We start from the raw sequence: 70,120 nt of genomic DNA, 5'->3' as shown, positions 1-70,120 counted from the left end.
TAGGGCTGGGGTTTAGGCTGGGGTTTAGGGCTGGGGTATAGGGCTGGGGTATAGGGCTGGGGTTTAGGGCTGGGGTTTAGGGCTGGGGTATAGGGCTGGGGTTTAGGGCTGGGGTTTAGGGCTGGGGTATAGGGCTGGGGTATAGGGCTGGGGTTTAGGGCTGGGGTTTAGGGCTGGGGTATAGGGCTGGGGGTTAGGGCTGGGGTTTAGGGCTGGGGTATAGGGCTGGGGTTTAGGGCTGGGGTTTAGGGCTGGGGGTATAGGGCTGGGGTTTAGGGCTGGGGTATAGGGCTGGGGTATAGGGGTGGGGTATAGGGCTGGGGTATAGGGCTGGGGCTATCATAGGGCTGGGGTTCAGGGCTGGGGTATAGGGCTGGGGTATAGGGCTGGGGTTTAGGGCTGGGGTATAGGGCTGGGGTTTAGGGCTGGGTTTAGGGCTGGGGTATAGGGCTGGGGTATAGGGCTGGGGTTTAGGGCTGGGGTTTAGGGCTGGGGTATAGGGCTGGGGTATAGGGCTGGGGTTTAGGGCTGGGGTATAGGGCTGGGGTTTAGGGCTGGGGTATAGGGCTGGGGTTTAGGGCTGGGGTATAGGGCTGGGGTTTAGGGCTGGGGGTATAGGGCTGGGGTATAGGGTTGGGGTATCCTAGGGCTGAGATGATACAGGGCTGGTGTTAGTGTGCCACTGTCTGGCCCCAGCTGCAGCACTACATCCCCTTCCCCACCACCTCACCATCACCCCTCTCTCCCTCCATCACCCCCCATCACACCCCTCCCCTCCATACCCCTCCCCTCCATCACACCCACCCCCCCTCCCCTCCACCCCTCCATCACCCCCCCCCCCCCCCCCCTCACCCCTCCCCTACATCACCCCTCCCGTCCATCACCCCTCCATCACCCCTCCCCTCCAACACCCCTCCATCACCCCTCCCTCCCCCCTCCATCATCCCCTTCCACACCCCTCCCCTCCATCACCCCCCCCCCCCCTCCATCACCCCTCCCCTCCATCACCCCTCCATCACCCCTCCCCTCCATCACCCCACCCTCCATCACCCCTCTCCATCACCCCTCCCCTCCAACTCCCCTCCATCACCCCTCCCCTCCATCCCCCACCCCTCCATCCCCCCTCCCCTCCATCACCCCCCCCTCCACCTCCCCTCCATCACCCTCCCCTCCCATCACCCCTCCCCTCCATCACCCCTCCCCTCCACTCCCTCCATCACCCCTCCCTCCATCACCCCACCCCCACCCCCCACCCCACCACCCCTCCCTCCACACCCCTCCCTCCCCTCCCCCACCCCCTCACCCCTCCCCTCCATCACCCCTCCCCTCCATCACCCCTCCCCTCCATCACCCCACCCCCATCACCCCTCCCCTCCATCACCCCTCCCCTCCATCACCCCTCCCCTCCATCACCCCACCCCCATCACCCATCCCCTCCATCACCCCTCCCCTCCATCACCCCCCCCCTCCACCTCCCCTCCATCACCCCTCCCCTCCATCACCCCTCCCCCATTACCCAACTGTGTTTCCACTCAGTGGCCATTATCTCAGAAACGGCCTTCCGTTTCTAGGGTTTACTGAGACCAACTAGAAACATCCAGTCTGCTCAGTCCTGCGGGTGAAAACAGCTCGTTGATGAGAGGTCCAAGGAGAATGGCAAGAATCACGCCAGCTAACAGGCGGGCCACAAAGAGCCAACTAACGGCACAGTACAAATCTAATCAAATCTTATTTGTCACATGCGCCGGATACAACAGGTGTAGGTGCCTTACCATGAAATGCTTACCTACAAGCCCTTAACCAACAATGCAGGTTTGAGAAAATAGACTTATATATTTACAAAATAAACAAAAGTAAAATAAAAAAATTACCACAAAGAGGCTATTTAGAGGGGATACAGAGTCAATGTGCGGGTGTACAGGTTAGTGGAGGTAATTTGTACATGTAGGTAGAGGTAAAGTGACTATGCATTGATAATAAACAGCGGGTATCAGCAGTGTAAAAACAAAGGGGGGGGGGGGTCAATGTAAATAGTCCGGGTGGCCATTTGATTAGCTGTTCAGGAGTCTTATGGCTTGGGGGGTAGAAGCTGTTAAGGAGTCTTTTTGGACCTAGACTTGGTGCTCCGGTACCGCTTGCCGTGCGGTAGCAGAGAGAACAGTCTATGACTGGAGTCTCTGACAATTTTTAGGGCCTTCCTCTGACACCGCCTGGTGTAGAGGTCCTGGATGGCAGGAAGCTTGGCCCCAGTGATGTACTGAGCCGTACGCACTACCCTCTGTAGCGCCTTACGGTCAGATGCCGAGCAGTCGCCATACCAGGCGGTGATGCAACCGGTCAGGATGCTCTCGATGGTGCAGCAGTAGAACTTTTTGAGGATCTGTGGACCCATGCCAAAACGTTTCAGTCTCCTGGGGAATAGGTTTTGTCTTTCCCTCTTCACGACTGTCTTGGTGATGTGGACGCCAAGGAACTTGAAACTCTTGACCCGCTCCACTACAGCCTCGTTGATGTGAATGGGGGCGTGTTCGGCCCTCCTTTTCCTGTAGTCCACAATCACCTGGTTTGTCTTGATCACATTGAGGGAGAGGTTGTTGTCCTGGCACCACACGGCCAGGTCTCTGACCTCCTCCCTATAGGCTGGTATCATCGTTGTCGGTGATCAGGCCTTCCACTGTTGTGTCGTCAGCAAACTTAATGGTGATGTTGGAGTCGTGCTTGGCCATGCAGTCATGAGTGAACCGGTTGTACAGGAGGGGACTAAGTACCCACCCCTGAGGGGCCCCCGTGATGAGGATCAACGTGGCAGATGTGTTGTTACCTACCCTTACCACCTGGGGGCGGCCCGTCAGGAAGTCCAGGATCCAGTTGCAGAGGGAGGTGTTTAGTCCCAGGGTCCTTAACTTAGTGACAAGCTTCGAGGGCACTATGGTGTTGAACGCTGAGCTGTAGTCAATGAATAGCATTCTCACATAGGTGTTCCTTTTGTCCAGGTGGGAAAGGGCAGTGTGGAGTGCAATAGAGATTGTGTCATCTGTGGATCTGTTGGGGCGGTGTGCGAATTGAAGTGGGTCTAGGGTTTCCGGGATGACGGTGTTGATGTGAGCCGTGACCAGCCTTTCAAAGCATTTCATGGCTACAGACGTGAGTGCTACGGGGCGATAGTCATTGTTAAGGCAGGTTACCTTCGCTTTCTTGGGCACAGGGACTACGGTGGTCTGCTTGAAACGTGTAGGTATTACAACGGTACAATCTCGGGATGAACAACTCGTCGGTCCTTGTCATGGATAAGCTATTGCAGCAGACGACCACAATCAATATCTGCGTGAAATATACAGTGTCTGGCCATCTATCTGATAATAATCAGTCATCACTTTCTCTCTCTCTCTTGTCCTAACAGAGGCAGCCCAGAATCCCCACATCAGGACAGCCAAGAAGGCTCCTCTCGACCTGGACAGACAACACAACCATGTATTCTGCAACAGCAGTATTGGATCAGGACAGACAGACAGACGGCCCAAGGATCTGTCCCAACCACCACCCTTCTGATCAGGACAGACAGACAGACGGCCCAAGGATCTGCCCCCACCGCCACTCTTCTGATCAAGACAGACAGACAGACGGCCAAGGATCTGATCAGGACAGACAGACAGAAGGCCTAAGGATCTGATCAGGACAGACAGACGGCCCAAGGATCTGTCCCAACCACCACCCTTCTGGAAACCTGTGCCTTTAACCAACTCCATCACATCCATTTTGCTTTTGTTTTCTGATTGTTGTTATTTTGGGTTGGAGCTCTGCTACTGGATACATCTCCCGTACTGTCCTGCCCCCTAGTGGACAACAGGATACATCTCCCGTACTGTCCTGCCCCCTGGTGGACAACAGGATACATCTCCCGTACTGTCCTGCCCCCTAGTGGACAACAGGATACATCTCCCGTACTGTCCTGCCCCCTAGTGGACAACAGGATGCATCTGCCGTACTGTCCTGCCCCCTGGTGGACAACAGGATACATCTCCCGTACTGTCCTGCCCCCTTGTGGACAACAGGATACATCTCCCGTACTGTCCTGCCCCCTAGTGGACAACAGGATACATCTCCCGTACTGTCCTGCCCCCTAGTGGACAACAAGATACATCTCCCGTACTGTCCTGCCCCCTGGTGGACAACCGGACTACCACTACTGCCATATGCTGTTGTTGACGGCTTGGGATCGAACCGTTCTCTCTCTCTCTCTCGGGAGAAACACTCAACTCTTATTAAGAGGGTCATGTCACCTTGAATCATCATTCTGAAGTCCTAAACATGTGTGTTTTGAAACATTTCAACAAAAACTTGCTTCATATCGGAAGGAGGAATCCCTCTATGTTCAATACCAGTCAGTCCATCCATACTAACACTGTGTAAAATTGTCACGTGGAAATAGAACATTTTCTTTATTTTTTTGGTAATGCAGTTTATTTTGTAATTTTTTGTTGTTGTTGATCTCCTGATTTATATTTTTCTAAAATGATCATGTGCTCCAATGGACATTTTAAAAAGAAAAAAAGCAACTGCAATATAAAAGATAAAAAATATGACTGGTGTAAAATAAATCAGGGCCAAAAGCTACAGTCTATCTCAGATATCCGTCAGGTCAAGGGGTGTTCGGGCATACAGTCTGGTCAGGAACACACCCATGTCCCTAACAGGACATGCCCTAACAGGAACAGGAAATGTCCCTAACAGGAACAGGAAATGTCCCTAACAGGAACAGGAAATGTCCCTAACAGGAACAGGAAATGTCCCTAACAGGAAATGACAGGAAATGTCCCTAACAGGAAATGTCCCTAACAGGAAATGACAGGAAATGTCCCTAACAGGAAATGTCCCTAACAGGAAATGTCCCTAACAGGAAATGACAGGAAATGTCCCTAACAGGAAATGACAGGAAATGTCCCTAACAGGAAATGTCCCTAACAGGAAATGTCCCTAACAGGAAATGTCCCTAACAGGAAATAGTTTTGTGATGTTTTATCACCTCTGGTAATTTCCCTGAAAAAAAGGCGATGGATGACCTGTTTGTTTCTACGTCAGGGGATTTAAATATGAAGGAGTAATTTAGCCGTTCTCTACCTTCCTGTGGCCTGTTCTTCTTACAAAGCATCAAGTAATACTGTATGTATTCCTGCATAACAAGGCATTATGTGGTGTGTGTGTGTGAGGTGTGTGTGTGTGTGTGTGTGTGTGTGTCTGTGTGTCTGTGTTTGATCCGCAGGAAGGTTTACAGGTAGACTGTTTTGATCCTGTTTCTGCAATGTTGAGTTGTGACATCTGTAATATCATTTAAGCTGCTATCCTTGTACATTGCAGACTGGGCCTGATGTTACCCAGCCTTATTCCTTAGCGATGTAATCCCACCGATGCCCTTAAATTAGCAATCCATAGTCCATTTCTCTCCCTACTGTACCCCAGTCAGATTATAGTCCATATCACTCCATACTGTACCCCAGTCAGATTATAGTCCATATCACTCCATACTGTACCTCAGTCAGATTATAGTCCATATCACTCCCTACTGTACCTCAGTCAGATTATAGTCCATATCTCTCCCTACTGTACCCCAGTCAGATTATAGTCCATATCTCTCCATACTGTACCCCAGTCAGATTATAGTCCATATCTCTCCATACTGTACCTCAGTCAGATTATAGTCCATATCACTCCCTACTGTACCTCAGTCAGATTATAGTCCATATCTCTCCCTACTGTACCTCAATCAGATTATAGTCCATACTGTACCTCAGTCAGATTATAGTCCATATCTCTCCCTACTGTACCTCAGTCAGATTATAGTCCATACTGTACCTCAGTCAGATTATAGTCCATATCTCTCCATACTGTACCCCAGTCAGATTATAGTCCATATCTCTCCATACTGTACCCCAGTCAGATTATAGTCCATATCACTCCATACTGTACCTCAGTCAGATTATAGTCCATATCTCTCCCTACTGTACCCCAGTCAGATTATAGTCCATATCTCTCCCTACTGTACCTCAGTCAGATTATAGTCCATACTGTACCTCAGTCAGATTATAGTCCATATCTCTCCATACTGTACCCCAGTCAGATTATAGTCCATACTGTACCTCAGTCAGATTATAGTCCATATCACTCCATACTGTACCTCAGTCAGATTATAGTCCATATCTCTCCCTACTGTACCCCAGTCAGATTATAGTCCATATCTCTCCCTACTGTACCTCAGTCAGATTATAGTCCATACTGTATCTCAGTCAGATTATAGTCCATATCTCTCCCTACTGTACCCCAGTCAGATTATAGTCCATACTGTACCTCAGTCAGATTATAGTCCATATCACTCCCTACTGTACCTCAGTCAGATTATAGTCCATATCACTCCATACTGTACCTCAGTCAGATTATAGTCCATATCACTCCATACTGTACCTCAGTCAGATTATAGTCCATATCACTCCATACCCTCAGTCAGATTACAGTCCATACTGTACCCCAGTCAGATTACAGTCCATACTGTACCTCAGTCAGATTATAGTCCATATCACTCCATACTGTACCCCAGTCAGATTACAGTCCATACTGTACCTCAGTCAGATTATAGTCCATACTGTACCCCAGTCAGATTATAGTCCATATCTCTCCATACTGTACCCCAGTCAGATTATAGTCCATATCACTCCATACTGTACCTCAGTCAGATTATAGTCCATATCTCTCCCTACTGTACCTCAGTCAGATTATAGTCCGTATCTCTCCCTACTGTACCCCAGTCAGATTATAGTCCATACTGTACCTCAGTCAGATTATAGTCCATACTGTACCTCAGTCAGATTATAGTCCATAGTCCGTATTCAGCCAGCAGTCCTGTCCCAATCTGTTAGTATTCTGCCAGCCGTCCTGTCCCAATCTGTTAGTATTCTGCCAGCCTTCCTGTCCCAATCCGTTAGTAGAGTATTCAGCCAGTCGTCCTGTCCCAATCGTTAGTAGAGTATTCAGCCAGCCGTCCTGTCCCAATCCGTTAGTAAAGTATTCAGCCAGTCGTCCTGTCCCAATCTGTTAGTAAAGTATTCAGCCAGCCATCCTGTCCCAGTCCGTTAGTAAAGTATTCAGCCAGCCGTCCTGTCCCAGTCCGTTAGTAAAGTATTCAGCCAGCCGTCCTGTCCCAATCCGTTAGTAAAGTATTCAGCCAGCCGTCCTGTCCCAATCCGTTAGTAGAGTATTCAGCCAGCCGTCCTGTCCCAATCCGTTAGTAGAGTATTCAGCCAGCCGTCCTGTCCCAATCCGTTAGTAGAGTATTCAGCCAGCCGTCCTGTCCCAGTCCGTTAGTAGAGTATTCAGCCAGCCGTCCTGTCCCAGTCCGTTAGTAGAGTATTCTGCCAGCCGTCCTGTCCCAATCTGTTATTAAAGTATTCAGCCAGCCGTCCTGTCCCAATCCGTTAGTAAAGTATAGTGTCTCTCTGTGTGTGTCTGTGAGAGTGGATTAACGTCATGTCTGTGTGTGGAGAGGCCTCCGTTACCATACATCCCTAAAGGCACCCTATTCCCTATGTAGTGCACTGGGATTTACTTTGACCAGTAGGGCTCTGGTCAAAAGTAGTGCACTATATAGGGAATAGGGTGCCATTTGGGATAAAAACTTGATCATCATCCATCCAGTACCTTTGTTGAAATGTTCCTCCTAAAACAAAGCTGCCAAATTGGTTTGAAGCCAAAAGTTGTGTTTCTCTGTATGTTTAACTGGTTTAAGTGTTTCAGTTTAAACCTCGTCCCTTTAAAATGTTACATTGTTGTTTTTATTGGAAAATTATATTTGTTTAATTGTTGATATCTTCAGAAGATCATAAGAGTTGTGGAATAAACTGAAAACAAGATGTGGTTGTTTTGTTGTTGGTTGAATGTTGCTACATGGACATTGGCCTTTTCTCATTTGGGAAAAAGTCCGTCCCCCGTCCCTTCTCCTACGCCCACCCTCCTCCGTCCAGTCCCCTCTCCTCTGTCCCCCCCCTCCCTCCGTCCGTCCTGTCTTCTCTCCCCCGTCCCCTCCGTCCTGTCCTCTCTCCCCGTCCCCTCTCCTCCGTCCTGTCCTGTCCTTTCTCCCCCGTCCCCTCTCCTCCGTCCTGTCCTTTCTCCCCCGTCCCCTCTCCTCCGTCCTGTCCTGTCCTTTCTCCCCCGTTCCCTCTCCTCCGTCCTGTCCTGTCCTCTCTCCCCCGTCCCCTCTCCTCCGTCCTGTCCTCTCTCCCCCGTCCCCTCTCCTCTGCCCCCACCCTCCGTCCTGTCCTCTCTCCCCCGTCCCCTCTCCTCCGTCCTGTCCTGTCCTCTCTCCCCCGTCCCCTCTCCTCCGTCCTGTCCTCTCTCCCCGTCCCCGGAGAGAGGATGGAGGAGAGAGGATGGAGGAGAGAGAGGATGCAGGAGCGAGAGGATGGAGGAGAGAGAGGATGCAGGAGCGAGAGGATGCAGGAGAAAATCTAATTGAGATAAGGCCATTGACATTATAAATGACATGTGTCTCAGCTGCCTCTGGGTGGCGACATTTACCACCGTTTCATATGAACAGCACGGAAAGAAGAAGACGACCAACCAAACACTATCGCACCGCCATACTAAATCAATGGAATCTCAATGGAGAATTCAAAACTGTCTGCTTTTATCATTCGAAGCAGTCTTTATTATAAGCCTTATAGTAAAGTGACTAGGGCCTTGGTAAAACAGTCTTTATCATAAGCCTTATATCAAATCAAATGTATTTATAAAGCCCTTCTTACATCAGCTGATATCTCAAAGTGCTGTACAGAAACCCAGCCTAAAACCCCAAAACAGCAAACAATGCAGGTGTAGAAGCACCGTGGCTAGGAAAAACTCCCTAGAAAGGCCAAAACCTAGGAAGAAACTTAGAGAGGAACCAGGCTATGAGGGGTGGCTATGAAAAACTTCCTAGAAAGGCCAAAACCTAGGAAGAAACCTAGAGAGGAACCAGGCTATGAGGGGTGGCCAGTCCTCTTCTGGCTGTGCCGGGTGGAGATTATAACAGAACATGGCCAAGATGTTCAAATGTTCATAAATGACCAGCAGGGTCAAATAATAATCACAGTGTTTGTCGAGGGTGCAACGAGTCAGCACCTCAGGAGTAAATGTCAGTTGGCTTTTCATAGCCGATCATTGAGAGTATCTCTACCGCTCCTGCTGTCTCTAGAGAGTTGAAAACAGCAGGTCTGGGACAGGTAGCACGTCCGGTGAATAGGTCAGGGTTCCATAGCCGCAGGCAGAACAGTTGAAACTGGAGCAGCAGCTCGGCCAGGTGGACTGGGGACAGCAAGGAGTCATCAGGCCAGGTAGTCCTGAGGCATGGTCCTAGGGCTCAGGTCCTCCGGGAGGGGAGGGAGGGAGAGGGAGAGAGAGAGAATTAGAGGGAACATACTTAAATTCACACAGGACACCGGATAAGACAGGAGAAATACTCCAGATATAACAGACTGACCCTAGCCCCCTGACACATAAACTACTGCAGCATAAATACTAATAAAGACTGTTTTATAGTAAAGGGACTAGGGCCTTGGTAAAACAGTCTTTATTATCAGCCTTATAGTAAAGGGACTAGGGCCTTGGTAAAACAGTCTTTATTATCAGCCTTATAGTAAAGGGACTAGGGCCTTGGTAAAACAGTCTTTATTATCAGCCTTATAGTAAAGTGACTAGGGCCTTGGTAAAACAGTCTTTATTATCAGCCTTATAGTAAAGTGACTAGAGCCTTGGTAAAACAGTCTTTATTATCAGCCTTATAGTAAAGTGACTAGGGCCTTGGTAAAACAGTCTTTATTATCAGCCTTATAGTAAAGTGACTAGGGCCTTGGTAAAACAGTCTTTATTATCAGCCTTATAGTAAAGTGACTAGGGCCTTGGTAAAACAGTCTTTATTATCAGCCTTATAGTAAAGGAACTAGAGCCTTGGTGATAATACAAAAACGATAGTTAATTTATGGTAAAAAGTGTAGGCTGATTCCATAATATTAACTCTGAAAATTAGTCAAGGCATTTGATGTAGATATAATTGTAAAAGACATAACGTGGGCAGTGCTCAGGCTGGGCAGAATAAAGTTCCTCTCTCCTTCCTGACTGGATTTCAACCACTTTTAAAATACCGGTAAGTAAATACGGTGGATCAGTATATGACCAAACACCATTTTTAATTTTTTTTTTACCGTTTTAAATAAAAGTGTGACTTTCGATATCACAAACAATGTCGCTAGCTAGCTAAATGATCCACCTGACGGAGTTGTTTCCAATCTTTATTAAAGAAGACCGACAACACGACAACTTACTGACCGCTGCTACCCTATCACTTCTACCCTACCACTGCTACCCTACCACTGCTACCCTATCACTTCTACCCTATCTCTGCTACCCTACCACTGCTACCCAATCACTTCTACCCTATCTCTGCTACCCTATCGCTGCTACCCTATCACTGCTACCTACTGCCGCTGCTACCCTACCGCTGTTACCTACCCCTGCTACCCTACCGCTGCTACCTACTGCTTCTACCTACTGCTTCTACCTACCGTTGCTACCTACCTCTGCTACCCTACCGCTGCTACCTACTGCTGCTACCCTACCACTGCTACCTACTGCTGCTACCCTACCGCTGCTACCCTACCACTGCTACCTACTGCTTCTACCCTACCACTGCTACCTACTGCTGCTACCTACCGCTGCTACCTACTGCCGCTGCTACCCTACCGCTGTTACCTACCCCTGCTACCCTACTGCTGCTACCTACTGCTTCTACCTACCGTTGCTACCTACCTCTGCTACCCTACCGCTGCTACCTACTGCTGCTACCCTACCACTGCTACCTACTGCTTCTACCCTACTGCTGCTACCCTACCACTGCTACCTACTGCTTCTACCCTACTGCTGCTACCTACTGCTGCTACCCTACTCCTGCTACCCTACTGCTGCTACCTACTGTTGCTACCTACTTCTTCTACCCTACTGCTGCTACCTACTGCTGCTACCCACCTCTGCTACCCTACTGCTGCTACCTACTGCTGCTACCTACCGCTGCTACCTACCGCTGCTATCTACCGCTGCTACCCTACTGCTGCTACCTACTGCTGCTACCTACTGCTGCTACCCTACTGCTGCTACCTGTCGCTGCTACCCGCCGCTTCTACCTGCCACTGCTACCCACCGCTGCTACCCACCGCTGCTACCCACCGCTGCTACCCACCGCTGCTACCCACCGCTTCTACCCTACCGCTGCTACCTACCGCTGCTACCCTACCGCTGCTACCTACTGCTGCTACCCTACTCCTGCTACTCTACCGCTGCTACCTACCACTGCTACCCTACCACTGCTACCTACCGCTGCTACTCTACCGCTGCTACTCTACCGCTGCTACCCTACCACTGCTACCTGCCGCTGCTACCTACTTCTGCTACCGTATCGCTGCTACCCTATCGCTGCTACCTACTGCCGCTGCTACCCTACCGCTGCTACTCTACCGCTGCTACCTGCCGCTGCTACCTGCCGCTGCTACCTTACCGCTGCTACCTTACCGCTGCTAACTACTGCTGCTGCTACCCTACCGCTGCTAACTACTACTGCTGCTACCTACTACTGCTAACTACCGCTGCTACCTACTACTGCTAACTACCGCTGCTAACTACTACCGCTGCTACCTACTACTGCTAACTACCGCTGCTACCTACTACTGCTAACTACCGCTGCTAACTACTACTGCTGCTACCCTACTGCTGCTACCTACTTCTGCTACCCTACTATTGCTAACTACTACTGCTGCTACCTACTACTGCTAACTACCGCTGCTAACTACTACCGCTGCTACCTACTACTGCTAACTACCGCTGCTAACTACTACTGCTTCTACCCTACTGCTGCTACCTACTGCTGCTGCTACCTACTGCTGCTACCTACCTCTGCTACCTACCTCTGCTACCTACCTCTGCAACCTACCTCTGCTACCCTACCGCTGCTACCTGCCGCTGCTACCTGCCGCTGCTACTCTACCGCTGCTACCCTACCGCTGCTACTCTTCCGCTGCTACCTGCCGCTGCTACCCTACCGCTGCTACCTACTCCTGCTACCTACTGCTGCTACCTAACGCTTCTACCCACCGCTGCTACCCTACCGCTGCTACCCTACCACTGCTACCTACTGCTGCTACCTACCTCTGCTACCCTACTGCTGCTACTTACCGCTTCTACTCTACCGCTGCTACCTGCCGCTGCTACCTGCCGCTGCTACCCTAACACTGCTACTCTACCGCTGCTACCTGCCGCTTCTACCTGCCGCTTCTACCCTACCGCTGCTAACTACTACTGCTGCTACCCTACCGCTGCTAACTACTACTGCTGCTACCTACTACTGCTAACTACCGCTGCTAACTACTACCGCTGCTACCTACTACTGCTAACTACCGCTGCTAACTACTACCGCTGCTACCTACTACTGCTAACTACCGCTGCTAACTACTACTGCTGCTACCCTACTGCTGCTACCTACTGCTGCTAACTACTACTGCTGCTACCTACTACTGCTAACTACCGCTGCTAACTACTACCGCTGCTACCTACTACTGCTAACTACCGCTGCTAACTACTACTGCTTCTACCCTACTGCTGCTACCTACTGCTGCTGCTACCTACTGCTGCTACCTACTGCTGCTGCTACCTACCGCTGCTACCTACTGCTGCTGCTACCCTACCACTTCTACCTGCCGCTGCTACCCTACCACTGCTACCCTACCACTGCTACCTACCGCTTCTACCTGCCGCTGCTACCTACCGCTGCTGCTACCCTACCACTTCTACCTGCCGCTGCTACCCTACCACTGCTATCTACCGCTTCTACCTGCCGCTGCTACCTGCCGCTGCTACCTACCGCTGCTACCTACTGCTGCTGCTACCCTACCGCTTCTACCTGCCGCTGCTACCCTACCACTGCTACCTACCGCTTCTACCTGCCGCTGCTACCTACCGCTGCTGCTACCCTACCACTTCTACCTGCCGCTGTAACCCTACCGCTGCTATCTACCGCTTCTACCTGCCGCTGCTACCTGCCGCTGCTACCTGCCGCTTCTACCTGTCGCTGCTACCCTACCGCTGCTACCTGCTGCTTCTACCTGTCGCTGCTACCTGCCGCTGCTACCTGCCGCTCTACCCTACCACTGCTACTCTACCGCTGCTACCTACCGCTGCTTCCCTTCCGCTGCTACTCTACTGCTGCTACCCTACCACTGCTACCTACCGCTGCTACCTACCGCTGCTAACTACTACTGCTGCTGCTAACTACTACTGCTAACTACCGCTGCTAACTACTACCGCTGCTACCTAGTACTGCTAACTACCGCTGCTAACTACTACCGCTGCTACCTACTACTGCTAACTACCGCTGCTAACTACTACTGCTCCTACCCTACTGCTGCTACCTACTGCTGCTGCTACCTACTGCTGCTACCCTACTGCTGCTAACTACTACTGCTGCTACCTACTACTGCTAACTACCGCTGCTAACTACTACCGCTGCTACCTACTACTGCTAACTACCGCTGCAACTACTACTGCTTCTACCCTACTGCTGCTACCTACTGCTGCTGCTACCTACTGCTGCTACCTACCGCTGCTACTCTACCGCTTCTACCTGCCTCTTCTACCTGCCGCTGCTACTCTACCGCTGCTACCTGCCGCTGCTACCCTACCGCTGCTACTCTACCGCTGCTACCTGCCGCTGCTACCTGCCGCTGCTACCTACCGCTGCTAACTACTACTGCTGCTACCTACTGCTGCTAACTACTACTGCTAACTACTGCTGCTAACTACTACTGCTGCTACCCTACTGCTGCTAATTACTACTGCTGCTACCTACTACTGCTAACTACCGCTGCTAACTACTACTGCTTCTACCCTACTGCTGCTGCTACCTACTGCTGCTACCTACTGCTGCTGCTACCTACCGCTGCTACCTACTACTGCTAACTACCGCTGCTAACTACTACCGCTGCTACCTACTACTGCTAACTACCGCTGCTAACTACTACTGCTACCTACTGCTGCTACCTACTGCTGCTGCTACCTACCGCTTCTACCCTACCGCTGCTACCTACTGCTGCTACCTACTGTATCTCCATACTGCTGCAACCTACTGTATCTCCATACCGCTGCTACCTACTGTATCTCCATACTGCTGCTACCTACTGTATCTCCATACCGCTGCGACCTACTGTATCTCCATACCGCTGCTACCTACTGTATCTCCATACCGCTGCTACCTACTGTATCTCCATACCGCTGCTACCTACTGTAACTCCATACCGCTGCTACCTACTGTATCTCCATACCGCTGCTACCTACTGTAACTCCATATCGCTGCTACCTACTGTATCTCCATACCGCTGCTACCTACTGTATCTCCATACTGCTGCTACCTACTGTATCTCCATACCGCTGCTACCTACTGTATCTCCATACCGCTGCTACCTACTGTATCTCCATACCGCTGCTACCTACTGTATCTCCATACTGCTGCTACCTACTTTATCTCCATACCGCTGCTACCTACTGTATCCCATTCCGCTGCTACCTACTGTATCTCCATACCGCTGCTACCTACTGTATCTCCATACCGCTGCTACCTACTGTATCTCCATACCGCTGCTACCTACTGTATCTCCATACTGCTGCTACCTACTGTATCTCCATACCGCTGCTACCTACTGTATCTCCATACCGCTGCTACCTACTGTATCTCCATACCGCTGCTACCTACTGTATCTCCATACCGCTGCTACCTACTGTATCTCCATACTGCTGCTACCTACTGTATCTCCATACTGCTGCTACCTACTGTATCTCCATACTGCTGCTACCTACTGTATCACCATACTGCTGCTACCTACTGTATCTCCATACCGCTGCTACCTACTGTATCTCCATACCGCTGCTACCTACTGTATCTCCATACCGCTGCTACCTACTGTATCTCCATACTGCTGCTACCTACTGTATCTCCATACTGCTGCTACCTACTGTATCTCCATACCGCTGCTACCTACTGTATCTCCATACTGCATCTCCATACTGCTGCTACCTACTGTATATTTCCATACTGCTGCTACCTACTGTATCTCCATACTGCTGCTACCTTTCTGTTAATTTGCCATAACAATTAACAGAAAACGTGGACAGTTTTCTAACATACATTTATAAAAGATTTCAAAGGTAAGGAAGCAACATATTAAGGTCTTTGGCTATATTTTCGAAATCTATACTAACTTAATCAAGTAGCTAAAACGTTAGCTAGCTAACCATTAGCATCTAACGTGAACGTTAGCCATCAGTGCTAGGTCGCCATCTTGTTTTCCCCCCTCCCGATCGATATATAACCCTAACAACGGGAAGAGAAACAACTCGATTAACCAGTGTGGTGTCGCATTTTACCGTCAGTCAGGATGTCCAGTCGAGGTTGTGCGGGTCCGTCCGGGCTCCGGAGGAAGCGGGACACCGAGGAGCACCAGAAGGAGAGGAGACGGGCTCTGCAGGCCCGACACCGAGCCAACCTAGCCACCCTGTTCGAGACGCTCAAAACCGTCGTCTGTCCCACATCCAACAAGATGCCTGCTAAGGTAGCTAACTACATGGCTAACAATCTGAACTATCATCCTGTCCTCTCCTTCATGTGTAGCTACTGGTGTCAAAACATTTTTGGTCAGTTACTATGGAGCAACTAGTTAGCTAACTAACTGTTGCTGGGTAGAGAGGGTGTTATTTGGGGCTAACTGTTGCTGGGTAGAGAGGGTGTGATTTGGGGCTAGCTAACTAACTGTTGCTGTGTAGAGAGTGTTATTTGGGGCTAGCTAACTAACTGTTGCTGGGTAGAGAGGGTGTGATTTGGGGCTAGCTAACTGTTGCTGGGTAGAGAGAGTGTGATTTGGGGCTAGCTAACTACTGTTGCTGGGTGGAGAGTGTGATTTGGGGCTAGCTAACTGTTGCTGGGTAGAGAGAGTGTGATTTGGGGCTAGCTAACTACTGTTGCTGGGTGGAGAGGGTGTGATTTGGGGCTAGCTAACTAACTGTTGCTGGGTAGAGAGGGTGTGATTTGGGGCTAGCTAACTAACTGTTGCTGGGTAGAGAGGGTGTGATTTGGGGCTAGCTAACTGTTGCTGGGTAGAGAGGGTGTGATTTGGGGCTAGCTAACTAACTGTTGCTGTGTAGAGAGTGTTATTTGGGGCTAGCTAACTAACTGTTGCTGGGTAGAGAGAGTGTGATTTGGGGCTAGCTAACTACTGTTGCTGGGTAGAGAGAGTGTGATTTGGGGCTAGCTAACTAACTGTTGCTGGGTAGAGAGAGTGTGATTTGGGGCTAGCTAACTACTGTTGCTGGGTAGAGAGAGTGTGATTTGGGGCTAGCTAACTAACTGTTGCTGGGTAGAGAGAGTGTGATTTGGGGCTAGCTAACTAACTGTTGCTGGGTAGAGAGTGTGATTTGGGGCTAGCTAACTAACTGTTGCTGGGTAGAGAGGGTGTGATTTGGGGCTAGCTAACTAATTGTTGCTGGGTGGAGAGAGTGTGATTTGGGGCTAGCTAACTAACTGTTGCTGGGTAGAGAGGGTGTGATTTGGGGCTAACTGTTGCTGGGTAGAGAGAGTTTGATTTGGGGCTAGCTAACTGTTGCTGGGTAGAGAGTGTGATTTGGAGCTAGCTAACTAACTGTTGCTGGGTAGAGAGAGCGTGATTTGGGGCTAACTAACTAACTGTTGCTGGGTAGAGAGAGTGTGATTTGGGGCTAGCTAACTAACTGTTTCTGGGTAGAGAGTGTGATTTGGGGCTAGCTAACTAACTGTTGCTGGGTAGAGAGAGTGATTTGGGGCTAGCTAACTAACTGTTGCTGGGTAGAGAGGGTGTGATTTGGGGCTAGCTAACTAACTGTTGCTGGGTAGAGAGGGTGTGATTTGGGGCTAGCTAACTAACTGTTGCTGGGTAGAGAGGGTGTGATTTGGGGCTAGCTAACTAACTGTTGCTGGGTAGAGAGGGTGTGATTTGGGGCTAGCTAACTAACTGTTGCTGGGTAGAGAGGGTGTGATTTGGGGCTAGCTAGCTAACTGTTGCTGGGTAGAGAGAGTGTGATTTCGGGCTAGCTAACTAACTGTTGCTGGGTAGAGAGGGTGTGATTTGGGGCTAGCTAACTACTGTTGCTGGGTAGAGAGAGTGTGATTTGGGGCTAGCTAACTAACTTGCTGTGTAGAGAGTGTTATTTGGGGCTAGCTAACTAACTGTTGCTGGGCAGAGAGGGTGTGATTTGGGGCTAGCTAACTGTTGCTGGGTAGAGAGAGTGTGATTTGGGGCTAGCTAACTACTGTTGCTGGGTAGAGAGTGTGATTTGGGGCTAGCTAACTAACTGTTGCTGGGTAGAGAGAGAGTGTGATTTGGGGCTAGCTAACTAACTGTTGCTGGGTAGAGAGGGTGTGATTTAGGGCTAGCTAACTACTGTTGCTGGGTAGAGAGGGTGTGATTTGGAGCTAGCTAACTAACTGTTGCTGGGTAGAGAGTGTGATTTGGAGCTAGCTAACTACTGTTGCTGGGTAGAGAGAGTGTGATTTGGGGCTAGCTAACTACTGTTGCTGGGTAGAGAGAGGGTGATTTGGGGCTAGCTAACTAACTGTTGCTGTGTAGAGAGTGTTATTTGGGGCTAGCTAACTAACTGTTGCTGGGCAGAGAGGGTGTGATTTGGAGCTAGCTAACTAACTGTTGCTGGGTAGAGAGTGTGATTTGGAGCTAGCTAACTAACTGTTTCTGGGTAGAGAGTGTGATTTGGAGTTAGCTAACTAACTGTTGCTGGGTAGAGAGTGTGATTTGGGGCTAGCTAACTAACTGTTGCTGGGTAGAGAGAGTGTGATTTGGGGCTAGCTAACTAACTGTTGCTGGGTAGAGAGAGTGTGATTTGGGGCTAGCTAACTAACTGTTGCTGGGTAGAGAGGGTGTGATTTGGGGCTAACTGTTGCTGGGTAGAGAGAGTTTGATTTGGGGCTAGCTAACTGTTGCTGGGTAGAGAGAGTGTGATTTGGAGCTAGCTAACTAACTGTTGCTGGGTAGAGAGGGTGTGATTTGGGGCTAACTAACTGTTGCTGGGTAGAGAGTGTGATTTGGGGCTAGCTAACTGTTGCTGGGTAGAGAGGGTGTGATTTGGGGCTAGCTAACTAACTGTTGCTGGGTAGAGAGTGTGATTTGGGGCTAGCTAACTAACTGTTGCTGGGTAGAGAGAGTGATTTGGGGCTAGCTAACTAACTGTTGCTGGGTAGAGAGGGTGTGATTTGGGGCTAGCTAACTAACTGTTGCTGGGTAGAGAGGGTGTGATTTGGGGCTAGCTAACTAACTGTTGCTGGGCAGAGAGGGTGTGATTTGGGGCTAGCTAACTAACTGTTGCTGGGTAGAGAGGGTGTGATTTGAGGCTAGCTAGCTAACTGTTGCTGGGTCGAGAGAGTGTGATTTCGGGCTAGCTAACTAACTGTTGCTGGGTAGAGAGGGTGTGATTTGGGGCTAGCTAACTACTGTTGCTGGGTAGAGAGAGTGTGATTTGGAGCTAGCTAACTAACTGTTGCTGGGTGGAGAGGGTGTGATTTGGAGCTAGCTAACTAACTGTTGCTGGGTAGAGAGTGTGATTTGGAACTAGCTAACTACTGTTGCTGGGTAGAGAGTGTGATTTGGAGCTAGCTAACTAACTGTTTCTGGGTAGAGAGTGTGATTTGGAGTTAGCTAACTAACTGTTGCTGGGTAAAGAGTGTGATTTGGGGCTAGCTAACTAACTGTTGCTGGGTAGAGAGAGTGTGATTTGGGGCTAGCTAACTAACTGTTGCTGGGTAGAGAGAGTGGGATTTGGGGCTAGCTAACTAACTGTTGCTGGGTAGAGAGGGTGTGATTTGGGGCTAACTGTTGCTTGGTAGAAAGAGTGTTATTTGGGGCTAGCTAACTACTGTTGCTGGGTAGAGAGTGTAAATTTGGGGCTAGCTAACTGTTGCTGGGTAGAGAGGGTGTGATTTGGGGCTAGCTAACTACTGTTGCTGGGTAATGAGAGTGTGATTTGGAGCTAGGTAACTAACTGTTGCTGGGTTGAGAGGGTGTGATTTGGAGCTAGCTAACTAACTGTTGCTGGGTAGAGAGTGTGATTTGGAGCTAGCTAACTACTGTTGCTGGGTAGAGAGGGTGTGATTTGGGGCTAGCTAACTAACTGTTGCTGGGTAGAGAGGGTGTGATTTGGGGCTAACTGTTGCTGGGTAGAGAGAGTTTGATTTGGGGCTAGCTAACTGTTGCTGGGTAGAGAGAGTGTGATTTGGAGCTAGCTAACTAACTGTTGCTGGGTAGAGAGGGTGTGATTTGGGGCTAGCTAACTAACTGTTGCTGGGTAGAGAGGGTGTGATTTGGGGCTAGCTAGCTAACTGTTGCTGGGTAGAGAGAGTGTGATTTGGGGCTGGCTAACTACTGTTGCTGGGTGGAGAGTGTGATTTGGGGCTAGCTAACTAACTGTTGCTGGGTGGAGAGGGTGTGATTTGGGGCTAGCTAACTAACTGTTGCTGGGTAGAGAGAGTGTGATTTGGGGCTAGCTAACTACTGTTGCTGGGTAGAGAGTGTGATTTGGGGCTAGCTAACTGTTGCTGGGTAGAGAGAGTTTGATTTGGGGCTAGCTAACTGTTGCTGGGTAGAGAGAGTGTGATTTGGAGCTAGCTAACTAACTGTTGCTGGGTAGAGAGAGTGTGATTTGGGGCTAGCTAACTAACTGTTGCTGGGTAGAGAGTGTGATTTGGGGCTAGCTAACTGTTGCTGGGTAGAGAGGGTGTGATTTGGGGCTAACTGTTGCTGGGAAGAGTGTGATTTGGAGCTAGCTAACTGTTGCTGGGTAGAGAGTGTGTGATTTGGGGCTAACTGTTGCTGGGTAGAGAGAGTGTGATTTGGGGCTAGCTAACTAACTGTTGCTGGGAAGAGAGTGTGATTTGGGGCTAGCTAACTAACTGTTGCTGGGAAGAGAGTGTGATTTGGGGCTAACTGTTGCTGGGTGGAGAGAGTGATTTCAGGCTAGTAACTGTTGCTGGGTAGAGAGATTGATTTGGGGCTAACTGTTGCTGGGTAGAGAGTGTGATTTGGGGCTAACTGTTGCTGGTTAGAGAGTGTGATTTGGGGCTAGCTAACTACTGTTGCTGAGTAGAGAGAGTGTGATTTGGGGCTAGCTAACTAACTGTTGCTGGGTAGAGAGAGTGTGATTTGGGGCTAGCTAACTAACTGTTGCTGGGTTGAGAGAGTGTGATTTGGGGCTAGCTAACTAACTGTTGCTGGGTAGAGAGAGTGATTTGGGGCTAGCTAGCTAACTGTTGCTGGGTAGAGAGAGTGATTTGGGGCTAGCTAGCTAACTGTTGCTGAGTAGAGAGAGGGTGATTTGGGGCTAGCTAACTGTTGCTGAGTAGAGAGAGTGTGATTTGGGGCTAGCTAACTGTTGCTGGGTAGAGAGTGTGATTTGGGGCTAGCTAACTGTTGCTGGGTAGAGAGAGTGTGATTTGGGGCTAGCTAACTAACTGTTGCTGGGTAGAGAGTGTGATTTGGGGCTAACTGTTGCTGGGTAGAGAGTGTGATTTGGGGCTAACTGTTGCTGGTTAGAGAGTGTGATTTGGGGCTAGCTAACTACTGTTGCTGAGTAGAGAGAGTGTGATTTGGGGCTAGCTAACTAACTGTTGCTGGGTAGAGAGGGTGTGATTTGGGGCTAGCTAACTAACTGTTGCTGGGTTGAGAGAGTGTGATTTGGGGCTAGCTAACTAACTGTTGCTGGGTAGAGAGAGTGATTTGGGGCTAGCTAGCTAACTGTTGCTGAGTAGAGAGAGGGTGATTTGGGGCTAGCTAACTGTTGCTGAGTAGAGAGAGTGTGATTTGGGGCTAGCTAACTGTTGCTGGGTAGAGAGTGTGATTTGGGGCTAGCTAACTAACTGTTGCTGGGTAGAGAGAGGGTGATTTGGGGCTAGCTAACTGTTGCTTGGTAGAGAGGGTGTGATTTGGGGCTAGCTAACTGTTGCTGGGTAGAGAGTGTGATTTGGGGCTAGCTAACTAACTGTTGCTGGGTAGAGAGTGTGATTTGGGGCTAACTGTTGCTGGGTAGAGCGTGTGATTTGGGGCTAGCTGGCTACTCACAGTGAATTTTAGGGTGAACACTTTTCCCGCATTTTGGCCCTCTGTCACTCGTCCCATAACCAAGCAGTCATGTCCCGCATTTTATCAACAAATTCAAACACAGCTAATTTAGATTCTTTTTTTTGATTTTTCCGTATTTCAGTCAGTTGCTAGTAAGATTTAAAAGCTGTTCAGGGTCATGATGGGGCAGCAGGTAGTCTAGGTGTTAGAGCGTTGGGCCAGTAACCAGCAGGTAGTCTAGTGGTTAGAGCATTGGGCCAGTAACCAGCAGGTAGCCTAGTGGTTAGAGCGTTGGGCCAGTAACCAGCAGGTAGCCTAGTGGTTAGAGCGTTGGGCCAGTAACCAGCAGGTAGCCTAGTGGTTAGAGCGTTGGGCTAGTAACCAGCAGGTAGTCTAGTGGTTAGAGCGTTGGGCCAGTAACCAGCAGGTAGCCTAGTGGTTAGAGCGTTGGGCCAGTAACCAGCAGGTAGTCTAGTGGTTAGAGCGTTGGGCCAGTAACCAGCAGGTAGCCTAGTGGTTAGAGCATTGGGCCAGTAACCAGCAGGTAGCCTAGTGGTTAGAGCGTTGGGCCAGTAACCAGCAGGTAGCCTAGTGGTTAGAGCGTTGGGCCAGTAACCAGCAGGTAGTCTAGTGGTTAGAGCGTTGGGCCAGTAACCAGCAGGTAGCCTAGTGGTTAGAGCGTTGGGCCAGTAACCAGCAGGTAGCCTAGGTGTTAGAGCGTTGGGCCAGTAACCAGCAGGTAGTCTAGTGGTTAGAGCGTTGGGCCAGTAACCAGCAGGTAGCCTAGTGGTTTAGAGCGTTGGGCCAGTAACCAGCAGGTAGTCTAGTGGTTAGAGCGTTGGGCCAGTAACCAGCAGGTAGCCTAGTGGTTAGAGCGTTGGGCCAGTAACCAGCAGGTAGCCTAGTGGTTAGAGCGTTGGGCCAGTAACCAGCAGGTAGTCTAGTGGTTAGAGCGTTGGGCCAGTAACCAGCAGGTAGCCTAGTGGTTAGAGCGTTGGGCCAGTAACCAGCAGGTAGTCTAGTGGTTAGAGCGTTGGGCCAGTAACCAGCAGGTAGTCTAGGTGTTAGAGCATTGGGCCAGTAACTAAAAGGTTGCTAGATCGAATCCCTGAGCTGACAAGTGTTAAAGTTGCGTCTATTCGTGTCTGGTATCAGAACAAAATAGTCAGCACATAGTAACTTCTGATTTAGCTGTACTTGAATTAATGCAAACACGTGTGTGGTAAATATGTCGTTCGTATATACGGTCTCTCTGTGACACCTCGCAGGGCAGACAGAAGAAGAGAACGACACATCCTATTGTTCTCTCTTATATACTCTGACAGAGATAGTTCCTGCTCACTGCTGGCCTGTCAGAGGGAGGAGGAGCCTGGTTTAAACTTGCTCCTCCTATCGTCGGCGTGCAGGCTGGTCCCAGCCTCGTGACGCACTTCCTGTTGCCGGTTGTAGTTCTTCAACAGTTGATTTATCCGTAGTTTATATACTTAATATTGTAGCATAGCTTCCCCGGGTTATTATAAAGGTTATGCATACAAATAGCCAGTTCAACCCTAACACAAGGTACAAATCTGTCGTTCTGAACAAGACAGTTAACCCACTGTTGCCCTGTTAGGTCGTCATTGTAAATAAGAATTTGTTCTTAATTTAAAAAATGTTGGTTCCAGACTTGGTGCATTGGTCGGTCCCTCCAGGATTTTGCGCCATTTTTTGTGTGATTTCTGCTGACAAAAATGCTTGATTTTGCGGCAGCTTTTCAGAAATTCTGTGATACATTTTGTTATGTTTTTTTTTTTTTCTCACTTTAATTTCATATAAAGCAATACAAAGTAATATGTGCTCAGTTTTAGGAGGATTTTAAGCAGAATACATAATACAAAAACAATTAGAAACATCTATAGTGCTCAATTTAGTTTATTTTCCTGAACAAACAGCTCCGTCATAATCCACACACACCTCTCCATCAGGATTGGGGTTTACTATCAACACCAGATGCACCTCCCATTCCCACTCTCTCTCTAAAACCCCCCCCCCCAAATAGATTCAAAGCTGATCAATCGCTTTCCATTTGAGGATCGATATTTTGTTTTGCATAAGTTGACTTCAAAATACCTTTTTTCTGAAAGGGTCGTAAGGGAGATAAAAAAACAACTGAGAAGGTAAAATAGTGTATTGTGGTCGATATGTACTTTTAAAACAGCATTACCATTTTTTTTTTAATCCAGAAAGATTGTTCTTTCGTGATCCGTATTACGTTTTACAGAGAGTTTAAAACGGCAAAGCTGACAAATTACACTCAGTGTTTTGAGCAGCTCTCTCCATAGACAGACTGGGGAGAACAGAGTACCGACCACCCTACTAAAGCCAAGGTTAGCGGAGTACCGACCACCCTACTAAAGCCAAGGTTAGAGGAGTACCGACCACCCTACTAAAGCCAAGGTTAGCGGAGTACCGACCACCCTACTAAAGCCAAGGTTAGCGGAGTACCGACCACCCTACTAAAGCCAAGGTTAGCGGAGTAACCGACCACCCTACTAAAGCCAAGGTTAGCGGAGTACCGACCACCCTACTAAAGCCAAGGTTAGCGGAGTACCGACCACCCTACTAAAGCCGAGGTTAGCGGAGTACCGACCACCCTACTAAAGCCAAGGTTAGCGGAGTACCGACCACCCTACTAAAGCCAAGGTTAGCGGAGTACCGACCACCCTACTAAAGCCAAGGTTAGCGGAGTACCGACCACCCTACTAAAGCCAAGGTTAGCGGAGTACCGACCACCCTACTAAAGCCAAGGTTAGCGGAGTACCGACCACCCTACTAAAGCCGAGGTTAGCGGAGTACCGACCACCCTACTAAAGCCGAGGTTAGCGGAGTACCGACCACCCTACTAAAGCCAAGGTTAGCGGAGTACCGACCACCCTACTAAAGCCGAGGTTAGCGAGTACCGACCACCCCTACTAAAGCCGAGGTTAGCGGAGTACCGACCACCCTACTAAAGCCAAGGTTAGCGGAGTACCGACCACCCTACTAAAGCCAAGGTTAGCGGAGTACCGACCACCCTACTAAAGCCGAGGTTAGCGGAGTACCGACCACCCTACTAAAGCCAAGGTTAGCGGATTAAAAGTTTGAGTAAAACGCCACTCACCTTGATTTTTTCAGCGCTTGTCACGGTCTTCCCTGCTACCACTGTAGTCATGGTGATCTGCCACCGCTGTGGGAACTGTTCTGACATTCTCATGTGCTTTGCTGATTCGAAGTTACTGTTTACTGTCGACTTTCTCTAGTTTCCAAAAACATCTTCACCTACCTGGCGGTGCAGGTAGATATTCACCTACCTGGCCGTGCAGGTAGATCTTCACCTACCTGGCCATGCAGGTAGATATTCACCTACCTGGCCGTGCAGGTAGATATTCACCTACCTGGCCGTGCAGGTAGATATTCACCTACCTGGCCGTGCAGGTAGATCTTCACCAACCTGGCGGTGCAGGTAGATCTTCACCTACCTGGCGGTGCAGGTAGATCTTCACCTACCTGGCGGTGCAGATAGATCTTCACCTACCTGGCGGTGCAGGTAGATCTTCACCTACCTGGCGGTGCAGGTAGATCTTCACCTACCTGGCGGTGCAGGTAGATCTTCACCTACCTGGTGATAAATTGGTATTAAGGATCAGATAAAAGTGGAAACTTCAGTTGAATGTTTTGTATTGTAAAGTGTCATTGTAATGTTGTCTGGTCGGTCAGTGGAAGATCTTGGACCATGCCAAAGGATTTCTCAAAGAGCAGGAAGCCTACCTGAGCAGACTGATGCTACTGAAAGGTGAGAGGAACCCTGGGACATTTGATGTGTACAGAAAAAAAAACATGTTCTGTGATTTAAGTGAGCAGTTTCTATTCACCGACATGTGTTTAGGGATATTCCTCGGCAATGAAGGTGGGCCGTGCAGCTTGGATGAAGTAAGAGCAGAGTACCGGAGGCTGCAGTCACACAGCAGGTACACTACCGTTGACATACACTAGATTTTTATTTAACTAGGCAAGTCAGTTAAGAACAAATTCTTATTTACAATGACGGTCTAGGAACAGTGGGTTAACTGCCTTGTTCAGGGGGCAGAACGACTGATTTTTTACCTTGTCAGCTCGGGGATTTGATTCAGCTACCTTTTGGTTACTGGCCCAACGCTCTAACCACTAGGCTACCTGCCGCCCCCATAGATACTGGTGCAAAGCCTGGGTGGCAGGTAGCCTAGCGGGTTTAAGAGCTGTGGGTCAGTAACTGAAAGGTTGCTGGTTTGAATCCCCGAGCTGGCAAGGTGGGGGAAAAAATCTTCCGTTCTGCCCTTGATCAAGGCAGTTAACAACAGCAGCTCCCGCAGCCCCACTGCCCCTCTCTGAGTCAGAGGGGTTAAATGCTGAAGACACATTTCAGTTGAACAACTGCCTAGGTATCCCCTTTCCCTAAGTACAGCGTGCCACCTGCAGTTAGTAGAGATTACCACTGGGGGGCAGCATCTACCCATGTTATTGAACTACTACAGTTATTTATACACAATACACATATATATCAAATCAAATGTATTTATAAAGCCCTTCTTACATCAGCTGATATCTCAAAGTGCTGTACAGAAACCCAGCCTAAAACCCCCAAACAGCAAGCAATGCAGGTGTAGAAGCACGGTGGCTAGGAAAAATCAATTTCTAATGTTATTGTAGATGTCAATTAGCTTCTTTTTTTCAGTCTTACATTAAAAACCTGTCCCCTCCCCTCAGCTCCCTGCACTCCAGAAGACCTGGTGGTCAAAGACGTCATGGCGCGGCTGACAGAGAGGACCTGACTGAGACCAGCGAGGAAGACTCTGCGGAGGAGACTCTGGATGACTCCGTCCCCTCTCAGACCTCCATCAACTCTCTAACCAACATCCTGGAGTTTGAAGGGTGGGGGCTCGTTCCAGGGTTTCCGTGTCGCCGGGGAGATTTTCATTTACGGGACATTTTGAGAAATTTACCAGACCCATATGTATTGGGTGCGTTACCTGATTAGGACGTACCACCCACGGTGCTCAGAATGACAGAAATAACATGTACATTATGGTAATTCATATTACCAGAACATTTAGAATATGGTAATTCATATTACCAGAACATTTAGAATATGGTAATTCATATGAACAGAACGTTTAGAATATGGTAATTCATATGAACAGAACATTTAAAATATGGTAATTCATATTAACAGAACATTTAGAATATGGTAATTCATATTAGCAGAACATTTAGAATATGGTAATTCATATTACCAGAACATTTAGAATATGGTAATTCATATTACCAGAACATTTAGAATATGGTAATTCATATTAACAGAACCTTTAGAATATGGTAATTCATATTAACATGCAAGTCAAGGATGCAACAGCGATGTACGTTTGTTCTTACTGAATTCTGATGTTCACTTTGAAGATGTTAACAAGACGAGCAACGAACAGCAACATCGCTAGCCGATGTCAATCTACTATAGTAGAAACGTGTAGGCTACCTATTCTATTGGTCAGCTTGTCGAGGAAGAAATAGCCTGTTCCAAACAGACTCTGGGACAGTTTTGGGACAGTTTTGAGACGAAAAATCCCAGATTCATACAACCAGTAGGCCTAGGATATATAGGAATTGTGATCCAGTGAATTATAAGTGAAATAATCTGTCTGTAAACAATAGTTGGAGAAATGACTTGTGTCATGCACAAAGTAGATGTCCTAACCGACTTGCCAAAACTATAGTTTGTTAACAAGAAATTTGTGGAGTGGTTGAAAAAACGAGTTTTAATGACTCCAAACTCAGTGTATGTTAACTTCCCACTGACTTCAACTGTATCTATTTTAAATGCAACAGATCAGAACGTTTTAGCTTAAAAATATTGCTAAACTATTATTTCTTCACATTGTATAACTGCAGCAATGTGCACAAGGCAGCAGGCTGTGAGCCACGAACGTTCGTTCCATAACGCAGTTAGTGCAAAAACAACGTTGTCTAAAGGCCACTGCGACATGCTAGCGGTTTCATGTGACGGAGATTAAACCCTCCGTTAGATTACGTAGAACGAGGAGGAGATCTAATAGGCAAGATAAGAACATTGGCTCATAATTTGTAGTAAAACGTTACAACTTTCAACCATTTAAGTATTAAGTTTCCAAAATGCATACTGCCTCCAGCTCATTGCAAAGTGGTGTGTCGTCAGGCTTCCAACAGTTTGACGCCGCGTTCAAAACAACTCGGGGAAATCTCTTGACATCAGTGCGTTCGTTCAAGGAAACTGGGGGGGAAAAATAGTTTTGAATGGTCATCCAACTCGCAACTCGCAAACTCTGGAACTCTCAGACACTCTTTCTAGAGCTCCGACCTTTTTGACCTGAAGGTCACCGACGTCGTGATTTGATCTGGTATTTTTCCAGAGTTCTCCGTTGTCTTGAAGGCACCAGAAGATGCATCAGCAGTAGCAGCTATTGTCTGTCGGGACAGATGATCCACTCAGAGGCTCTGTATCTGTAGGGTGTGATAAATATGACACATAACAGATATACTGAACACACGTGCCAATTTAATTCCACTGAATGATACAAATTAATTTATAGACCCTCAACAGTTATTGACAGTCTGATTATAGACCAAGCTACTGACAGTCAGATTATAGACCAATTTACTGACAGTCAGATTATAGACCAATTTATTGACAGTCAGATTATAGACCAATTTATTGACAGTCAGATTATAGACCAATTTATTGACAGTCAGATTATAGACCAATTTACTGACAGTCTGATTATAGACCAATTTATTGACAGTCAGATTATAGACCAATTTACTGACAGTCAGATTATAGACCAATTTACTGACAGTCAGATTATAGACCAATTTACTGACAGTCTGATTATAGACCAATTTACTGACAGTCTGATTATAGACCAATTTACTGACAGTCAGATTATAGACCAATTTACTGACAGTCAGATTATAGACCAATTTACTGACAGTCTGATTATAGACCAATTTACTGACAGTCAGATTATAGACCAATTTACTGACAGAATGAGTGACAACAGAAGATACTTTTCAAGGGACCAATTCTGTCTCCGCCTTAGTCTCAGTTGAAGCTATTCCCCCAAAATCCAAATTAATCTAAAGTCCTTTTTTTTATTAACAATCTGTCCTGCCAGAATATCACCCTTGGCTGGTTGCTTCTATTAGATGTCCTGTCTCCGTTGAGATGTTTTAACTGTCCGTAGTGCGTTGAGTTAGTGCTGTCCTGGCCTGTTACTGAGGATCAAGGATTTAGCACGAGGGGATTTATATCTGGTGGCACCGTGGGGCACCTCTGACCATGGAGAGTGATTTAAAAAGGGCTCGTTCATTTCACCAATGGTAAATTAATGTATAACCTCCATAAAACAGCGATGATGGTTCCCCTCCTGAGCTTGGTATTAGAATTTAAACTACACAATGTTGTTAAGCATAGTAGACTACAGTAATGTTGTTATCTATAGTAGAATACAGTAATGTTGTTATCTATAGTAGACTACAGTAATGTTGTTATCTATAGTATAATACAGTAATGTTGTTATCTATAGTAGACTACAGTAATGTTGTTATCTATAGTATAATACAGTAATGTTATCCATAGTAGACTACAGTAATGTTGTTATCTATAGTAGACTACAGTAATAATGGACAGTACACACAGCTCTATGCCTTACCTCTCTCTCTCTCTTTCCCCCATCCCTCCCCCTCTCTCCCCATACCTCTCTCCCCATCCCTCTCGCGCTCTCTCTCTCTCCATCCCTCTCTCTCTCTCTCCCCATCTCTCTCTCTCTCCATCCCTCTCTCTCTCTCTCCCCATCCCTCTCTCTCTCCCCCGCTATCTCTCTCTCCCTCTCTCTCTCTGCCCCATCCCTCTCTCTCTCCCCCATCCCTCTCTCTCTCCCCCATCCCTCTCTCTCTCCCTCTCTCCTCATCCCTCCCTCTGTCTCTCCCCCATCCCTCTCCCTCCCCAGGTACTTGTTGTTCTACAGACAGACACTAGAGAAGTTGGTTTGTAGCGGTGTGCTGAGCCCGGGACAGACTGGTCTGGCTGTAGTATCTGAAGCTATCTCAGGCCTGTGGGATAGCTTCTCTCCAGAGCGCCGGGCAGCCTACCAGACCTGTCACCCCCAGCAGAGCACCCTGGGCTGGGAAGGGCCGGCAGAGAGACCCCCTAATCCTGGCCCAGACACCCACCTCCACCTCACGCTCCAGCCTTCCACTCAGGCAAACAGCCAGGGAGCCTCTTCTCCTTCTCCCCATGAAGAGGTGAATACAGCTTTCCTTAAAGTGTTGGGTCGGACCTGTTTTAATGAATTATAATCAATTATTTCATTGATTACTGGATTTTAATTGATTTGGCCAAGTGGCGCAGCGGTCGAAGGCATTGCATCTCAGTGCTAGAGGCGTCACTACAGACCCTGGTTCGATCCCGGGCTGTATCACAACCCGGCAGTGATCGGGAGTCCTATAGGGCGACGCACAGCGTCGTCCGGGTTTGGCCGGGGGGGGGCCGTCAGTGTAAAATATTTGTTCTTACCTGACTTGCCTTAAATAATTTATTAAACTAGGCAAGTCAGTTAAGAACAAATTCTTATTTACAATGACGGCCTACACCTCAGTTTGGCCCCTGTCAGCTCAGCACCGGTCTCTGCTCAGTTTGGCCCCTGTCAGCTCAGCACCGGTCTCTGCTCAGTTTGGCCCCTGTCAGCTCAGCACCGGTCTCTGCTCAGTTTGGCCCCTGTCAGCTCAGCACCGGTCTCTGTTCAGTTTGGCCCCTGTCAGCTCAGCACCGGTCTCTGCTCAGTTTGGCCCCTGTCAGCTCAGCACCGGTCTCTGCTCAGTTTGGCCCCTGTCAGCTCAGCACCGGTCTCTGCTCAGCACCGGTCTCTGCTCAGTTTGGCCCCTGTCAGCTCAGCACCGGTCTCTGCTCAGTTTGGCCCCTGTCAGCTCAGCACCGGTCTCTGCTCAGTTTGGCCCCTGTCAGCTCAGCACCGGTCTCTGCTCAGTTTGGCCCCTGTCAGCTCAGCACCGGTCTCTGCTCAGCACCGGTCTCTGCTCAGTTTGGCCCCTGTCAGCTCAGCACCGGTCTCTGCTCAGTTTGGCTGCTGTCAGCTCAGCACCGGTCTCTGCTCAGTTTGGCCCCTGTCAGCTCAGCACCGGTCTCTGCTCAGTTTGGCCCCTGTCAGCTCAGCACCGGTCTCTGCTCAGTTTGGCCGCTGCGCGAGGGGGAGATGCCTGTGTGCTTCGCGGTTTACCGGATATATTTTCAGCAGTTTTCTTGAAGATCAACTCCGAGACCCAAACGCTGCAGCGCTGTCAGCCGCTGACTTGTCATTCCCACAAGCCACCACACACCACTGTCATCAAATGGACTCATGGTAGCCACAAGTTCTGACTGAGCTCAGTCGTCATGAAACGCAAATACAGCGATGAGTTTCTCTCTCTTAGTTCCACTCAAACTTTGAGAAATAACGGGGAGCGTCCACAATGTGTTTTGTGCGGGGAAGTGCTTATTAATGAGGCTCTGAAAACCAACACATTATTAAAACGACACGTCCTGACCAAACATCCACAACATGACGGTAAATCCAGGGAGTTCTTTCAGAACAGGGCAGAATGTTTCGGGAAATGGTGCTTCGGGGAAACGGTGCTTCGTGAAACAGGGTGGATCATCTACAACAGGAAGTGGTCTCCTGCCTGACTGAGAACCCACTCACACAGTTCTGGGTTGATCATCTACAACAGGAAGTGGTCTCCTGCCTGACTGAGATCCCACTCACACAGTTCTGGGTTGATCATCTACAACAGGAAGTGGTCTCCTGCCTGACTGAGATCCCACTCACACAGTTCTGGGTTGATCATCTACAACAGGAAGTGGTCTCCTGCCTGACTGAGAACCCACTCACACAGTTCTGGGTTGTTCATCTACAACAGGAAGTGGTCTCCTGTCTGACTGAGAACCCACTCACACAGTTCTGGGGTGTTCGTCTACAACAGGAAGTGGTCTCCTGCCTGACTGAGAACCCACTCACACAGTTCTGGGTTGATCATCTACAACAGGAAGTGGTCTCCTGTCTGACTGAGGAAAGCAGTAGATGTTCTGCTCCAGGTTGTGTCAGTCCGGGTTCTCAACTCTGGCGTACTTTAAAAAAACAAGGTACAGAAACAGACTCAGTGCTGAGTATGACCTCTGTGTTGCTCTAAAACTGAGTCCAGAATAGACATGCCTGTTGAAAACTTCAGTTTATTCATGTTCAGAATAAAAAATATTGTTGAATAAAAACGGCACCAGTTCAAACCTATAGTTGTTTTTTTCCCCCCAATAATACTTTCTACAGTGAGATGTACAGTAAACCTGATCATTTTTCATCTGTACTGTTATGGTCACACTATCAAAAAATGGAGCCTGTGTGTTTTGTGTTCTGTTGATCAATCATTTTATTCCAGTTCAGAATAAAACAAAAGATTGTATTTTTAACAGCACCAGTTCCAACCTAGACAGATATGTAAGAGTGTTTTTAATGAGGAGCAATGCTGCCCTACCAAGCAAAACAGGCAGTAACTGCTCGTTTGGTCTAAAATGAGTTAGTCTTTTTTTGCTACATTAACTACATGCTTAATCATGTGGACAAGTATCCTGCCTCGTATTGTGTTCAAGAGAAAATGGGGGTAATGTTAGCAGTAACTGCATAAAGATACTGTGAAACCAAAGGTAAATAAAAGCCATTTTTCCTCAGTTTCACGCTATGAGAAGTTACTGCCTTTTTGCTTGGTAGGGCAGAATAAACATTAGATATTTAAATGGATATTTTATGGCATTATTATATGTTTTTGTCTATATTGCATTTGTTTTAGGCATAAGGGTAATGAAATGTACCAATATTTACATATAGTTGCATATTTCCATGAGTTTGGGTCCCAGGCTGAAAAAGTTAAAGAACCCCTGGGTCAGAGGTCACACCGTCCTATGGAGAGGTCAGGGGTCACACCGTCTCACAGCCTCGTCTCCTTCCTGTGGAGAGGTCAGGGGTCACACCTTCTCACAGCCTCGTCTCCTTCCTGTGGAGAGGTCAGGGGTCACGCCATCTCACAGCCTCGTCTCCTTCCTGTGGAGAGGTCAGGGGTCACACCGTCTCACAGCCTCGTCTCCGTCCTGTGGAGAGGTCAGGGGTCACACCGTCTCACAGCCTCGTCTCCTTCCTGTGGAGAGGTCAGGGGTCACACCGTCTCACAGCCTCCTCTCCTTCCTATGGAGAGGTCAGGGGTCACACCGTCTCACAGCCTCCTCTCCTTCCTATGGAGAGGTCAGGGGTCACACCGTCTCACAGCCTCCTCTCCTTCCTATGGAGAGGTCAGGGGTCACACCGTCTCACAGCGTCCAGCTACCATGTTCTGTTCCAGCTGTTTATCCAGTCAGTGAGCTGCTCTGTTTCTCCAGACAGTGAGCAGTTTTACTAGCGATTTTCCCCTCTCTCCCTCTCCGTCTGTCTCTCCATCCCTCTGGCTCTCTCTCTCTCTCTCTCCTTGGTTTCATCCCTCTCTCCCAGTAAGCTTCTCCCAGGACAAGATGCCACTACTAATCCGTCTGAAAGGGGGAGGAAGGGAGGAAGAGATGGTCTCTCTAGCACCTTGCTTTAGTCTTTAGGGGGTAAAAGACAATAGACAGTAGGGTTAGCCGTTTTAACAGCCAGCATTGTGCCGGCTTTGGTGGTTTGGCTCCCTGTCTAGAAGTCACCCCTCGTCTCTCTATTGTACTGACACACTACACACAGTCATACCACTGGAGAAATGGGGACAGTGACCCCATAGTGATGGAAGACAGTCATACCACTGGAGAAATGGGGACAGTGACCCCATAGTGATGGAAGACAGTCATACCACTGGAGAAATGGGGACAGTGACCCCATAGTGATGGAAGACAGACAGTCATACCACTGGAGAAATGGGAACAGTGACCCCATAGTGATGGATGACAGTCATACCACTGGAGAAATGGGGACAGTGACCCCATAGTGATGGAAGACAGTCATACCACTGGAGAAATGGGGACAGTGACCCCATAGTGATGGAAGACAGTCATACCACTGGAGAAATGGGAACAGTGACCCCATAGTGATGGATGGAAGACAGTCATACCACTGGAGAAATGGGAACAGTGACCCCATAGTGATGGAAGACAGACAGTCATACCACTGGAGAAATGGGGACAGTGACCCCATAGTGATGGATGGAAGACAGACAGTCATACCACTGGAGAAATGGGAACAGTGACCCCATAGTGATGGATGGAAGACAGACAGTCATACCACTGGAGAAATGGGGACAGTGACCCCATAGTGATGGAAGACAGTCATACCACTGGAGAAATGGGGACAGTGACCCCATAGTGATGGATGGAAGACAGACTGTGTTGTTACAACCGTTCCAGAATGTTGATTGTTTGTTTGTTTGTTTGTTTGTTTGTTTGTTGGTTGTCAGGACCTGCTTCAGGATGCCTATGATGTGGTGAAGAAAGAGATGGACTCCATTTCAGACGACAGGTAGATTCACATATTACATTACGCTGATGTAATTACACAGCTATCAATACAGTAAGATGTTACCTGTATTCACCTAGAATGGTGTCTTTCAGTGTCATCAAATATCAACCAATCAAATGTATTTATAAAGACCTTCCTTACATCAGCTGATATCTCAAAGTGCTGTACAGAAACCCCCAGCCTAAAACTCCAAACAATGCAGGTGTAGAAGCACGGTGGCTAGGAAAAACTCCCTAGAAAGGCCAGAACCTAGGGAGAAACCTAGAGAGGAACCAGGCTATGAGGGGTGGCTAGGAAAAACTCCCTAGAAAGGCCAAAACCTAGGAAGAAACCTAGAGAGGACCCAGGCTCTGAGGGGTGACTAGGAAAAACTCCCTAGAAAGGCAGGAACCTAGGAAGAAACCTAGAGAGGAACCAGGCTATGAGGGGTGGCCAGTCCTCTTCATGAGGAGGAGATGCACTGCAGTACTTAATGCAGCTGGTGGCCACACCAGATACTGACTGTTACTTTTGATTTTGACCCCCCCTTTGTTCAGGGACACATTATTCCATTTCTGTTAGTCACATGTCTATGGAACTTGTTCAGTTTGTGTCTCAGTTGTTGAATCTTGTTATGTTTATACAAATATTAACACATGTTAAGTTTGCTAAAAATAAACGCAGTTGACAGTGAGAGGACATTTTCTTTTTTTTTTTGCTGAGTTTATAATAGTGAAAACAATAGGGATCCTATAACGGAACCTTGAGGAACGCCAAAACGTAAAATTGATTTTATCAGAGGACAAACCATCTACAGAGACAAACTGATATCTTTCCGACATATAAGATCTAAACCAGGCCAGAACTTGTCCATGTGGACCAATTTGGGTTTCCAATCTCTCCAAAAGAATGTGGTGATCGACGGTATCAAAAGCAGCACTAAGGTCTAGGAGCACGAGGACAGATGCAGAGCCTCGGTCTGACGCCATTAAAAGGTCATTTACCACCTTCACAAGTGCAGTCTCAGTGCTATGGTGGGGTCTAAAACCAGACTCAAACATTTCCTATACATTGTTTGTCTTAAGGAAGGCAGTGAGTTACTGCGCAATATATTTTTCAAAATGTTTTGAGAGGAATGGGAGATTCGATACAGGCCTCTGACTCATCAACACCAGAAAACACATATACATACATTAGTTGAACATATTCATGAAGTCACATTCACATAATCCTGCCAACCAGCCTTGGGCACTGTCCTGCTATCTATTCCAGTATGGCAGTGGTGTTACCAATCTATAATGTATTCAACAACACCAAATGAGTCATTTGGCCAGTATTAAACATTCAGTAAAGTAGGTCCCGTACAGACAGAATATTCTGCCATCGGTGACAACTGACAAGTGTATATTAACGCCCTAATGAGTCACTGTGATTAGACTTCATTCAGAGTGAAAACCTGGTAGAGAGAGAGAGACAACCATAGATATACTGCTACTCGGCCCAGGAGTCTGGTAGAGAAAGAGAGAGAGAGAGAGACTGCCACACACTGCAGCAGTAGGACTGGGAGTCTGGGCTGAGTAACAGTATAGCAGTAGGACTGGGAGTCTGGGCTCAGTAGCAGTATAGCAGTAGGACTGGGAGTCTGGGCTGAGTAGCAGTAGGACTGGGAGTCTGGGCCGAGTAACAGTAGGACTGGGAGTCTGGGCTGAGTAGCAGTATAGCAGTAGGACTGGGAGTCTGGGCTGAGTAACAGTATAGCAGTAGGACTGGGAGTCTGGGCTGAGTAGCAGTAGGACTGGGAGTCTGGGCCGAGTAACAGTAGGACTGGGAGTCTGGGCTGAGTAGCAGTATAGCAGTAGGACTGGGAGTCTGGGCTGAGTAACAGTATAGCAGTAGGACTGGGAGTCTGGGCTGAGTAGCAGTAGGACTGGGAGTCTGGGCCGAGTAACAGTAGGACTGGGAGTCTGGGCTGAGTAGCAGTATAGCAGTAGGACTGGGAGTCTGGGCTGAGTAACAGTATAGCAGTAGGACTGGGAGTCTGGGCTGAGTAGCAGTAGGACTGGGAGTCTGGGCCGAGTAACAGTAGGACTGGGAGTCTGGGCTGAGTAGCAGTATAGCAGTAGGACTGGGAGTCTGGGCTGAGTAACAGTAGGACTGGGAGTCTGGGCTGAGTAGCAGTATAGCAGTAGGACTGGGAGTCTGGGCTGAGTAGCAGTATAGCAGTAGGACTGGGAGTCTGGGCTGAGTAGCAGTAGGACTGGCAGCCTGGGCTGAGTAGCAGTAGGACTGGGAGTCTGGGCTGAGTAGCAGTAGGACTGGGAGTCTGGGCTGAGTAGCAGTAGGACTGGGAGTCTGGGCTGAGTAGCAGTATAGCAGTAGGACTGGGAGTCTGGGCTGAGTAACAGTAGGACTGGGAGTCTGGGCTGAGTAGCAGTATAGCAGTAGGACTGGGAGTCTGGGCTGAGTAGCAGTAGGACTGGGAGTCTGGGCTGAGTAGCAGTAGGACTGGGAGTCTGGGCTGAGTAGCAGTAGGACTGGGAGTCTGGGCTGAGTAGCAGTAGGACTGGGAGTCTGGGCTGAGTAGCAGTAGGACTGGGAGTCTGGGCTGAGTAGCAGTAGGACTGGGAGTCTGGGCTGAGTAGCAGTATAGCAGTAGGACTGGGAGTCTGGGCTGAGTAACAGTATAGCAGTAGGACTGGGAGTCTGGGCTGAGTAGCAGTATAGCAGTAGGACTGGGAGTCTGGGCTGAGTAACAGTATAGCAGTAGGACTGGGAGTCTGGGCTGAGTAACAGTATAGCAGTAGGACTGGGAGTCTGGGCTGAGTAACAGTATAGCAGTAGGACTGGGAGTCTGGGCTGAGTAGCAGTATAGCAGTAGGACTGGGAGTCTGGGCTGAGTAACAGTATAGCAGTAGGACTGGGAGTCTGGGCTCAGTAGCAGTATAGCAGTAGGACTGGGAGTCTGGGCTCAGTAGCAGTATAGCAGTAGGACTAGCCCCTTCTTGCCTTGTCTCTCAGATGGTTCACAGCTTTGTGGAAGTTACCTGTCGTGCTGATATTTAGGCTGAGGTATGTATAGTTTTTTTTGTGTGCTTTTGGGCAACGGTGTCTACATGGAATTTATATTTGTGGTCCTGGCAACTGGACCTTTTTTGGAACACTGTTATTTTTGTCTTAGTGAGATTTACTGTCAGGGCCCAGGTCTGTCAGGGCCCAGGTCTGTCAGGGCCCAGGTCTATCAGGGCCCAGGTCTGTCAGAATCTGTGCAGAAGATCTAGGTGCTGCTGTAGGCCCTCCTTGGTTAGGGACAGGAGCGCCAGATCATCAGCAAACAGTAGACATTTGACTTCAGACTCTAGTAGGGTGAGGGCCGGGTGCTGCAGACTGTTCTAGTGTCCTCACCAATTCGTTGATATATATGTTAAAGAGGGTGGGGCTTAAGGTGCATCCCTGTCTCGCCCCACGGCCCCATGGGAAGAAATCTTTGTTTATATTGTTCATTTTAACTGCTCACTTGGTGTTTGGGAGATAAACATACGATATTATAAAATCCATGTACACAAACAACGTTTTTCATCCATTTGTATAGCAGACCCTTTTGCCAAATTGAGTCAAAAGCTTTATTTTTATTTTTTGTTAAATCAACAAAGCATGAGAAGACTTCGTTTTTGTTTTGTCTGTTTGTCAATAAGGGTGTGCAGGGATACGTGGTCTGTCTGTCGTACGGTATTTCTTTAGTAAAACAATTTAACATTTTACTCAGGACATTGTTTTCCACTGAGGAAATGTTGGAGTCTGATGTTGATGATACTGCAGAGGATTTATCAGAGACGGCTGTTGACACAGATTCCACAGTAAATATTGGGGTCAAATTTGTCTCCACTTTTGTGTGTGGGGGGGAGGGGGGGTCAGGCCTTGGTTCCAAATATTGGGGAAGATGCCAGAGCTGAGGATAATGTTTAGTAATTGCCTATTTTAATTTATGGTCTGTATATTTTATCATTGTGTTTAGTATACCATCAACACCACATCCCTGTTTGGGTTGGAGGGTTTGTATTTGGTCCTGGAGAGAAAGAGACAGGATAGAGGGGCGAGGAGAGAGAGGAGAGAGAGGAGAGAGAGAGAGAGAGAGGGAGAGGGTAGAAGGTAGAGGAGAGAGAGAGAGAGAGAGACAGACAGGATAGAGGAGAGAGGGGGAGGAGAGAGAGAGAGACAGGATAGAGGAGAGAGGGAGAAGAGAGAGAGAGAGGGTAGAGGAGAGAGGGGGAGAAGGGAGAGAGGGGGAGAAGAGAGAGAGGAGAGAGAGAGAGAGGGTAGAGAAGAGAGAGAGAGAGAGAGAGGGTAAAGGTGGTGGCTTTGGAGCAGCTCTCATTAAGAATTCACTTTTAATTAGGTCTCCCTCAACTAAGGACTGGACCCTGACGTGCCCTGGATAACACACACACACACACACACACACACACACACACCCATGTACTGGCAGGGAACGTGGTTCACATGAAGTCCCTCTGCCTCCATCTTCCCTAATGTTAATACTGGCAGGAAGAAGCTGTTCCCTCCCTCATCCCTCCCTCCCTCCCTCTCTCCCTCCTCCCTCCCTCCTCCCTCTCTCTCTCCATCCTTCCTCCCTGATCTAGTCCCTGGTAAGAACCTATTCCCTCCCCCCCTCCAGGGGCAGGAACAGCAGGAACAGGGGCAGGAACAGGAGGAACAGGGGCAGGAACAGGAGGAACAGGGGCAGGAACAGGAGGAACAGGAGGCAGGAACAGGAGGAACAGGGGCAGGAACAGGAGGAACAGGGGCAGGAACAGGAGGAACAGGGGCAGGAACAGGAGGAACAGGGGCAGGAACAGGAGGAACAGGGGCAGGAACAGGAGGAACAGGGGCAGGAACAGGAGGAACAGGGGCAGGAACAGGAGGAACAGGGGCAGGAACAGGAGGACAGGGGCAGGAACAGGAGGAACAGGGGAAAACATGTCATCTGTTTCCACTCAATAGTGAGTGCCTCACGAAAGTCAGAAATAGCGATATAATAAATGCCTTACCTTTGATGATCTTCTTCTGTTGGCACTCCAAAAGGTCCCAGATACATCACAAATGGTCCTTTTGTTCGATAATGTCCTTCTTTATATCCATAAAAACTCAGTTTAGCTGGCGCGCTTCAGTCAATAATCCACCCAGTTTCCCTCCATCAAAATGCATACAAAATGAATCCCAAACATTACTAATAAACTATTCCAAACAAGTCAAACAACGTTTATAATCAAACCTTAGGTACCCTAATACGTAAATAAACGATACAATTTTAAGACGGAGAATCGTTATTGTTTTTACCGGAGAAAAATACCAAAGAACGCGCTCTCTTCCACGCGCTTGGAAACACTACAGCCAAAATGGAAGCCACCTAGAAAAACTACAGTTTCTGGCTCATTTTCCCAAAAACCAGCATGAAACTCTTTCTAAAGACTGTTGACATCTAGTGGAAGCCCTAGGAACTGCAATATGGGAGGATTTCGCCTTATAATAAAAGTGACAGCCATTGAAAACAGTGGTAGGCTGAATTTCTTTTTGTTCTGTTATTCCCACAGACATTATTTTAACAGTTTTCGAAACTTTAGAGTGTTTTCTATCCAAATCTACCAATTATATGCATATCTTAGCTTCTGGGCCTGAGTAACAGGCAGTTTACTTTGGGCGCGCTTTTCATCCGGATGTGAAAATACTGCCCCCTACCCAAGAGAGGTTAATAATCCCCCCTGCGCTGTGTTCTTCCAGGCCTACACCTCTGTATTGCCTTACTGTAGGAATAGTCCATTAGGATAACAATAGGGGAATCTCAATGGCTTTCTTCTCTCCTCACCTCCTTCTCGAAACCCATTGGAGGAGAAGGTCAGAGGGGAGGGACCTACTGGCTTTCTCATCCAATGTGATTTAAGGAGGCGAGGAGAAAAGGACTCAAGGAGTATGTTCTTGAGACTGTCCCAATTCTCTCTCGCTCTCTCTCTCTTATTAATAATCACCTTCCCTACTCAGTCTCCTTTCCCTGCTCCTCTGTCCTCTGCTGTACTGTAGGACTGGTGGTGTAACAGGAGAATAATGGTTTCTTCCTGCTGTTGGTTCATTACCAACGACTTCTCTCTGTGTGTCTCCAGTCCTGTCCTGGCCCCTCCTCAGTGTGGGGACTTCGAGAAGCTCCGGGAGATCTACAAGGACATCATGTGTTTCGTCAAGACTCAGATGGTGGAGGAACCAGGACATAACCAGGTACGAACCAGGACATAATCAGGTAGGAACCAGAACATAACCAGGTATGGTAGGAACCAGGACATAACCAGGTATGGTAGGAACCAGAACATAACCAGGTAGGAACCAGAACATAACTAGGTAGGAACCAGGACATAACCAGGTATGGTAGGAACCAGAACATAACCAGGTAGGTACCAGGACATAACCAGGTAGGAACCAGGACATAACCAGGTATGGTAGGAACCAGAACATAACCAGGTATGGTAGGAACCAGAACATAACTAGGTAGGAACCAGGACATAACCAGGTAGGTAGAAACCAGAACATAACCAGGTAGGAACCAGGACATAACCAGGTAGGTAGAAACCAGAACATAACTAGGTAGGAACCAGGACATAACCAGGTATGGTAGGAACCAGAACATAACCAGGTATGGTAGGAACCAGAACATAACCAGGTATGGTAGAAACCAGAACATAACCAGGTATGGTAGGAACCAGAACATAACCAGGTAGGAACCAGGACATAACCAGGTATGGTAGGAACCAGGACATAACCAGGTAGGAACCAGAACATAACCAGGTAGGAACCAGAACATAACCAGGTAGGAACCAGAACATAACTAGGTAGGAACCAGGACATAACCAGGTATGGTAGAAACCAGGACATAACCAGGTATGGTAGGAACCAGAACATAACCAGGTATGGTAGGAACCAGAACATAACCAGGTATGGTAGGAACCAGAACATAACCAGGTAGGAACCAGAACATAACCAGGTATGGTAGGAACCAGAACATAACCAGGTAGGAATCAGAACATAACCAGGTATGGTAGAAACCAGAACATAACCAGGTAGGAACCAGAACATAACCAGGTATGGTAGAAACCAGAACATAACCAGGTATGGTAGGAACCAGAACATAACCAGGTAGGAACCAGGACATAACCAGGTATGGTAGGAACCAGGACATAACCAGGTAGGAACCAGAACATAACCAGGTAGGAACCAGAACATAACCAGGTAGGAACCAGAACATAACTAGGTAGGAACCAGGACATAACCAGGTATGGTAGAAACCAGGACATAACCAGGTATGCTAGGAACCAGAACATAACCAGGTATGGTAGGAACCAGAACATAACCAGGTATGGTAGGAACCAGAACATAACCAGGTAGGAACCAGAACATAACCAGGTATGGTAGGAACCAGAACATAACCAGGTAGGAATCAGAACATAACCAGGTATGGTAGGAACCAGAACATAACCAGGTATGGTAGAAACCAGAACATAACCAGGTAGGAACCAGGACATAACCAGGTAGGAACCAGAACATAACCAGGTAGGAACCAGGACATAACCAGGTAGGAACCAGAACATAACCAGGTAGGAACCAGGACATAACCAGGTATGTTAGGAACCAGAACATAACCAGGTAGGATCCAGGACATAACCAGGTATGGTAGGAACCAGGACATAACCAGGTATGGTAGGAACCAGGACATAACCAGGTAGGAACCAGGACATAACCAGGTATGGTAGGAACAGAACATAACCAGGTAGGAACCAGGACATAACCAGGTATGGTAGAAACCAGAACATAACCAGGTATGGTAGGAACCAGAACATAACCAGGTATGGTAGGAACCAGGACATAACCAGGTATGGTAGGAACCAGAACATAACCAGGTATGGTAGGAACCAGGACATAACCAGGTATGGTAGGAACCAGGACATAACCAGGTATGGTAGGAACCAGAACATAACCAGGTATGGTAGAAACCAGAACATAACCAGGTAGGAACCAGGACATAACCAGGTAGGAACAAGAACATAACCAGGTAGGAACCAGGACATAACCAGGTAGGAACCAGAACATAACCAGGTAGGAACCAGGACATAACCAGGTATGGTAGGAACCAGAACATAACCAGGTAGGATCCAGGACATAACCAGGTATGGTAGGAACCAGGACATAACCAGGTATGGTAGGAACCAGAACATAACCAGGTATGGTAGAAACCAGAACATAACCAGGTAGGAACCAGAACATAACCAGGTATGGTAGAAACCAGAACATAACCAGGTATGGTAGGAACCAGAACATAACCAGGTAGGAACCAGGACATAACCAGGTATGGTAGGAACCAGGACATAACCAGGTAGGAACCAGAACATAACCAGGTAGGAACCAGAACATAACCAGGTAGGAACCAGAACATAACTAGGTAGGAACCAGGACATAACCAGGTATGGTAGAAACCAGGACATAACCAGGTATGGTAGGAACCAGAACATAACCAGGTATGGTAGGAACCAGAACATAACCAGGTATGGTAGGAACCAGAACATAACCAGGTAGGAACCAGAACATAACCAGGTATGGTAGGAACCAGAACATAACCAGGTAGGAATCAGAACATAACCAGGTATGGTAGAAACCAGGACATAACCAGGTATGGTAGGAACCAGAACATAACCAGGTAGGAACCAGAACATAACCAGGTAGGAACCAGAACATAACCAGGTATGGTAGAAACCAGAACATAACCAGGTAGGAACCAGAACATAACCAGGTATGGTAGGAACCAGAACATAACCAGGTAGGAACCAGAACATAACCAGGTAGGAACCAGAACATAACCAGGTATGGTAGGAACCAGAACATAACCAGGTAGGAACCAGAACATAACCAGGTAGGAACCAGAACATAACCAGGTAGGAACCAGAACATAACCAGGTAGGAACCAGAACATAACCATACCAGTCTCCATATAGGACCTGTGTCTGTCTGTCTGTCTGTCTGTCTGTCTGTCTACCAGATAACAGGATCTTCTCTCTCCATGTAGGACCTGCCTGTCTGTCTGTCTGTCTGTCTGTCTGTCTGTCTGTCTGTCTGTCCACCAGATAACAGGATTTTCTCTCTCCATGTAGGACCTCTGTCTGTCTGTCTGTCTGTCTGTCTGTCTGTCTGTCTGTCTGTCTGTCCACCAGATAACAGGATCTTCTCTCTCCATGTAGGACCTCTGTCTGTCTGTCTGTCTGTCTGTCTGTCTGTCTGTCTGTCTGTCTGTCTGTCTGTCTGTCTGTCTGTCTGTCTGTCTGTCTGTCTGTCTGTCTGTCTGTCTGTCTGTCTGTCTGTCTGTCTGTCTGTCCGTCCACCAGATAACAGGATCTTCTCTCCATGTAGGACCTGTGTCTGTCTGCTGTGAGGGACTATGAGGAGATCTTTCTCCAGTGTTCAGAGTCCTTCGACAGTGAGGACATGTGATCCACAGGAGGCTGCTGTCCGGAATGACATCAAACACCTGGAAACCGTGGAAACCAATATATTTAATACCGTCCCACTGATTCAGCTCCAGCCAATTACCAACGAGCCTGTTCTCCCCGATTTTAAAACCTCTTTACCAACTTCCTGTCATGTCAACACCTATTTGTTGTACAAGTGTTTGTTCCTGGTGAAATGAAAGACACATTGTTTACTTATTATGACTTGTTAAATGATCACTTTTTGTGATTTGTTTTATAAATGTTCAGCTTTTAAAAAAAATATATATATATTGTTCCGGGCTTTTCTACCCGTTTATTATTATTATAGACATATTTTATACTCTGTTCAGTTTTATATATGATGTTTTATTCTCTGTACATTCATGTTCAGTTTTATATATGATGTTTTATATTCTGTACATTCATGTTTAGTTTTATATATGATGTTTTATATTCTGGTTAGAGGAAAATCATTCAGCAGTTTCTATTTGATGTGTATCATTGTTCAGCCGTTTTAAACCGTTCAGAATCAGCATTTTGTCCAGACAGTCTTTCTCTGTGTATTAAAACCTCAGCTCAGAGTGTGATAGAGAGGGGTGGTTGGGACGCGGAAGAATTTCCCAAATCCTGAAAATAAAATTTAAAAGAAATAAAACACATTTTTTTAAATATATCGCCTTTTGTATCTTTATATCATTGTAATGTGGTTAACCTTAAAAATGTAAATTAACATGATTTAAAATCTTAAAATGCAACCAGAGTGGCCCTTCGATCGTGGGGAAAAGGGCTGCACTTGAGTCTGAATGATTCTAGTGTGGCCTTTTGAGCCGCTACGCAATACCCATAAAACCTAGCGGTCAAACAGGGAAATGGTTCCAATCGTTTATCCACCGTTCAGTTTTATGGAACCGCTGGTCGACAGGCTTCTGAGCCTCACGGTCACTGGTTACATTCTAGAAATACAGATCACGGGTGGCAGTGTCTGGATGAGGCTGTCTGTCTGTCCCCTCTCTTCTACCTTATAGTGAGACCAGTCCCCAGCTGTGCCTAAAGCCCCAGTCTCCACCTCACACTGCCTGAAGCCCATGGTTGTCTGTCTGTCTGTCTGTCTGTCTGTCTGTCTGTCTGTCTCTTCCCCCAGCCCAGTCCTCTTTCTGCCTAGTGATCATTTCCTAGCTTCAACCCCATCCTAACACAGCCTGAGTGTCTGCCAGTCTCCCCAGCCTGGTACCGTCTGCCTTAGTGAGAAACAGTCCCCAGTATCATCCTAACAGTGAGGACAGTATCATCCTATCAGTGAGGACAGTATCATCCTATCAGTGAGGACAGTATCATCCTAACAGTGAGGACAGTATCATCCTATCAGTGAGGACAGTATCATCCTATCAGTGAGGACAGTATCATCCTATCAGTGAGGACAGAATCATCCTATCAGTGAGGACAGAATCATCCTAACAGTGAGGACAGTATCACCCTATCAGTGAGGACAGTATCATCCTATCAGTGCCTGAGGACAGTATCATCCTAACAGTGAGGACAGTATCACCCTATCAGTGAGGACAGTATCATCCTATCAGTGCCTGAGGACAGTATCATCCTATCAGTGCCTGAGGACAGTATCATCCTATCAGTGAGGACAGTATCATCCTATCAGAGCCTGAGGACAGTATCATCCTATCAGTGAGGACAGTATCTTCCTAACAGTGAGGACAGTATCATCCTATCAGTGAGGACAGTATCATCCTATCAGTGAGGACAGTATCCTATCAGTGAGGACAGTATCATCCTATCAGTGAGGACAGAATCATCCTATCAGTGAGGACAGAATCATCCTAACAGTGAGGACAGTATCACCCTATCAGTGAGGACAGTATCATCCTATCAGTGCCTGAGGACAGTATCATCCTAACAGTGAGGACAGTATCACCCTATCAGTGAGGACAGTATCACCCTATCAGTGAGGACAGTATCATCCTATCAGTGAGGACAGTATCATCCTATCAGTGCCTGAGGACAGTATCATCCTATCAGTGAGGACAGTATCATCCTATCAGAGCCTGAGGACAGTATCATCCTATCAGTGAGGACAGTATCATCCTAACAGTGAGGACAGTATCATCCTAACAGTGAGGACAGTATCATCCTATCAGTGAGGACAGTACCATCCTATCAGTGCCTGAGGACAGTATCATCCTATCAGTGACAGTATCATCCTATCAGTGCCTGAGGACAGTATCATCCTATCAGTGAGGACAGTATCATCCTAACAGTGAGGACAGTATCACCCTATCAGTGAGGACAGTATCATCCTATCAGTGCCTGAGGACAGTATCATCCTATCAGTGAGGACAGTATCATCCTATCAGTGAGGACAGTATCATCCTATCAGTGAGGACGGTATCATCCTATCAGTGAGGACAGTATCATCCTATCAGTGAGGACAGTATCATCCTATCAGTGCCTGAGGACAGTATCATCCTATCAGTGAGGACAGTATCATCCTATCAGTGAGGACAGTATCATCCTATCAGTGAGGACAGTATCATCCTAACAGTGAGGACAGTATCATCCTATCAGTGAGGACAGTATCATCCTATCAGTGAGGACAGTATCATCCTATCAGTGAGGACAGTATCATCCTATCAGTGAGGACAGTATCATCCTAACAGTGAGGACAGTATCATCCTATCAGTGAGGACAGTATCATCCTATCAGTGAGGACAGTATCATCCTATCAGTGAGGACAGTATCATCCTATCAGTGAGGACAGTATCGTCCTATCTGTGCGCTGCCTCCCAGGCCTTCAACGATCTGTCTGTGTGCTGCCTCCCAGGCCTTCAACAATCTGTCTGTGTGCTGCCTCCCAGACCTTCATATATCTGTCTGTGTGCTGCCTCCCAGGCCTTCATATATCTGTCTGTGTGCTGCCTCCCAGGCCTTCATATATCTGTCTGTGTGCTGCCTCCCAGGCCTTCATATATCTGTCTGTGTGCTGCCTCCCAGACCTTCATATATCTGTCTGTGTGCTGCCTCCCAGACCTTCATATATCTGTCTGTGTGCTGCCTCCCAGGCCTTCATATATCTGTCTGTGTGCTGCCTCCCAGACCTTCATATATCTGTCTGTGTGCTGCCTCCCAGGCCTTCATATATCTGTCTGTGTGCTGCCTCCCAGGCCTTCATATATCTGTCTGTGTGCTGCCTCCCAGACCTTCATATATCTGTCTGTGTGCTGCCTCCCAGACCTTCATATATCTGTCTGTGTGCTGCCTCCCAGGCCTTCATATATCTGTCTGTGTGCTGCCTCCCAGACCTTCATATATCTGTCTGTGTGCTGCCTCCCAGGCCTTCATATATCTGTCTGTGTGCTGCCTCCCAGACCTTCATATATCTGTCTGTGTGCTGCCTCCCAGACCTTCATATATCTGTCTGTGTGCTGCCTCCAAGGCCTTCATATATCTGTCTGTGTGCTGCCTCCCAGGCCTTCATATATCTGTCTGTGTGCTGCCTCCCAGGCCTTCATATATCTGTCTGTGTGCTGCCTCCCAGGCCTTCATATATCTGTCTGTGTGCTGCCTCCAAGACCTTCATATATCTGTCTGTGTGCTGCCTCCCAGACCTTCATATATCTGTCTGTGTGCTGCCTCCCAGGCCTTCATATATCTGTCTGTGTGCTGCCTCCCAGGCCTTCATATATCTGTCTGTGTGCTGCCTCCCAGGCCTTCATATATCTGTCTGTGTGCTGCCTCCCAGGCCTTCAACGATCTGTCTGTGTGCCTCCTCCCAGACCTTCATATATCTGTCTGTGTGCTGCCTCACAGACCTTCAACAATCTGTCTGTGTGCTGCCTCCCAGGCCTTCATATATCTGTCTGTGTGCTGCCTCCCAGATCTTCATATATCTGTCTGTGTGCTGCCTCGCAGGCCTTCATATATCTGTCTGTGTGCTGCCTCCCAGACCTTCAGAGATGTTTTGCTTCATTGCATGTAACTTATTAGTTGCAGCAATTATTGTATTTCAATTTCAATTATTGTATTTCAATTTCCCCCCCCAACTCTTCTGTCCAGAACAGTTTACCGGAGACCCCCCTCCCTCCCTGCCTGCACCAGCCACCAGGGCCGCACTACATCAACACGAGGCAAACACATCCCTGATGTACTCTCTATTAATTCATTACTGGAAGCCCAGCCCAGGCCTAATTCATGCATTACATTTTAAATGAATGAGCTGCTCCTTTAAATGTTTTAATAACCAATCAGATAAGAGAAATGGTGTCCAGGGATGGATGGATGGATGGATGTGTGTGTGTGTGTGTGTGTGTGTGTGTGTGTGTGTGTGTGTGTGTGTGTGTGTGTGTGTGTGTGTGTGTGTGTGTGTGTGTGTGTGTGTGTGTGTGTGTGTGTGTGTGTGTGTGTTGTGTGTGGCATGCGGGACAGTAGTTAAGGAATGGCTTGACGCTGGAGAGAGCAGAGCTGATAAACAGGGTGCTGCCTAAAGTCTAATTTCATTTAGAGGTCACACATTTTGTCCTGCTACTTTCAGATATTCTCAGAGAGACCAGGGAAGCCTGTGTGAAAGAGAACAGGAATGTTTCAGAGATTGTTCTCAGAGAGACCAGGATGTTCCCCTGGGGGAAAGAGAACAGGGACGTTTCAGAGATTGTTCTCAGAGAGACCAGGATGTTCCCCTGGGGGAAAGAGAACAGGAAGGTTTCAGAGATTGTTCTCAGAGAGACCAGGATGTTCCCCTGGGGGAAAGAGAACAGGAAGGTTTCAGAGATTGGTCATGATTGGGGCTGTACCAAATGTTTGATGTATTAGAATAATTGATTATGCTTATGTTGTATTAATAGAAGGGGAGGGGTTATACAACTCCTCCCTCTTTATTTTTATAGGGTCCTAAACTACAGATTAACAATATATATACACATTATGAGGTTTACACATTATGAGGTTTTAATATTTTTCCACAGTGTTCTCTCTCTCTCTCTCTCTCTCTCTCTCTCTCTCTCTCTCTCTCTCAGAGACAGAACTCTACAGGGGAGTGTAGGAGGTAAGACTACTCAGACATTCCACTATAAATCAACTCAGACATTTACTGCTAAGCTTTTAGATAACACACTAAAGGCCTTGTTTATACAGCTTTGTAGACATGGTTTTAAAGGCCTTGTTTATACAGCTTTGTAGACATGGTTTTAAAGGCCTTGTTTATACAGCTTTGTAGACATGGTTTTAAAGGCCTTGTTTATACAGCTTTGTAGACATGGTTTTAAAGGCCTTGTTTATGCAGCTTTGTAGACATGGTTTTAAAGGCCTTGTTTATGCAGCTTTGTAGACATGGTTTTAAAGGCCTTGTTTATACAGCTTTGTAGACATGGTTTTAAAGGCCTTGTTTATGCAGCTTTGTAGACATGGTTTTAAAGGCCTTGTTTATACAGCTTTGTAGACATGGTTTTAAAGGCCTTGTTTATACAGCTTTGTAGGCATGGTTTTAAAGGCCTTGTTTATACAGCTTTGTGGACATGGTTTTAAAGGCCTTGTTTATGCAGCTTTGTAGACATGGTTTTAAAGGCCTTGTTTATGCATCTTTGTAGGCATGGTTTTAAAGGCCTTGTTTATACAGCTTTGTAGACATGGTTTTAAAGGCCTTGTTTATACAGCTTTGTAGACATGGTTTTAAAGGCCTTGTTTATACAGCTTTGTAGACATGGATTTAAAGGCCTTGTTTATGTAGCTTTGTAGACATGGTTTTAAAGGCCTTGTTTATACAGCTTTGTAGGCATGGTTTTAAAGGCCTTGTTTATACAGCTTTGTAGGCATGGTTTTAAAGGCCTTGTTTATACAGCTTTGAAGGCATGTTTTTAAAGGCCTTGTTTATACAGCTTTGTAGGCATGGTTTTAAAGGCCTTGTTTATACAGGCCCTTATACAGGGTTTAACAAAACAACTTGAAACCTTTTTCTTTGATGCAGAACTTCCTGGGAAACATGCGTGATATGTTCCTGATTGTCAACTTCTGTCTGCAATTGCATTAATAAAGGTTTTTGAACGATTTAATTAAAGATATTGTCATAATGCTAATTTCACCAATGAGCCAATGATTGACAAGGACGAAAAGGAATGAACCCTTAACACTTGCACAGAGACCTGACCTCAACACCATCGAACACCGACTGTGAGCCAGGCCTAATCGCCCAACATCAGTGCCCGACCTCACTAATGCTCTTGTGTACTGGTCCCGTGTGGCTCAGTTGGTAGAGCATGGTGTTTGCAACGCCAGGGTTGTGGGTTCGATTCCCACGGGGGACCAGTACAGGAAAAAAAAAATGTATGAAATGTATGCATTCACTACTGTAAGTCGCTCTGGATAAGAGCGTCTGCTAAATGACTAAAATGTAAATGTAGAATGGAAGCAAGTCCCCCTGCAGCAATGTTCCAACATCTAGTGGAAAGCCTTCCCAGAAGAGTGGAGGCTGTTATAGCAGCAATGTTCCAACATCTAGTGGAAAGCCTTCCCAGAAGAGTGGAGGCTGTTATAGCAGCCATGTTCCAACATCTAGTGGAAAGCCTTCCCAGAAGACTGGAGGCTGTTATAGCAGCAATGTTCCAACATCTAGTGGAAAGCCTTCCCAGAAGAGTGGAGGCTGTTATAGCAGCCATGTTCCAACATCTAGTGGAAAGCCTTCCCAGAAGACTGGAGGCTGTTATAGCAGCCATGTTCCAACATCTAGTGGAAAGCCTTCCCAGAAGAGTGGAGGCTGTTATAGCAGCAATGTTCCAACATCTAGTGGAAAGCCTTCCCAGAAGAGTGGAGGCTGTTATAGCAGCAATGTTCCAACATCTAGTGGAAAGCCTTCCCAGAAGAATGGAGGCTGTTATAGCAGCAAAGGGGGGACCAACTCCATATTAATGCCCATGATTTATGGAATGAGATGTTTGACGAGCAGGTGTCCACATACTTTTGGTCATGTTGTGTCTTTCTAGACCAGCGATGGGCCACTTTGATGGGATGGGGGCTACGATACATCTGAACGGCCGCTGTCGTGACAGAAAAAACAACACTGATCCACTCATTAGTTTTAATACAGGAAGCAGCAGCATCATGTCTGTCTGGCAGTCTGTCTGGCAGTCTGTCTGGCAGCTCTCCACCTAGTTACACATCTCTAGATCTGACTGGCTTCCCAAGGGGATGGAGCTCCATCTGCCAAGCCACTCACACACTCCTCATAAACACACAGTCACTCCTCATAAACACACAGTCACTCCTCATAAACACACACAGTCACTCCTCATATACACACACACACAGTCACTCCTCATAAACACACACAGTCACTCCTCATATACACACACACACAGTCACTCCTCATAAACACACACAGTCACTCCTCATATACACACAGTCACTCCTCATAAACACACACAGTCACACCTCATAAACACACACAGTCACACCTCATAAACACACACAGTCACTCCTCATAAACACACACAGTCACTCCTCATAAACACACACACACAGTCACTCCTCATAAACACACACACACAGTCACTCCTCATAAACACACACAGTCACTCCTCATAAACACACACAGTCACACCTCATAAACACACACAGTCACTCCTCATAAACACACAGTCACTCCTCATAAACACACAGTCACTCCTCATAAACACACACAGTCACTCCTCATAAACACACACAGTCACTCCTCATATACACACACAGTCACTCCTCATAAACACACACAGTCACTCCTCATAAACACACACAGTCACTCCTCATAAACACACACAGTCACTCCTCATAAACACACAGTCACTCCTCATAAACACACAGTCACTCCTCATATACACACACAGTCACTCCTCATAAACACACAGTCACTCCTCATAAACACCACAGTCCACCTCCTCATATCACAACACACAGTCACTCTCCATACCACACATCACCTCGTACACTCTATCCACCCACACACAGTCACTCCTCATAAACACACACAGTCACAGTCCTCATATAACACCACAGTCCTCCTCATAAACCACACACAGTCACATCCTCATATAACACACCACAGTCACTCCTCATAAACACACAGTCCACTCATACCACAGTCACTCCTCATATACACACACAGTCACTCCTCATAGACACACCCAGTCACTCCTCATACACACAGTCACACCTCAAACACACACAGTCACTCCTCCTAAACACACACACTCACTCCTCATAAACACACAGTCACTCCTCATATACACACACAGTCACTCCTCATAAACACACACAGTCACTCCTCATATACACACACACACAGTCACTCCTCATAAACACACAGTCACACCTCATAAACACACACAGTCACTCCTCATAAACACACACAGTCACTCCTCATATACACACACACACAGTCACTCCTCAAACACACCAGTCATCCTCAGAACAACACAGTGACAGACACCTCATAAACACACAGACAGTCAACACACATCATAAAACACACAGTCCTCCTCATAAAACACGTCACACCCCAAAACCCATCACTCCTCATAAACACACAGTCACTCCTCATAAACCACCACAGTCACTCCGCATAAACAAAAAGTCACTCCTCATAAACACACAGTCACATCCTCATATACCAACCAGTCCACTCCTCATAAACCACACAGTACCATCCTCATAAAACACACACAGTCACACCTCATAAACACACACAGTCACTCCTCAAACACCACAGTCAAGCGCCTCAAAAACACACAGTCACTCCTCACACACACACAGTCAACATCCTCATAAACACACAGTCACTCATCATAAACACACCACGAGTAACTCCTCAAACCACACAGTCACTCCTCAAAACCACACACAGTCACTCCTCATAAACACACACAGTCACTCCTCATAAAACACACACAGTCACTCCTCATAAACACAGTCACTCCTCAAACACACACAGTCACTCCTCATAAACACACAGTCACTCCTCATAAACACACACAGTCACTCCTCAAACACACACAGTCACACCTCATAAACACACACAGTCACTCCTCAAACACACACAGTCACTCCTCAAAACACACAGTCACTCCTCAAACACACACAGTCACTCCTCATAAACACAGTCACTCCTCATAAACACACAGTCACTCCTCAAACACACACAGTCACTCCTCAAACACACACAGTCACTCCTCATAAACACACACAGTCACTCCTCATAAACACAGTCACACCTCATAAACACACACAGTCACTCCTCATAAACACACACAGTCACTCCTCATAAACACACAGTCCTCATAAACACACAGTCACTCCTCATAAACACACCACAGTCCACTCTCATAAACACAGTCATTCATAAACACACACAGTCACTCATCATAAACACACACAGTCACTCCTCATAAACACACACAGTCACACTCATAAACACACAGTCACTCCTCATAAACACACAGTCACTCCTCATAAACACACAATCACTCCTCATAAACACACAGTCACTCCTCATAAACACACACAGTCACTCCTCATAAACCCAGTCACTCCTCATAAACACACAGTCACTCCTCAAAAACACACACAGTCACACCTCATAAACACACACAGTCACTCCTCATAAACACACAGTCACTCCTCATAAACACACACAGTCACACCTCATAAACACACACAGTCACACCTCATAAACACACACAGTCACTCCTCATAAACACACAATCACTCCTCATAAACCCAGTCACTCCTCATAAACACACAGTCACTCCTCATAAACACACACAGTCACACCTCATAAACACACACAGTCACTCCTCATAAACACACACAGTCACTCCTCATAAACACACAGTCACTCCTCATAAACACACACAGTCACACCTCATAAACACACACAGTCACTCCTCATAAACACACAGTCACTCCTCATAAACACACACAGTCACTCCTCATAAACACACACAGTCACTCCTCAAACACACACAGTCACTCCTCATAAACACACAGTCACTCCTCATATACACACAGTCACTCCTCATAAACACACACAGTCACTCCTCATAAACACACACAGTCACTCCTCATAAACACACACAGTCACACCTCATAAACACACAGTCACTCCTCATAAACACACAGTCACTCCTCATAAACACACAGTCACTCCTCATAAACACACAGTCACTCCTCATAAACACACACAGTCACACCTCATAAACACACACAGTCACTCCTCATAAACACACACAGTCACTCCTCATAAACACACACAGTCACTCCTCATAAACACACAGTCACTCCTCATAAACACACACAGTCACACCTCATAAACACACACAGTCACACCTCATAAAACACACACAGTCACTCCTCAAACACACACAGTCACTCCTCATAAACACACAGTCACTCCTCATAAACACACAGTCACTCCTCATAAACACACACAGTCACTCCTCATAAACACACACAGTCACTCCTCAAACACACACAGTCACTCCTCAAACACACACAGTCACTCCTCATAAACACACAGTCACTCCTCATATACACACAGTCACTCCTCATAAACCCAGTCACTCCTCATAAACACACAGTCACTCCTCATAAACCCAGTCACTCCTCATAAACCCAGTCACTCCTCAGCTGCTTCCAACAAACAGCCACAGAACACTGGGGGGCCATCCAGGCTATGGTTGTCACTAGTTACCACAGCCACAAAGTCAAAATTGACTATATTGTAATAATTTACAAAAACAAACATGTGGTTTTTGGTCTTAATGTAAGGTTAGGCATAAGGTCAGCAGTGTGGTTAAGGTTAGGCATAAGGTCAGCAGTGTGGTTAAGGTTAGGCATAAGGTCAGCAGTGTGGTTAAGGTTAGGCATAAGGTCAGCAGTGTGGTTAAGGTTAGGCATAAGGTCAGCAGTGTGGTTAAGGTTAGGCATAAGGTCAGCAGTGTGGTTAAGGTTAGGCATAAGGTCAGCAGTGTGGTTAAGGTTAGGCATAAGGTCAGCAGTGTGGTTAAGGTTAGGCATAAGGTCAGCAGTGTGGTTAAGGTTAGGCATAAGGTCAGCAGTGTGGTTAAGGTTAGGCATAAGGTCAGCAGTGTGGTTAAGGTTAGGATTAGGTTTAAATCAGATTTGATTGTATTTAATTTTTGTATTTAATCGGCAGAGTTTAGCCATAAAAACTTTGTGGCTGTGGTAACCAGTAACGACCCCATCCAGGCTTTAAGCCTGACCTCCAGGACGGTCTGAGTGACGTCGTCACCACCTTTTCCTCCCTTCTAGTTGTTGTTTTACATTAGAAATGCAGTGTCCTGGAGTCTGAATCCTCCATGTTGTCGGTCCGTCCGTCCGTCGGTCCGTCCGTCCCCCAGCCTCCCTCTCCATCAGGGCACAGCGCCGTCTCAGTTCCGATGCCGGGTTTCGTTTCCCACCTTACGACTGTCAACACACTCTGATACGGAACCAACGGAATAACCGACAACAGGAAAAAGGTCAAACACGAGCTGATTGGTTTATGCTACACTTCCTGCTTGGTGAGAGGGGTGGAGTCAGAATCAAGGATAGTAACAGAGTGGTTTCATGAAGGCAAGATGTTTGAGTGTGTGTGTGTGTGTGTGTGTGTGTGTGAGTAAAACAGTCTTTCTGCATCTGTCAGAAACACACTTCCTTGTTGTGTGTGTTGATAAATCCTGAATACAGAACGGCTGGATGACCTTGTAATGACCTTGTACTGACGACCTTGTACTGACGACCTTGTACTGACGACCTTGTACTGATGACCTTGTACTGATGACCTTGTACTGACGACCTTGTACTGATGACCTTGTACTGATGACCTTGTACTGATGACCTTGTACTGACGACCTTGTACTGACGACCTTGTACTGACCACCTTGTACTGACCACCTTGTACTGACCACCTTGTACTGATGACCTTGTACTGATGACCTTGTACTGATGACCTTGTACTGATGACCTTGTACTGATGACCTTGTACATTCCTGTACTGTCATATGGGCTCTGGTCTATAGTAGTGCACTATATAGGGAATAGGGCTCTGGTCTATAGTAGTGCACTATATAGGGAATAGGGCTCTGGTCTATAGTAGTGCACTATATAGGGAATAGGGCCCTGGTCTATAGTAGTGCACTATATAGGGAATAGGGCTCTGGTCTAAAGTAGTGCACTATATAGGGAATAGGGCTCTGGTCTATAGTAGTGCACTATATAGGGAATAGGGCTCTGGTCTATAGTAGTGCACTATATAGGGAATAGGGCAGTAGTATAAAGTAGTGTACTATATAGGGAATAGGGCTCTGGTCTATAGTAGTGCACTATATAGGGAATAGGGCTCTGGTCTATAGTAGTGCACTATATAGGGAATAGGGCCCTGGTCTATAGTAGTGCACTATATAGGGAATAGGGCCCTGGTCTATAGTAGTGCACTATATAGGGAATAGGGCTCTGGTCTATAGTAGTGCACTATATAGGGAATAGGGAGCCATTTGGGACTCAGTCCATGTGTCAGTCATCCAGAATGTTCTCTGATGTTTTCTGATTCTGTTGAGGCTCTGATGTTTCCGTCACTCTTATCGCTGAGCAACAGAATTAGCATTTTTATGAGAGTGAAACTTGGATACGCTGTCTGTCAGTTAAATTGTTTATTTTTTATTTTTACGGCACATGGAGAGAAGAAAAAAAATAGTTGTGATTTGCAGTGTACGGACATAATGTAAAGCACACAATGCTTGAAAGCTTTCTGTTCCTCAGTTCTCGCTAAGCATTTGTCCTGGAGGCAGGCAGGCACACACACACCACATTACATTTAGCCCAACAACTAGCAGCTGGGAATGAGCTGCTGGTCTTCCACATACGGCACAGAGACAGAACTAATGTCTGTCTGCTTTCCAAGTCCAAGGCTACAGTCAGTCTCTCTCTCCCTCCTTCCCTCTCTCTCTCTTCCCTCTCCCTCCCTCCCTCCCTCCCTCCCTCCCTCCCTCCCTCCCTCTCCCTCCTTCCCTCTCTCCCTCTCCCTCCTTCCCTCTCTCCCTCCCTCCCTCCCTCCCTCCCTCCCTCTCTCTCCCTCCCTCTCCCTCCTTCCCTCTCTCCCTCCCTCCCTCCCTCCCTCCTTCCCTCTCTCTCTTTCTCCCTCCCTCCCTCTCTCTCTCCCTCCCTCCCTCCCTCCCTCCCTCCCATAGTGATGTCCAGTTCGGTTGTTAGAGAAGAACGGAGAGCTGTAAGAGTCCAAACCAGCCTGTACTGACTCATCCATCACAGCAACAGCTTCCTCACCCAGATAGAAACCAGATAGAAACCAGGTCAGCAACTCCTGGACCGGTTTCTTCATCCGGTCCTCGGAGGGGTTAAACAATGGCACACAACGACCTTACGGTTACCCCCGGTTACCCTTCAGCTGGTTAACGCTGGTTTGTCTCAAACCAGGTCATAAACCCCAAAACTAAAAAGGTGAGAGTTCACAAGAATCAGAGCTCACAATTTAAACCTCATGGATTGGTCGGCCACAAAGGTCAGAGTTCGTGGTAAGAGTCTTTAGTAACCATTCTGTCCACTCCTGACTCCTTACATCGACTGTCCTTCGAATCCACCGCTCTTTCCCTCTCCTCTGCCCAGCCCAGAGGGATCCTGGGTAGTAGTGTAGTCCTAGACAGCCTTAGAGGAGGAGGGGGGAAGGGGGGTTATGGGTAATGTAGTCAATAACGGGTCAGAGTGTCCTGGCTCATCGGCGTTGGCTAGCTGTTGTTCTCTGCAGTCATGTATTTGAGGGCAGCGAAGCCGTACCGTCGAGACATGTTCTGTTGAAACTCCTCTTTCAGGGTCTTCAGGCAGACGCGATACTGCTTGTTGGACCGGAACTTAGTGATGTCGAAACTGGGAGCATGAGGCATGTGGATCATATAGGCGTTGGGCAGAACCACAAACTCATACTCCTGGGACAGAGGACAGAGGACAGAGTTAGAAACACTAAGACAGCATCACTAACTCATACTGCTGGAAGAGAGGACAGAGGACAGAGTTAGAAACACTAAGACAGCACCACTAACTCATACTGCTGGAAGAGAGGACAGAGGACAGAGGACAGAGTTAGAAAGACTAAGACAGCACCACTAACTCATACTGCTGGAAGAGAGGACAGAGGACAGAGTTAGAAACACTAAGACAGCACCACTAACTCATACTGCTGGAAGAGAGGACAGAGGACAGAGTTAGAAACACTAAGACAGCTCCACTAACTCATACTGCTGGAAGAGAGGACAGAGTTAGAAACACTAAGACAGCACCACTAACTCATACTGCTGGAAGAGAGGACAGAGGACAGAGTTAGAAACACTAAGACAGCACCACAAACTCATACTGCTGGAAGAGAGGACAGAGGACAGAGTTAGAAACACTAAGACAGCACCACTAACTCATACTGCTGGTAGAGAGGACAGAGGACAGAGGACAGAGTTAGAAACACTAAGACAGCACCACTAACTCATACTGCTGGAAGAGAGGACAGAGGACAGAGTTAGAAACACTAAGACAGCACCACTAACTCATACTGCTGGAAGAGAGGACAGAGGACAGAGGACAGAGTTAGAAACACTAAGACAGCACCACTAACTCATACTGCTGGAAGAGAGGACAGAGGACAGAGTTAGAAACACTAAGACAGCACCACTAACTCATACTGCTGGAAGAGAGGACAGAGGACAGAGTTAGAAACACTAAGACAGCACCACTAACTCATACTGCTGGAAGAGAGGACAGAGGACAGAGTTAGAAACACTAAGACAGCACCACTAACTCATACTGCTGGAAGAGAGGACAGAGGACAGAGTTAGAAACACTAAGACAGCACCACTAACTCATACTGCTGGAAGAGAGGACAGAGGACAGAGTTAGAAACACTAAGACAGCACCACTAACTCATACTGCTGGAAGAGAGGACAGAGGACAGAGGACAGAGTTAGAAACACTAAGACAGCACCACTAACTCATACTGCTGGAAGAGAGGACAGAGGACAGAGTTAGAAACACTAAGACAGCACCACTAACTCATACTGCTGGAAGAGAGGACAGAGGACAGAGTTAGAAACACTAAGACAGCACCACTAACTCATACTGCTGGAAGAGAGGACAGAGGACAGAGGACAGAGTTAGAAACACTAAGACAGCACCACTAACTCATACTGCTGGAAGAGAGGACAGAGGACAGAGTTAGAAACACTAAGACAGCACCACTAACTCATACTGCTGGAAGAGAGGACAGAGGACAGAGTTAGAAACACTAAGACAGCACCACTAACTCATACTGCTGGAAGAGAGGACAGAGGACAGAGTTAGAAACACTAAGACAGCACCACTAACTCATACTGCTGGAAGAGAGGACAGAGGACAGAGTTAGAAACACTAAGACAGCATCACTAACTCATACTGCTGGTAGAGAGGACAGAGGAGAGAGAAGGTGGAGAGAGGGGCAGTGGGTGGGGGTGGAGGTGTGTACAGAGGGTGGAAGTGTGTACAGAGGGTGGAAGTGTGTACAGAGGGTGGAGGTGTGGACAGATGGAGAGAGGGTGGAGGTGGAGGTGTGGACAGATGGAGAGAGGGTGGAGGTGTACAGAGGGTAGAGGTGTAGAGGTGTAGAGGGTGGAGGTGTGGACAGAGTGACAGAGAGATGGAGTGGAGTGATGGGTAAAGGTGTGTCCAGTACCTGTGAGTGACAGAGTGATGGGTAAAGGTGTGTCCAGTACCTGTGAGTGATGGGTAAAGGTGTGTCCAGTACCTGTGAGTGATGGGTAAAGGTGTGTCCAGTACCTGTGAGTGATAGGTAAAGGTGTGTCCAGTACCTGTGAGTGACAGGTAAAGGTGTGTCCAGTACCTGTGAGTGATAGGTAAAGGTGTGTCCAGTACCTGTGAGTGATGGGTAAAGGTGTATCCAGTACCTGTGAGTGACAGAGTGATGGGTAAAGGTGTGTCCAGTACCTGTGAGTGATGGGTAAAGGTGTGTCCAGTACCTGTGAGTGATGGGTAAAGGTGTGTCCAGTACCTGTGAGTGATAGGTAAAGGTGTGTCCAGTACCTGTGAGTGACAGGTAAAGGTGTGTCCAGTACCTGTGAGTGATAGGTAAAGGTGTGTCCAGTACCTGTGAGTGATGGGTAAAGGTGTATCCAGTACCTGTGAGTGATAGAGTGATGGGTAAAGGTGTGTCCAGTACCTGTGAGTGACAGAGTGATAGGTAAAGGTGTGTCCAGTACCTGTGAGTGACAGAGTGATAGGTAAAGGTGTGTCCAGTACCTGTGAGTGATAGGTAAAGGTGTGTCCAGTACCTGTGAGTGACAGTGTGATAGGTAAAGGTGTGTCCAGTACCTGTGAGTGACAGAGTGATAGGTAAAGGTGTGTCCAGTACCTGTGAGTGATAGGTAAAGGTGTGTCCAGTACCTGTGAGTGACAGAGTGATGGGTAAAGGTGTGTCCAGTACCTGTGAGTGATGGGTAAAGGTGTGTTCAGTACCTGTGAGTGATGGGTAAAGGTGTGTCCAGTACCTGTGAGTGACAGGTAAAGGTGTGTCCAGTACCTGTGAGTGATAGGTAAAGGTGTGTCCAGTACCTGTGAGTGACAGGTAAAGGTGTGTCCAGTACCTGTGAGTGATGGGTAAAGGTGTGTCCAGTACCTGTGAGTGATGGGTAAAGGTGTGTCCAGTACCTGTGAGTGATGGGTAAAGGTGTATCCAGTACCTGTGAGTGAAAAAGTGATGGTAAAGGTGTGTCCAGTACCTGTGAGTGACAGAGTGATAGGTAAAGGTGTGTCCAGTACCTGTGAGTGACAGAGTGATAGGTAAAGGTGTGTCCAGTACCTGTGAGTGATGGGTAAAGGTGTGTCCAGTACCTGTGAGTGATAGGTAAAGGTGTGTCCAGTACCTGTGAGTGACAGGGTGATAGGTAAAGGTGTGTCCAGTACCTGTGAGTGACAGAGTGATAGGTGAAGGTGTGTCCAGTACCTGTGAGTGACAGAGTTATGGGTAAAGGTGTTTCAAATACCTGTGAGTGACAGAGTGATGGGTAAAGGTGTGTCCAGTACCTGTGAGTGATGGGTAAAGGTGTGTCCAGTACCTGTGAGTGATGGGTAAAGTTGTGTCCAGTACCTGTGAGTGATAGGTAAAGGTGTGTCCAGTACCTGTGAGTGACAGGTAAAGGTGTGTCCAGTACCTGTGAGTGATAGGTAAAGGTGTGTCCAGTACCTGTGAGTGATGGGTAAAGGTGTATCCAGTACCTGTGAGTGATAGAGTGATGGGTAAAGCTGTGTCCAGTACCTGTGAGTGACAGAGTGATAGGTAAAGGTGTGTCCAGTACCTGTGAGTGACAGAGTGATGGGTAAAGGTGTGTCCAGTACCTGTGAGTGATAGGTAAAGGTGTGTCCAGTACCTGTGAGTGACAGAGTGATAGGTAAAGGTGTGTCCAGTACCTGTGAGTGATAGGTAAAGGTGTGTCCAGTACCTGTGAGTGACAGAGTGATGGGTAAAGGTGTGTCCAGTACCTGTGAGTGATGGGTAAAGGTGTGTTCAGTACCTGTGAGTGATGGGTAAAGGTGTGTCCAGTACCTGTGAGTGACAGGTAAAGGTGTGTCCAGTACCTGTGAGTGATAGGTAAAGGTGTGTCCAGTACCTGTGAGTGACAGGTAAAGGTGTGTCCAGTACCTGTGAGTGATGGGTAAAGGTGTGTCCAGTACCTGTGAGTGATGGGTAAAGGTGTGTCCAGTACCTGTGAGTGATGGGTAAAGGTGTGTCCAGTACCTGTGAGTGATAGGTAAAGGTGTGTCCAGTACCTGTGAGTGACAGGGTGATAGGTAAAGGTGTGTCCAGTACCTGTGAGTGACAGAGTGATAGGTAAAGGTGTGTCCAGTACCTGTGAGTGACAGAGTGATGGGTAAAGGTGTGTCCAGTACCTGTGAGTGATGGGTAAAGGTGTGTTCAGTACCTGTGAGTGACAGAGTGATATCTAAAGGTGTGTCCAGTACCTGTGAGTGACAGAGTGATAGGTAAAGGTGTGTTCAGTACCTGTGAGTGACAGAGTGATAGGTAAAGGTGTGTCCAGTACCTGTGAGTGACAGAGTGATAGGTAAAGGTGTGTCCAGTACCTGTGAGTGACAGAGTGATGGGTAAAGGTGTGTCCAGTACCTGTGAGTGACAGAGTGATAGGTAAAGGTGTGTCCAGTACCTGTGAGTGATAGGTAAAGGTGTGTCCAGTACCTGTGAGTGATAGGTAAAGGTGTGTTCAGTACCTGTGAGTGATGGGTAAAGGTGTGTTCAGTACCTGTGAGTGACAGAGTGATATCTAAAGGTGTGTCCAGTACCTGTGAGTGACAGAGTGATAGGTAAAGGTGTGTTCAGTACCTGTGAGTGACAGAGTGATAGGTAAAGGTGTGTCCAGTACCTGTGAGTGACAGAGTGATAGGTAAAGGTGTGTTCAGTACCTGTGAGTGACCGAGTGATAGGTAAAGGTGTGTTCAGTACCTGTGCATCCAACTCCATGACATGAGCCACTTTATTCCACCCAAAGCCAACGAAGCGTCTGTCGTACTCTGGACTGTCCCGTCTCACCATCACGTAGGGCTCAAAGTCCGCTTCCCACTGGACCCTGTACGGAGTGGTGGCAGTCCTCCACTTAGCGAAGTTAGTGGGAGCGTGACCCTTCGTCCAGACATGGTACCTAGCAGGGAGAACAGGTAGATACATTCAATACTTTATTGCCAAGGAGGGTGAGGAAGGATTGTGGGGCGGCAGGTATTCTAGTGGTTAGAGTGTTGAACTAGTAACTGAAAGGTTGCTGGATCGAATCCCCCGAGCTGACAAGGTAAAAAAATCTGTCGTCCTGCCCCTGAACAAGGCAGTTAACCCACTGTTCCCCGGTAGGCCGTCATTGTAAATAAGAATTTGTTGTTAACTGAGTTGCCGAGTTAAATAAAGGTTAAATAAATAAATAAAAAATGGCAAACAAACCTACTTGGAGATGGTGTGACACCTTTTGATTAGAGTTTACATCTGGGAGTCCATCTAGCTGAGTACTGATTGAACCCATCTGGGAGTCCTTCTAGCTGAGGAGGGATTGAACCCATCTGGGAGTCCATCTAGCTGAGTACTGATTGAACCCATCTGGGAGCCCATCTAGCTGAGTAGGGATTGAACCCATCTGGGAGTCCATCTAGCTGAGTACTGATTGAACCCATCTGGGAGCCCATCTAGCTGAGTAGTGATTGAACCCATCTGGGAGTCCATCTAGCTGAGTAGGGATTGAACCCATCTGGGAGTCCATCTAGCTGAGTAGTGATTGAACCCATCTGGGAGTCCATCTAGCTGAGTAGGGATTGAACCCATCTGGGAGTCCATCTAGCTGAGTAGGGATTGAACCCATCTGGGAGTCCTTCTAGCTGAGGAGGGATTGAACCCATCTGGGAGCCCTTCTAGCTGAGGACTGATTGAGCCCATCTGGGAGTCCTTCTAGCTAAGTAGTGATTGAACCCATCTGGGAGTCCATCTAGCTGAGTAGTGATTGAACCCATCTGGGAGTCCATCTAGCTGAGTAGGGATTGAACCCATCTGGGAGCCCATCTAGCTGAGTAGGGATTGAACCCATCTGGGAGCCCATCTAGCTGAGTAGGGATTGAACCCATCTGGGAGTCCTTCTAGCTGAGTAGTGATTGAACCCATCTGGGAGTCCATCTAGTTGAGTATTGATTGAACCCATCTGGGAGCCTATCTAGCTGAGGAGGGATTGAACCCAACTGGGAGTCCTTCTAGCTGAGTATTGATTGAACCCATCTGGGAGTCTTCTAGCTGAGTAGTGACTGAACCCATCTGGGAGTCCTTCTAGCTGAGGACTGATTGAACCCATCTGGGAGTCTTCTAGCTGAGTAGTGACTGAACCCATCTGGGAGTCCTTCTAGCTGAGGACTGATTGAACCCATCTATATGAGAGTCTTTTAGCTGAGTAGTGATTGAACCCATCTGGGAGTCTATCTATCTGAGTAGTGATTGAACCAATCTGGGAGTCCTTCTAGCTGAGTAGGGATTGAACCCATCTGGGAGTCCTTCTAGCTGAGGACTGATTGAACCCATCTGGGAGTCTTCTAGCTGAGTAGTGATTGAACCCATCTGGGAGCCCATCTAGCTGAGGACTGATTGAACCCATCTGGGAGTCAACTAGCTGAGTAGTGATTGAACCAATCTGGGAGTCCTTCTAGCTGAGTAGGGATTGAACCCATCTGGGAGTCCTTCTAGCTGAGGACTGATTGAACCCATCTGGGAGTCCTTCTAGCTGAGTAGTGATTGAACCCATCTGGGAGTCCTTCTAGCTGAGTAGGGATTGAACCCATCTGGGAATCTTCTAGCTGAGTAGTGATTGAACCCATCTGGGAGTCCTTCTGGCTGAGTAGTGATTGAACCCATCTGGGAGTCCTTCTAGCTGAGTAGGGATTGAACCCATCTGGGAGTCTTCTAGCTGAGTAGTGATTGAACCCATCTGGGAGTCCTTCTAGCTGAGTAGTGATTGAACCCATCTGGGAGTCCTTCTAGCTGAGGACTGATTGAACCCATCTGGGAGTCCTTCTAGCTGAGTAGTGATTGAACCCATCTGGGAGTCCTTCTAGCTGAGTAGGGATTGAACCCATCTGGGAGTCTTCCAGCTGAGTAGTGATTGAACCCATCTGGGAGTCCTTCTAGCTGAGGAGGGATTGAACCCATCTGGGAGCCTTCTAGCTGAATAGGGATTGAACCCATCTGGGAGTCCTAGCTGAGTAGGGATTGAACCCATCTGGGAGTCCATCTAGCTGAGGAGGGATTGAACCCATCTGGGAGTCCTTCTAGCTGAGGAGGGATTGAACCCATCTGGGAGCCCTTCTAGCTGAGTAGGGATTGAACCCATCTGGGAGTCCTTCTAGCTGAGTAGGGATTGAGCCCATCTGGGAGTCCATCTAGCTGAGTAGTGATTGAACCCATTTGGGAGTCCATCTAGCTGAGGAGGGATTGAACCCATCTGGGAGCCCTTCTAGCTGAGTAGGGATTGAACCCATCTGGGAGTCCTTCTAGCTGAGTAGGGATTGAGCCCATCTGGGAGTCCATCTAGCTGAGTAGTGATTGAACCCATCTGGGAGTCCATCTAGCTGAGTAGGGATTGAACCCATCTGGGAGCCCATCTAGCTGAGTAGGGATTGAACCCATCTGGGAGTCCTTCTAGCTGAGTAGGTATTGAACCCATCTGGGAGTCCTTCTAGCTGAGGAGGGATTGAACCCATCTGGGAGTCCTTCTAGCTGAGGAGGGATTGAGCCCATCTGGGAGTCTTCTAACTGAGTAGTGATTGAACTCATCTGGGAGTCTTCTAGCTGAGTAGTGATTGAACCCATCTGGGAGCCCATCTAGCTGAGTACTGATTGAACCCATCTGGGAGTCCTTCTAGCTGAGTAGTGATTGAACCCATCTGGGAGTCCTTCTAGCTGAGTAGTGATTGAACCCATCTGGGAGTCCATCTAGCTGAGTAGTGATTGAACCCATCTGGGAGTCCATCTAGCTGAGTAGTGATTGAACCCATCTGGGAGCCCTTCTAGCTGAGTAGTGATTGAACCCATCTGGGAGCCCTTCTAGCTGAGTAGTGATTGAACCCATCTGGGTGTCTTCTAGCTGAGGAGGGATTGAACCCATCTGGGAGCCCATCTAGCTGAGTAGGGATTGAACCCATCTGGGAGCCCATCTAGCTGAGGAGGGATTGAGCCCATCTGGGAGTCCTTCTAGCTGAGTAGTGATTGAACCAATCTGGGAGTCCTTCTAGTTGAGTAGTGATTGAACCCATCTGGGAGTCCTTCTAGTTGAGTACTGATTGAACCCAACTTTCTGGGCTCTGTGGTTCAATCTGTCATGTTAATGATCAAAAACTATCTCTGTGTTGAGAGACAAATAAACATCTACACTGCTGCTTGGGATTTAAACACTTTATTTTGTTTATTTATTTTATTGAACCTTTATTTAAACTAGGCATCCCTTTATCCCTTAGAGACAGAGTAAGATTAATGTTGTACCTTTAAATGATCCTTTCAGTCGTTGGCAGGCAAATGGCAAAATAACATCTGTGCTGCTGCTTACTAATGAGATTGTGTCCCAGACTTTAAGTGCTTTGTGTTTTTAATAACGTGTGAAGGTATTTCTAAAGATGGGAGTACAGGTTGAGGGGAACAGAAGTTTAGAAACTGTCCCAGTGGGGCCATCCCTTTAAGTGGGAGTACAGGTGGAGGGGAACAGAAGTTTAGAAACTGTCCCAGTGGGGCCATCCCTTTAAGTGCTTTGTTTTTAATAACGTGAAGGTATTTCTAAAGATGGGAGTACAGGTGGAGGGGAACAGAAGTTCAGAAATTGTCCCAGTGGGGCCATCCCTTTAAGTGGGAGTACAGGTGGAGGGGGACAGAAGTTCAGAAACTGTCCCAGTGGGCCATCCCTTTAAGTGGGAGTACAGGTGGAGGGGGACAGAAGTTCAGAAACTGTCCCAGTGGGGCCATCCCTTTAAGTGGGAGTACAGGTGGAGGGGAACAGAAGTTTAGAAACTGTCCCAGTGGGCCATCCCTTTAAGTGGGAGTACAGGTGGAGGGGGACAGAAGTTCAGAAACTGTCCCAGTGGGGCCATCCCTTTAAGTGGGAGTACAGGTGGAGGGGGACAGAAGTTCAGAAACTGTCCCAGTGGGGCAATCCCTTTAAGTGGGAGTACAGGTGGAGGGGAACAGAAGTTTAGAAACTGTCCCAGTGGGGCCATCCCTTTAAGTGCTTTGTTTTTAATAACGTGAAGGTATTTCTAAAGATGGGAGTACAGGTGGAGGGGAACAGAAGTTCAGAAACTGTCCCAGTGGGGCCATCCCTTTAAGTGGGAGTACAGGTGGAGGGGGACAGAAGTTCAGAAACTGTCCCAGTGGGCCATCCCTTTAAGTGGGAGTACAGGTGGAGGGGGACAGAAGTTCAGAAACTGTCCCAGTGGGGCCATCCCTTTAAGTGGGAGTACAGGTGGAGGGGAACAGATGTTTAGAAACTGTCCCAGTGGGCCATCCCTTTAAGTGGGAGTACAGGTGGAGGGGGACAGAAGTTCAGAAACTGTCCCAGTGGGGCCATCCCTTTAAGTGGGAGTACAGGTGGAGGGGGACAGAAGTTCAGAAACTGTCCCAGTGGGGCCATCCCTTTAAGTGGGAGTACAGGTGGAGGGGAACAGAAGTTTAGAAACTGTCCCAGTGGGCCATCCCTTTAAGTGGGAGTACAGGTGGAGGGGAACAGAAGTTTAGAAACTGTCCCAGTGGGCCATCCCTTTAAGTGGGAGTACAGGTGGAGGGGGACAGAAGTTCAGAAACTGTCCCAGTGGGCCATCCCTTTAAGTGGGAGTACAGGTGGAGGGGAACAGAAGTTCAGAAACTGTCCCAGTGGGGCCATCCCTTTAAGTGGGAGTACAGGTGGAGGGGGACAGAAGTTCAGAAACTGTCCCAGTGGGGCCATCCCTTTAAGTGGGAGTACAGGTGGAGGGGGACAGAAGTTCAGAAACTGTCCCAGTGGGCCATCCCTTTAAGTGGGAGTACAGGTGGAGGGGAACAGAAGTTCAGAAACTGTCCCAGTGGGGCCATCCCTTTAAGTGCTTTGTTTTTAATAACGTGCGTAGGTATTTCTTCACAGTAAACAGAGTAGAAAGGGAAGATGGGACATACGTGTATGTAGTGTAACGCTGAGACGGAGGCTGAACGTGTTTTTACCTGAAGGTGAACAGAGTTCCCATGTCCAGCTGGGACAACAGCTCAGCCTTGGACTTGGGGTAAGACAGACGGTAACGGAGCGTCTCGAAGGCCGGCACCACCAACGCTTTCTTATTGTTAGCCATGTCCAGCTGTACCACAGACTTCCTGTAGAGACGTTACAGAGACGTTACAGAGACGTTACAGAGCTTCTTATTGTTAGCCATGTCCAGCTGTACCACAGACTTCCTGTAGAGACGTTACAGAGACGTTACAGAGACGTTACAGAGCTTCTTATTGTTAGCCATGTCCAGCTGTACCACAGACTTCCTACAGGGACGTTACAGAGACGTTACAGAGACGTTACAGAGCTTCTTATTGTTAGCCATGTCCAGCTGTACCACAGACTTCCTGTAGAGACGTTACAGAGACGTTACAGGGACGTTACAGGGACGTTACAGAGACGTTACAGAGACGTTACAGAGATGTTACAGAGACGTTACAGAGACGTTACAGAGCTTTCTTATTGTTAGCCATGTCCAGCTGTACCACAGACTTCCTGTAGAGACGTTACAGAGATGTTACAGAGACGTTACAGAGACGTTACAGAGCTTTCTTATTGTTAGCCATGTCCAGCTGTACCACAGACTTCCTGTAGAGACGTTACAGAGACGTTACAGGGACGTTACAGAGACGTTACAGGGACGTTACAGAGCTTTCTTATTGTTAGCCATGTCCAGCTGTACCACAGACTTCCTGTAGAGACGTTACAGGGACGTTACAGGGACGTTACAGGGACGTTACAGGGACGTTACAGAGCTTTCTTATTGTTAGCCATGTCCAGCTGTACCACAGACTTCCTGTAGAGATGTTACAGGGACGTTACAGGGACGTTACAGGGACGTTACAGAGCGTTCTTATTGTTAGCCATGTCCAGCTGAACCACAGACTTCCTATAGGGACGTTACAGGGACGTTACAGAGCTTTCTTATTGTTAGCCATGTCCAGCTGTACCACAGACTTCCTGTAGAGATGTTACAGGGACGTTACAGGGACGTTACAGAGCGTTCTTATTGTTAGCCATGTCCAGCTGTACCACAGACTTCCTGTAGAGATGTTACAGGGACGTTACAGGGACGTTACAGAGCGTTCTTATTGTTAGCCATGTCCAGCTGTACCACAGACTTCCTGTAGAGACGTTACAGGGACGTTACAGGGACGTTACAGAGACGTTACAGGGACGTTACAGGGACGTTACAGAGCGTTCTTATTGTTAGCCACGTCCAGCTGTACCACAGACTTGTTACAGGGGACAGAGATGGAGTCATTCTAACATTACGGGGACTTAACAATCCTGACGTTATTACAGTATAACACAACAGACAGACAGACAGACAGACAGACAGACAGACAGACAGACAGACAGACAGACAGACAGACAGACAGACAGACAGTAAGGCAGATAAACAGACAGACAGACAGGCAGGCAGGCAGGCAGGCAGGCAGGCAGGCAGGCAGACAGATAAACAGACAGACAGATAAACAGGCAGACACACAGGCAGACAGACAGACAGACAGATAAACAGGCAGACAGACAGGCAGACAGACAGACAGACAGACAGATAAACAGACAGACAGCTAAACAGGCAGACAGACAGACAGACAGACACACAGATAAACAGACAGACAGATAAACAGGCAGACAGACAGACAGACAGACAGGCAGACAGATAGACAGACAGATAAACAGACAGACAGATAAACAGACAGACAGATAAACAGGCAGACAGACAGACAGATAAACAGGTAGACAGACAGACAGACACACAGATAAACAGACAGACAGATAAACAGGAAGACAGATAAACAGGCAGACAGACAGACAGATAAACAGGCAGACAGACAGACAGATAAACAGGCAGACAGACAGACAGATAAACAGGCAGACAGATAAACAGGTAGACAGGCAACAAAGCCAAACACAATACTGTAGGTCTGAAAAGAAAAAGTGAGATCTAAATAACCTTTATCAAACAGTCCCAAGGGTTATAAAGTCACTCTCTCCACACATACCCCTCTGTGATCTAGAAGTTTCCCCAGCAATGTGACCCCAGAATTAGAAGAACTTATTATACATTACAGTATCTCTACAGCTGTGATGGTCTCCCTCACCTGAGGTACTCGTAGAGGACATTATACATTACAGTATCTCTACAGCTGTGATGGTCTCCCTCACCTGAGATACTCGTAGAGGACATTATACATTACAGTATCCTCTACGGCTGTGACGGTCTCCCTCACCTGAGGTACTCGTAGAGGACATTATACATTACAGTATCTCTACAGCTGTGATGGTCTCCCTCACCTGAGATACTCGTAGAGGACATTATACATTACAGTATCCTCTACAGCTGTGATGGTCTCCCTCACCTGAGGTACTCGTAGAGGACATTATACATTACAGTATCCTCTACAGCTGTGATGGTCTCCCTCACCTGAGGTACTCGTAGAGGACATTATACATTACAGTATCTCTACAGCTGTGATGGTCTCCCTCACCTGAGGTACTCGTAGAGGACATTATACATTACAGTATCCTCTACAGCTGTGATGGTCTCCCTCACCTGAGATACTCGTAGAGGACATTATACATTACAGTATCCTCTACGGCTGTGATGGTCTCCCTCACCTGAGATACTCGTAGAGGACATTATACATTACAGTATCTCTACGGCTGTGATGGTCTCCCTCACCTGAGGTACTCGTAGAGGATATTATACATTACAGTATCCTCTACAGCTGTGATGGTCTCCCTCACCTGAGATACTCGTAGAGGACATTATACATTACAGTATCTCTACGGCTGTGATGGTCTCCCTCACCTGAGATACTCGTAGAGGACATTATACATTACAGTATCTCTACAGCTGTGATGGTCTCCCTCACCTGAGATACTCGTAGAGGACATTATACATTACAGTATCCTCTACAGCTGTGATGGTCTCCCTCACCTGAGATACTCGTAGAGGACATTATACATTACAG

The 70,120-nt window shown here is 47.6% G+C and overlaps 2 protein-coding genes across 2 annotated transcripts in view; one reads left to right on the top strand and one right to left on the bottom strand.

Moving 5' to 3' along the window:
• Positions 1 to 15,147: 15,147 nt before the first annotated feature.
• Positions 15,148 to 43,979, top strand: LOC115180810 (stimulated by retinoic acid gene 8 protein homolog). Its single transcript, XM_029742964.1, has 9 exons — positions 15,148 to 15,264; positions 15,490 to 15,668; positions 24,945 to 25,020; positions 25,114 to 25,195; positions 25,971 to 26,135; positions 29,243 to 29,537; positions 33,750 to 33,811; positions 39,943 to 40,054; positions 43,229 to 43,979. Exons 2-9 carry the CDS (start codon positions 15,495 to 15,497, stop codon positions 43,307 to 43,309), a joined length of 1,047 nt encoding a protein of 348 aa, XP_029598824.1. The 5' UTR covers positions 15,148 to 15,264; positions 15,490 to 15,494; the 3' UTR covers positions 43,310 to 43,979.
• A 12,540-nt stretch (positions 43,980 to 56,519) lies between these two features.
• large1 (LARGE xylosyl- and glucuronyltransferase 1) overlaps positions 56,520 to 70,120 on the bottom strand; it is a gene marked incomplete at its 5' end in the record, with an annotated part of 22,058 nt that continues 8,457 nt past the window's right edge. The window contains 3 exon segments of the mRNA XM_029742963.1: positions 56,520 to 57,275; positions 61,841 to 62,036; positions 67,097 to 67,243. Of these exon segments, the coding sequence (XP_029598823.1) occupies positions 57,078 to 57,275; positions 61,841 to 62,036; positions 67,097 to 67,243 (541 nt within the window).

Source organism: Salmo trutta, unplaced genomic scaffold, assembly GCF_901001165.1.
Source record: "Salmo trutta unplaced genomic scaffold, fSalTru1.1, whole genome shotgun sequence".
NCBI lineage: Eukaryota > Metazoa > Chordata > Actinopteri > Salmoniformes > Salmonidae > Salmo > Salmo trutta.
The sequence above is the reverse complement of the archived record's forward strand: the minus strand, read 5'-3'. Positions and strand labels throughout refer to the sequence as shown.

Bases quoted from the DNA above. Each gene is read 5' to 3' on its own strand.
- LOC115180810 (XM_029742964.1), top strand. From the start codon at position 15,495: ATGTCCAGTCGAGGTTGTGCGGGTCCGTCCGGGCTCCGGAGGAAGCGG. The intron at 25,021-25,113 runs GTGAGAGGAACC...ACATGTGTTTAG, and splicing joins CAGACTGATGCTACTGAAAG to GGATATTCCTCGGCAATGAA. The intron at 40,055-43,228 runs GTACGAACCAGG...CTCTCCATGTAG, and splicing joins AGGAACCAGGACATAACCAG to GACCTGTGTCTGTCTGCTGT.